Source organism: Hibiscus syriacus, unplaced genomic scaffold (genome assembly GCF_006381635.1).
Source record: "Hibiscus syriacus cultivar Baekdansim isolate YM2019G1 unplaced genomic scaffold, ASM638163v2 tig00110630_pilon, whole genome shotgun sequence".
Taxonomy (NCBI): Eukaryota; Viridiplantae; Streptophyta; class Magnoliopsida; order Malvales; family Malvaceae; genus Hibiscus; species Hibiscus syriacus.
The window spans coordinates 1,201,813-1,273,901 of NW_024062805.1; the positions used below are offsets into that span (position 1 = coordinate 1,201,813).

A 72,089-nucleotide genomic window follows, 5' to 3' on the forward strand; every position below is an offset into this window, starting at 1 on the left:
TGTTGAGATGACAATATGGAAATAATTTCAGCTTCAAGGCTTCTTCAAGTACTCCTTGTTGGAAAATTGAATCGTATACAACCATTAATTCCCTCAAACATTCTTGAAGGTTATCGGTATGCATCCCCCTATATTGCCCCATCAACTGCTGTATTTGGAACATCACAGGCTTTAAATCGAAGTGTGCAACATGTATTATAGGTTTAATAATACCAATATTCAAATCATCCAAGATAAGCTCAACATACTTTCAGATTGGTCGATTGTTATCATTAACCATGATGCTTTTGATGTGACCTCATCTTTGATGCATTTTGTTGACGTATGATTAGTACTTGATGGCTATGTACTATCATTTTTTGTGTGTGATGGTGTGTTGCATAGGATGATGCATAGATGCATGATATTGCAGTTAGAGACCCAATATATGTATACTCATGGCGAGGCCTTTAGTTATGAACTAAGAGAAGCATGAGACTCATACCATTATGATAGTGGATGTACCTTGGATAGATGGTTTGATAGTATTAATGACATAGTTGTATTGCTTCTCTAAATATACTTGTTAGCAAGCTCAGCATTCAGAACGTGCTTCCATTTACATGTTATAGGTTGCGTAAAGTGCGATGGTACAATGATATCTTCAGAGGAGTCTCAATGGAGTACTAGTGTAACATGATGATAGCTTAGCGAGCATGTAGAGGTTACGTTTTAAAATGAGTCAACTTGTAATATTTTAATTATTTATTTTATTTATCAAATTTCTAAGTTAGGTAGTAAAATGTCTCGACTGAGATGAAAGTTGTTTTAAGGCAAACTATCTCAAGTGACATAAAATTTTTGTTTCAGGAGAAACAATCTTGATTGAGACAAAATTTGTTTTAAAGGAAATTTTCTTAAGAGAGATAAAATTTTTGTTTCGAGAGAAACTGTCTCGAGTGAGACAAAACTTGTTTTAAGGAAAAATATCTCAAGTTTGATAAAATTTTTGTTTCGAGGTGAGTTGTCTCGAGTGAGAAGAAACTTGTTTTAAGGAAAACTATCTCAAGTGAGATAGAATTTTTGTTTCAAATGAAACTGTCTCGAGACACAACTTGTTTTAAGGGAAAGTGAGACAAAATTTTTGTTTCTATTGAAAATGTCTCGAGTGAGACGAAATTGATTTTAAGGAAAATTATCTCAAGTGAGATAAAATTTTTGTTTCAAAAGAAACTGTCTTGAGTTAGAAGAAATTTGTTTTAAAGAAAACTATGTGAAGTGAGATAAAATTTTTGTTTTAAGAAAACTATCTCGAGGAGACGAAATTTGTTTAATGAAAATCATCTTAAGTGAGATAAAAATATTTTGTTTCAAGAGAATCTATCTCAAATGAGATAAAATTTTTGTTTCTGAAGAGAACCTCTTAAAAATATTCTCAAGAGAGGTAAAATGGTATTGAAAAAGAAAGAATTCTTTGAAATTTTAAATATGTCCTTGAGAGAGGGAAAAATGAAATTGAAAAATATATTTTTTGAAGATTTTCTTAATGAGATCCTCAAGAGAGGGGAATCGTGGCTTTTCATGAAAAATGCATCTAACAATGAATGTTTGATGCAAAGATGCATGCGTAAGTAAAATTTGTGACGATGCAAGTGCATGCTTTCATAAATGATGATGATGCAAAGATGGGTGAGAAGTCTTCATAATCTTCATGAAGTGATTGTGTTCATTGTTTTTCATTAGATTGATTTCTTTATGGTTCACAACAATCTATTTTCCTTGCCCCAACAAGTTTTGCCACCAAGGTTTCTTTTTCTTTGTCCCGACATCAATTATGAGCTTCAGCTAAGAGTCCTTTGTCAATTTCTAAGATACATTCCCTAGAGATGCTATCTTATTTGAAAATGTTTTTCTTCCTCTTTTATTTTTCAAAATGTGATAGGTTTGTTGAATGAACAAAATAATTCCTTCTTTAGGCTCACGATTGAAACAAATTACAAAACATGAGTTCAATAAATATCAAAAGATTCAAATGTTATTTCAATCTTTCAAAGTTATAGTTTTTTGACAAGTGTCAAGATTAATGGCAAGGATTAATTTGGGAAATGTTTAGGTTAGTTTCTTTTTGTCAAAATGTTCATTGGTTTGATGATCATGTACATCGGTTCCAGAAAGTCATAGATATCTTCACGATGCCTCGTATATTCAATGAGTTGGTACAAAATGTTGATGATTGGTTAAAATGCCACCACGAGCGCATTCAGTATTATAGTGCTAGACTCTTTAGAGAGTATTTATATTTTAATTCTATAAAATCGTCCATTTTCAGGCTTTGTAGACTCCTTTAGAAAAAGTAGTGCAAAAAGTGTTTCCCGCAAAAAGTGTTTCCCCAAAGATGAAATTCTGAAGTGTTTCTGTGCGATCGATTATATCAAGTGTTTCTAAACTCTATTAGCATGTCTTCCAGTGAAACTCATTCTAATTTAAATCTTTAGGGTTTATCTCCTTTCTCAAATTACATATCAACTTTGATGTTCTCATATTTCCTTTGATTTTACTAGGATATTCTTCTCGCCACAGGGTTTTTAACCCGACAATTGTCGGATGACCCTTTTATGTCAAGATTTGAACGTTTTTCCTATTCATAAATTTTGGGCTCTCAACATTATCTCTTTGGTCCATTATATTAGTGAAATACCTCTTATTATATTATTCAATTATCAAAAAGTCTATGAGTTACCTCCAAAGATTAATAGCTGATTACTTTCAGTGAAGTGTCCCAAATAATTAATTTCATTTACTTCATGAAAATTCCCCATTTACTTTTTGAGTATTCAACTTCAAGATAAGTTTATTGAGAAGAACATGTTATAGTATGTGTTACTGAAATTCAGAAGATTTAGAGGTTAATTTCCCAAGCAACTAACCTATGCTTCATTCATCTAATCCATTATTCCATCTATGTAGATTATGAATTCATGAATTTCATAAATAAAAATGTCATCTAAATTGTCTTGCAATGTCATGTACAATGAATGCCCCATCTTACATATTTGAGGGAAAACTTGTTCTTTACTTGTAAATTGTATCAGAAAAATACCTCCTTTGTGTGAGAGAAGACTAGGGTGTGACTTTGGAGTCATCTTTTGAGGAAGTGTAATCAAGTAATTTTGTTTTTGGCATAAAATCAAGGGATATTGTCTTGGGTGAAAGATCAAAAGGATATATTTTTTGGAGCGTTGTAATCATGTTACTTGCCAAAGGTATATAACCCTAATTATTAAAAGAGCTTTTAATTCAATTGATATTTAAAGAAATTAAAGATTAAAACTTTTCTCATTGCTCACAATCTCAAAAGGTAGTATTTTATTCGATATGTTTGTAACCATCAAATCATTTCAAAACATTTAAGGAAATGTGAAAGAAAGAATGAAAAATACATTCAAACAAGATGAAATTTTTTCATGCAAGTGAAAAATAGCTTTGTGGTGAATGAATATCCACTTCTCTTAGATATGCCCCTATCAATCATTAAATGTCTATGCACCATAATCGACTAAATTCTAGACTTTGCGATTCAATTCCCCACAATTCTTGGTGGTACACTTTAGCTACTACAAGAGGACCATCATAGATGGCATTATCATCAAAACCTTTGGGATAAGGAATATATGAATTACGTGATTAGAAGTAGTGGACCAAATTCCTTCACAAATTATTTCGATTTTTTTATGATTAATGCATGCAAAGATGCTTAAATGTCCTGCAAAATACAAAGATGTAAATGCAGAATACAAAGATGCAAGTGCAAATGTAAATGTAAAAGATGCAAACCCAAAAAAAGTGGCCATCGTAGAACAAATTCTATTAAAACAAAAAGGCTTCATTAAACCATACAGTTAAATTTTGCATCCCATCATACTAGCTTCTTCCTATGGTTTGATGTTAAACCTAGAATCGATGGTGCTTCAATCCTCTTGCATTGGATGATACTACTCGTTTTCTTTCCAAATCATTGCCAAAATCTTGATATCTCCACTTCTTTGAGGTTTCCAAGGGGAATGGTCTTCATGTATTTGTGAAGATTCTTCTCGAGTTCATCCATTTCATTAGTTGTATTTATTCGTGGATCCTTGAAGTGTCGTCAAATATATTAGATTTGACTATCTAATTGAGAAACTCTTTCTTTATTATGAAAACCTCCTACTTTGGTCAATCACTTGCAAGTTAATAGCTTTGTATCATGTGATGAAATTACAAAATGCAAGGAAAAAAAACAAAAGAATGCAAAAGGTTAGTACCAATAAAAAATAGTAAGAACTATTATAAAAAATTAAATCCTACCCAACATGATGTCTACTCTACATAATTTATAAACGTGGATCACAAATGATTTCTACCCCATGATTTGTTTGCAAAAATAAACACTAACCGTATGATTTCTAGTTCACATAATTTTTTCTTAAAAATAAAGCAAATGAGTAAGGGTTAAACTCGATTTCTCCTTTATGTACACCTATTTAGAAATTCCCTATGGTTTTGGTATGAGTTCGAACTGGATAAATTTCTATAATTCATTACATGAATGGTTTTTTCTCTAAGGTCAATGTTGCTCGAGTTATCCTTGCTGATGCCCAATTAGGCTTACTAGATCCGCGATCCTAAACCCATCATAGTCTTGTATGGACCAAGTTAAATTCGAGAGGATACACTTTCATATGCCTGACACGTATAAATATATCTCATGAAGACATAAAGTGTAGACCCCGAAGACTACATGCTAGGCCTAACATGAGGAAACATTTCCTACGAAGGCATCGCTTTCACCCCCACTTAAAAGGGACAACTTAGGCATAGGATTTATATCATGGAAATGCAGTGTAGTGCGCGAGGAGAAATCTACCAACCTTTAACATGAACTAATATACAATCTTTACAAACCATTCCAGTTCACACAATCTAAGAATTTGGAAGTTCATGAATACACACATCAGTAGTGTGCACATGCAAATGCTATTAGGGTTTAAAATGACAGCAAATGAACAAAAACACACAATCAAGGGATCAAGAATTAATTCAAGTTGTATTCATAATTTCCATTGCAAAGACAATAATTAACCAACTAACAACTTAAAATTTTAAAGTCCATAGTAGAGTCGTCAAGTTGTTGTAATGTCCCGAAAGATCAAAAAATAATTTGAAGATTCATTTTGACTAAAATTGGGCTTCCCTTTTAAAAGAAAGAAACATGGTTCAAGGGAGTCACCACCAATCTCCGTGTAGGGTGTGACTGGATCACCAAAAATAAAATTTTATTTTTAAAATTATTAAAACAATTTTTAGGTTTGTTATCTAGAAAATTGAGTTCGGGAATCAATTATGAGTGGGGAAGGGTTAGCACCCCTACAACGCCCGAGAACTGGTACCTAGTCGATTGATTATTATCTTTGCAATGGAATTTATGAATTCAAACTTACTTTAGTTAATGATCCCTTTTTATTTAAATGAATACAAACACCTAATATAAAGTAGGATGGTGTCCTTCATTTTTCCAACTAAATCAGTGAATTAACCATATATCTTGTAAAAATTTTAAGTTAAATCGACAACAATTCGACATTTCAAACCGAGGAGGATATATCATCTAATATAAAGTAGAATGGTGATTTTCCCCTTTTGGAATGAAATAAGAAATATGGAATGATGTATTAGTTTACCTAAAGGTTATGCAACAAACACACATTTTATTAATAAAAGCTATCGAGCCTTTAAGATAGATAGATGATGTTCAAATACTTATAAATATCGAGATTAAACCACCAAATATGGTCAAGTGGCTTACCCTCGTTAAATCTAAATACATGAACATATCTATTTCTATCCTCCTAATTAATTTTAGAGTTTCATCATTTTAAATTGCCAGAATTGGACTACCAGGTGGATTTGGACCACCAATTTTGATAATTTAGAATAAATAAATATTATGGTTTAATTCAATTATGGAAAGGTCGATTTTGCATGTGAGGCCATCATGCTTTGCAATTAAATAAAGATTTCATGCAATTAGTCAACAAACTTCAATAAAATTTATTTACAAATTTAAATAATCGAATCAAAGAATCAATTTAAAAACTAGGATCATAGTACAATGAACCAAAATTAAAGGCAAACAACTAAATTACCAAAAATAATAAAATACTAAATATAAAAACGAAGAAAATAATAAATAGTGAAAATATAAAAGGAAAATGATAAATGAAAAGTAAATATAGGTTGACTAAAAATAAAATATGTAAATATATATAATATAATATGATACATAATAAATATTATAATATAAAATATATATATAATATAGAAAAATTAAAATAATATGTGTAAGAATTAAAAAATAGTTGGTTTTCATAGAGAAACCTCAATGGATGTTAAACTTAGGAAAATTTATTTGACAACATTTTCTTTGTTCCTCGGTTTCTCTCCTCCAACAAAGTTTAAAAAACAAAGAACAAATTGGTAACAAATCAAGAAAACAAAGATAAAGACCAAGAATAAATAAGACGAGAAGTACCTTAAAGCAAAAGTTTTTTTTTACTTCTTTTCTCGAATAACTTTAGAAGAAACTCTTCTCCCTTTTTACCCTAAATGTAATACCCTCAGACCAATGCGGGTGGCCCCATTCGATCCAAGGTGTCATATTAGGGCCACCAGAGGGACCCACAATAAATGTAATATCCCAAAAATTTAGACAATGACCAAAATGTAAATTTTTTGTTGGTCAAAGTATAAATTTGGGAAAAAATTTAGGGAATTAAGTGATAATTTCCTAAAAAGAATTTTTATTCCATAAATAGATGGTTTAATTCTGAAAGTGGAGTTATAGAAATCATATTTTTTGGATTGGAATTTTAGTAAAGAAAAACTATAAAGGATTAAAGCCGGTAAGGAAATCGGTATTTCAGATCGAATTCGAATTTTACAAAAATTTGAAGGATGTTATAAAATGGTTGGAAATATTATTTTAATATTTTGTATCAGAGAAATTTGGTCTGAAAATGTGCAAATTTTTAGATTTAACCAAAACAGTGGAATTTAGTGACTAAAACGCAATATTTGAAAATTCAAGGTGAATTTCGAAAGTCAACGTCAAAATAATTTATGTTTGACTTTGTAATATGATAATAATAAGATGGCTTGGTTTTATGGTAATTATGGAGATTCATTAATGGCAAAAATGGAATTTCCTATTGAATTGAATAAAATAATTCTATTATAAGACATGTGCTAGACTTATTTAATATTAGAGTATTATGATGGGGAAGCATTTTTCGACTCATCTTCTTCTCCAAGCCGTGGGTTTCTCTTAAGGTAAGAGAAAAATTTCAACTCAATTTTTCAAGCAATTTAATTAGGATTTTGAGTAAGTTGTAAAAACAAAATTGTTATATGTGAAAAACGCTATCTTTTGATATCAATATTGTATGATAATCTTGTTGGTGTTCAAAGATCCCAAATCTAAGGATTTGTGTTCATACAAGGGATCATGAAATTAATGATGGATTTTGATGTTTGTGAGGTAGTTGATTCATATTCTAGCATGAAAGATGATTAGAACATGTTTAATCTTTCTAGAACTTGTTCTTTAAATTTCGGCCATGAATGGTTTGAGTGAGAAAAATTATGGAAAAATTATATATGAGTTGGAAATGATGAAGGAAGTATTCTACAAGCCTTAGAAAAATTTGGGATCATTTTTTAAGTTTTGAAAAGTTTGGGATAAATTCGTAAATTTTAGAAAATTGATGAAGAACCTGGGGATGAAATTAAAAGAAACAGTTAGATTCTGGATTTGGCAGTAGGTTCGAAAATTCACCAGAAATGATATAAAAAAATTTGGAGATTATTTTTATATATTTATGTTCATATATCGATCTAGTTTTGTTTAAAACAAACGGGGGTCAATTTTAAGGTGAATACAAAAAGATATGAATTTTTAACCGATGAATGGTCAGAAAATTCGGACAGCAGATTCTGCAAAACAAATTCTGTTGATCAACTTTGAAAATTCACTATAAATTGTACAGAATGAATTAGAAGGAGTTATTTATATGGATAGATTCGTATTTGAGTCTAATTTTCAATAGAAGAAGCGGAATTAAATTCCAGTGTGTATATAAATACAGAATATTGATTCTTTAAAGGTAGTGCGAGTTGTCTGAATTCTGGAAAATGGATGGGTTATTGTATAAGTGTTGTATAATTGAAGTACTATGCTGGAAATTGTTGTTCGGGAATTGAAATGAGTGTTAGATGTGAAATAATTTCAATACTGGAATTTTTTGTATTAATAATCTAAGTGATAAAATGGTGAAGGACTATTTTGAGTAAATTGGAAAAGTGGGTTCCAATGTTAAAGGAATTAATAAGTACTGAATTATTTGGTGGAAATGAGTTTGAAGTATGCTATGGAATTATTTTGGGATATGGTTATGTTATTACAATACTAACATATGTATTGTTATAAATTTGTGATTTATACAAATCATGGTTGATTTGCAATTGAAGCAAGTCAAGTATAAAAAGGGTATATCGTGGACAATAGTGAGGCACAAATATTTTGAAAGATATAAAGTGTCAAGGTGAGTGCAATACATTTATGAAATTATACATGGATGTTTTATACATCATAAGGAAGACTTGCGATAAGTCGACCTTATTTATATCGGCATGATTTTATATAATTTTTATAAATTGACATTGATATGTCAGAGTATGAAACTAAAATGCATTGATCATGAAAAATGTGATATTTTACCATGAATGTTTTCGGGTATGAACTGCCCAATGTTAAATATTGATGATATACTTTGCCATGGATGGATCGAATAAAATAGACTATATGCACAAAGTAAGTCATTGAGGGACAGGGTATAGTTGGCATGCCATAGAGTATAGCAGCTGCAGGTTTATATTAGCACTATAGTGTGTAAGGACACTAAGTGCAGGTTTATGTCCGGATTAGCACTATAGCGTAAGCTTAGTGTAGGTGGTGGACACGACCTTATGTGTATTGTCCGGATTAGCACTGTGGCGTAAGCTTAGTGCAAGTTTAGCACTACGGTGCATGTATTTTACTCGTATACCCAGGGTCCTCAAGGTTTAATATTGGGCTATTGGCTATGGATTATGTTTTATTGGTTAATAAATGGTAACCATGCAAATAAGCTTATGAGCTAACGGAATAATGGCAAGTATATTAGAAAAATAAGCTTACGAGCTTATGGAATTTAAATGGTAAGTACTTTGGTAAAATAAGCTTACGAGCTTATGGGATTAATGGTAAGAGATTTTATATTATTTTGATCATGGTAAAATATTAGATATGTTAGTAAAATGATTTTATGGAAATTTGATTTTTGATATTGAAAATCATGCATGAATTGTATTGCACTGTTAAATGTTTTAATTGCCTCACTAAGTTTATACTTAGCGTGTGATGATTTTCACGCGTAGGTAAGAAGCCAATAGTGGATTAAATAGTTCAAAGTGACTTCAAGCATCGAAAGGTATATTTCAATATCAGTAAGACATCCTACGATGGAATTTGATTTTTGATAGTGGCATGTAATTTGAAAATATATGAATTTATTTGTTGAATAAATTTTGGAAATTTTTATAGTGATGAAAGGTTAATTTTTATGAATTTATATGTATTTTCGGAAGTACTGTAGCATGAACAGTAACCACGGTTTTAAGCAAAATTTTCCAGAATGATTTTGGGGTACCGATTCCCCCCAACAGGGAACCGATTCCCCCACTGTTCATCGCCATTGTTAACTGTTCACGGTTACTGTTCACTATTCATAAAAAAATCTTTCGAATTAAATTGGTTACAATGAAACATGATTTATATGTTATGATATTTTTATAATATCATTTACCATTTTAAGAAAATAAATTTTAAATCGCGCTTAAATTGAGAAATGGTTTTTAGAAATTCGGATAACATCTATAATCTGTATAGGTATAATTATACGGGTTATGGGTGTTACAATAAAAATTACAAAAAAATTAAAATTCTTGTTAAAACACTTAAAATCATAAAAAAATATAATTAAAAGTACAAGTTCAGAAAAACATTCATATACTACAAACATAATTAAAATCATATACGTTTCAGACTCGAACAAAAAAAACAAATACAAACTACATGTCCCCTAATCACATTCACCGTACTCCACAAGCAACGCCGGTGGAACTCCCTTATTGATGTCAATAGCTGCACTAGTTTGATCCTTTTAACCTTAAATGGTAAGTAAAGGATTGAGCTTTGGGAAGCTCAGTAATACAATACTACCATATGATACTGAAGAACATGCAGATAACATATAAACATATGTTTCCTTATTGATTCAGATATCTATAGACTTTTATGCTGAGTTGAGGTCTCACTGATACCTCATATAGTAAAAGATAGTAAGCTTTCAGTTCAGAGGAAATGTTTCGGATGACTGGGTTCAGGAGATCAGAATAGGGTGTCTAGTGTGTTCCCACAAAACCAGTGAAAATGTACATATCTTTTTAAAAATAGTAGCAGTTTAAAACGTATTTTTCAAAAAACATAGTAAAACCCTCCAACCGAGCGCCATATGTAGTTCCCAGAACTATATAACCTAAGAGAGCACCTTGGGGGCATGAGAGCCTACCCAAGAAAGATTCTCGGGGCTGCAAAGCCTACCCAAGGGTCTCCTTAGGTCCATAAGAGATTATCAGTCGGTGCTAAACCTATACAAGGAATTACCAACAACGACTGAACCTGCTAGAGATAAGGAATTACCAATCGGTGCTGAACCTATACAATGAATTACCAACAGGGACTGAACCTACAAAGTCTTCATACCAGATCCCAGAGTACCCCATATAAAAATAATTTTAGTCAGTAAACAGAGATATCAAAAATTAGAGTAGAGATCATAATAGAAACAAGAGAAAACATCCGTGTGGTCAGGGAACACACTAGAGGTTCCATATATTATTTGGAGAACATGATAATTTTATTGGGCAGGAAACACGTATCTTCAGTATACCGATAGAATGTCGAAAGTTAGAATCATTATCGAAAGAGTTCATTTGCTGACGGGATCATCAGTCATTCAGAACGTGATTTATCAGGATCATATAGTATTTAGACATTTTTTTGAGGCATAATGAAATCAAAAATGTATTTAGAATCATTTGCATCTGAGTTACTTGTGTTTTCAGATATGACAAGAGTGATTTCATTATTCAGTAAATCAGAGGCATTTTGAGCATTAGGTTTTTGGAGAATTCTTAGTGATTTAAGCGGATAAGGGAGAAACGAAGATTCAGGACATTTACCATTTGTGTCAATCTATCACAATATCGAGTTAACTTGAACTGTACAAGTCCCATCAATGATACCTATCAACCGATCAAATCGTTGCACTTCCAGAATATTCACTTTTTAATATAGACAATTCTTGTCGAATTGATCATCTTCAGAATCCTTGCAGAATGGATCTCAGGGTGCCGAACAGGTATTCCAATGGTCTTTATTCCAATTCGACATTGCAACATTATTAAGAAATGTCAACGTGATTGATTTGTGGTTCTAAACCCTTATGGACGGTATAACTTATAAGATCATCAGTGTTCTAGACTTATCCAAGCTATTCACTTAATTCAGGGTCATCGTCGAGGTACTTAATTCAATTAGTATTAAAGTTTTCTCGGTCACTTAGGAGTTTCCTGAGTAATTTTGTCGTTTCTGTAAATTCGATTATATACAATATTTCCATTATGTTGAACTTGTTCATATAAAATACGAGGTTTATTTGTTCATTTCATAACTGAGGGTAATTAATTATTCCAGAGCTTGGACATGCTTCAAATCATATTACACTTCAGGGGTATTCCAACTAAATTAAGAATTGTCTTGGTAATTCCAAGATTCAAGTGGATCATAATTTAAGTTCTCAAGTCATCTCCATTATCATATTCATCCATAGTCCTTTTTACTCTTTAAGGGTATTATCATCATTTCATTCAATTCTATCAGTGACATTACTTCTGATAACTTAGACATGAAAGTATTCTAGTTCCTTTTGAGTTCAAAGTACTTTTTTTATTTGCTCATTAGAGGTTAATTTCACCACTAGGGGAAATCTTGGACCTTTTTCAGTACAAGGTCATTGAAATTTTACCCCATGGTGTTATTTTTGGTAAATTGCTTTCCAAATATTTCCAACATTTAACGTTTTAACGATATTAATAAGAATTTAAATGTTCTAAGATTTATTGATTTACTGATTGAATCTTTGAACTGAGATTTGTTTTTGATTGGTCTACCAATTTCTTTTACGAGCCGTCTAAGTCTTATACGGTGTTCCTCTTTAATCCAATTTCCATCTGAGTCCATAGATAGTTAACTACTGTAATGGACCAATCATTTCCATTTATGCATTTACCATTTTATCAGCGAGTTCCGAAAAACATACAAAAGGTAGTAAAATATTTCCTCGATTTTTGTGCCATATTGATTGAACATTTAAACTCCATTCGATCTTCCTCGAACTTTAATTCAATGTTCAATAATTCCTCGGATACATAACAAACAAATTTACGTCAGAAACTGAACTTAAATGAGAAACCAACTTGAATCCAAAAATAAAACATTGAAAAATGGCTTACTAGGTGCGAATTTTGAAAAACGGACTTAGGATTCGGACTAATGACGTCGAAAAACATAAAGTAGGGATTTTAAAAAAAAATTACTTTTCGGTCAAAGTCAATAGTCAGACCGATCAAAGTCAACGGTCAATGAGTTGACTCGGTCAAATTCAACAAGTCGACTCAGTGAGTTGACCTAATTGAGTTGACTTTGTTACTGGACAAAACCAGGTGGGTCGAGTCGGATTGCATCAGACATGCGGGTCGACCTGATATTGGAAATTTCCCCATACCAAGATAAGCTCCACACGTATCGCCGGCGTGTGGCAGCGCGTATGACGATGACGGAGGTTCGATTGGTCGGTTGTTTTATCCTGAATCATCCACACTCCATCAACAAGCCAAACCAATTAAAAAATTAACCAAAACCATGCCAAACCGAATGAAAATTAACCAAACAATAAACCTGAAACTTACCCACGGCGACAGCGTAACATTGGACGACGAGATGGGTCGGTTCTGATTGGAATCACCTGGGGAACACCGTGCTGAAGGTAGTGAGGTGGAACGACCATTGGATCAGTCATAAATTCATGAAATTCGCGACGGCGATGGGGCTTTTCGACGATTTGTATGGCGAACGATGCTGATTTACAATGGGATAAGGGCCGAGTTTTGTTCACCGTTCTACGGTGAGTCTTTTGGTAGTGGTGGCTTGAGCTGAGGTGGCCGGACGGTGACAAGTTTGGTCGGTAAAGGGGTTGACGTGGAGATGAATTATTTGGGGTTTTAGGGATTCAATTAATTTGGAGAAATTTTGGGTTGAGTGATCGGGGGAAAATTTATTTTTCATTGGGTATAAAAAATGGAAAATTCAGGTTCAAGACCTGAACTTTCCATAGGTTTCAAAACCGAGCTACATCTTTTAGAAATTTGCAATTTGGTCTTTTGATTTTGCCTTGTTACAACTTTAATTCAATACTTTAAAATTAATAAATTTTAGCCCCTAAATTTGGTGTGACACTTCCCCCAAAAAAAAGCGAAAGCCTTTTTTCCTGAAAAAAGTGCTCCCAAAAACCCTAAAAGAGAAACCTCTAGCATCTTTTCATTAATGCTAAATACACTAATTAAAAGAAAAAATAATAAAATAATAAAAAGATCTTAATTTACCCTAAATACATTATGAAAAGTATAAAGTTGAATTTAATTACAAATATTCAATAAAATTATTGAAAATTTGTGATAAATTAAAATTCTTGTATTGGGTTTTTATCCAATTTTCTACACAAATGTTTTTACTAAAATAAGTATATCTTGAGTTTCCGATGTCCAATCAAGGCATTTCAAAATGTGTTGGAAAGACAACTAAAAGTCAATCATATTTCAAGTAAACATCATGCCTTGGAAATGCATGAGTATCTCTTGAAAATTTGTTGCAATTTGATTGATGTTTCATGCTTCAAAATCAGCTTCAATAAAAATGATTGGGTTTTAGAAAAAAACAGGTCGAACGAAAATTGAGTATTAAACATATAAACAAGCATTTCATCAAACATGTTGTGATTGCATCCAAATAACAACATTATAAAATAACATTCAACTTAAACTATAAAGTATTATTCTCTTCTCTAGTATACAAACATAAGGAAAAGATGACATGTAATCAGCCACTGCTACTATGACGAAGCTACTTCACAACTGTTGCTACACTATCCAATAATAGGCTTAGGCAGACATGGCTACCAGTTTGAAGATGAAATTTTTTAAGAAAGTTTTAGAAGAAGAGAGGTACAAAAAGTGTGTCATCTTTCTCAATATATAGGCTGAAAAAAGTTAAGTCTTTAACAAATGGGATAATTCCTCAATAATCATTAATTTACAGGCAATTTTTATATGGTATGGTAGTTTTCCATGTGCTAGAGTTTTCTATAAGTGCCAGATGACTCAATAGTTACTGGAAAATTGGTTCAGCAATCCAGTCTAGTATCCATGCACAACATCGTCTGTAGCATCGACAATGTCACATCATCCGGGTAGAAATTTGTAGTAAAAACATTAAAATCAGTCCAAGTACCAACAATCCATTCCCATTATGAAAATATATTAAATGAGCATTATATGATCCTAATGATGCTAAATTTCAAGCTTAACCTAAGTGAAAATGTCCTAAATGGTAGCTCTTTTGGAGAGTTATCACACTCAGACAATATCAAGATGTATCAAGAGCTTCGTCTATTTTATTGGTGGCCAATGATGAAGATAGTTGTGCCAGACTACATGAGTCTATGCTTGGCATATCAACAAGTTCGGCAGAGCATCAGATTCCTTCAAGTCTTTTTCAGCCTATCCAGATTCCGCAGTGAAAATGGGATAAGGTCACTATGGATTTTGTAATTGGGTTACCTATTTCTTGATGCAAACACGATACAATTTGGGTGATCGTCGACAAGTTGATAAAGACTGAACATTTTCTATCAATACACATGGGTTTCACTCTTGAGAGATTGGTCAGATTGTATATTGATGAGATAGTGAAGCTTTATATGGGGCTAACTTCAATCATTTTAGATAGAGATCCACGATTTACCTCAAGATTTTGGAGAGTCCTTTATAAGACGTTAGGTACCCACTTGTACCTTAGTACAACTTTTCATTTGTAGACAGATGGCCAATCAGAGAGTCATTTAGTTTATTAAGAATATACTTTGTTGTTGTATTATTGATTTTGAGGGAGGTGGGGAGGAGCATCTTCCTTTGGTCGAGTTTTTATACAACAATAGTTTTCAGTCTAGTATTAAATGGCCTCTTTTGAGGCGTTGGAATCCATTGTGTTGGATAGAGCTTTATGAAAGAAAGATTATTGGTATAGAGTTTATCAAGGAAACTAAGGATAAGGTTTGGATAATCTAGGATAATATGAGAGTAACTTTTGATCATCAAAAGTATTATACAGACTTGAAGCGCAAGGATATAGAGTTCATGGGTGACAAGTTCTTCTTGAAGGTTTCACCTTGGAAGAAACTTTTGCGTTTCAGAAGCAAAGGGAAATTAAGTCCCAAGTTCATTGGACCTTATGAGTTATTCGAGAGAGTTGGATCAGTAGCATATTGATTGGATTTTCCATTAGAGATAGAGCTTATTCATAATGTGTTCGATGTTTCTATGATTCGGAGGTATTGTTCTGATCCTTTCCATGTATTATCATTAGATCAGATTGAGGAGAGTTCAGACTTATCGCATAAGGAAGAGTCGATTCAGATTGTGGCTAGAGAGGTAAAAGAGCTTCAAAAATAAAAAAGATTCCCTTAATGAAGATCCTATGAAGGAACCATGAAGTAGAGGAGGCTACATGGGAGTTAGAGGAGTCCATGAAACTTTAATATCCACATCTCTTTTATTTAGGTAAATTTCGAGAAATAACTTTCTTTTGAGAAGGGGAGAGTTATAAGAACCCAAATTTCTCAAGTCAATGTTCGAGAGTTAACTCGAGTTAATAATAGATAATTTATTTTAGGTTCAGATTTTAGGCCCTTTTAGAAGTAAATAAGGATTTTGGGAAGCTTGTGTGAGGTGTTAGGGAGTTGGATGGTCTAAAGAGTGATTTAACAATTTTTCAATAAAAATCAACTCCCAAAATGATGGAAAAAGATTTGGCTGACTGCTAGGGGTATGGGCAAAGTGATCTATCTAATATTTTATCCATTTTTAAATAATGGTCTTATCTTTTCATATCGTCACTTTTAGATTTATCTTCCACCATTTCCATTATTTTTCATTGATCCTTTTTTATCTAAAATCAAAATAATGACGTGAGTTAAGAGAAAAGTTTTTCTGCCCCTAATTTATCCTCAAGCTTCAAGAAGATAAGCTTATAAGCATGTGTTTAATGGTTTTATGAAGAAGTGATGGAATGTTTAGGATTGATGAGTTTCCCAAGATTTTGGAACCATTTATATGTCCTTAAGTTCATTTGCATGCCTCTTTTAGATTTTTATTAAGTATTAATTTATGTATGCATGTTATGTAGTGAAGAAATGTGGTGAAACTTCAAAGGTTGAAGGAAAAAGGAAGGTAGTGGAGAGCTAGGTCAAGAGGTTTCCTTTAGATTATTACTTCAAGGTGGTACCCTCTAACTCTGTTATACATTTTGAAACTTCATAAATGTGATGTTTTTGATGATAATGTATGTATGTTTTATATCTTAGGGTAAAAAGCATGTTGAAAAGATTAAAATGAAACCAAACACTTGGTTATGAAATCTTCCTAGAAGAATTGCTTGCACGTGTTGTAACTTAAAAATTAATATTGAATTCTATAAAAACAATTAGGAAGTTCTCTTAACATCATCATCAGTCTAGTTTCGTTTAAAACAAATGGATTTTGATTTTGATATGTATACGAAAATATATAAATTTTTAGGTGATGAAAGGTAAAAAATATATAAACAGTAGCATCCTTAGAAAATAGTTTTAGCAGTGATTTTGAAAAATCACCAAAGATTCCATAGTAAATATTAGCAAGCGAACCTTAAATATTTATAACTGTACGTAAATCTATTTTTGTTTAAAAATAAAAGGCTCTTGATTTTGAGCTATACATTTAGATTTATAAAAATTTCTGAGTGAGCAAAGGTCAAAAGAGATGGTAGCATATTGTTTCGAAAAATAGCAAGGATAATGATTTCAAAAATTCACCATAAATAGTAAGAGTTAAATTAGAAACTTTAATTTATATGGTTGGAACTAGTGAATCTAGTTTCTTATAAAACAAACGGAACATGATTTAGATTTGTAGATTATTAATTATACATTTTTCTTTAAAGGCAATACAAGTAGTCATATTTGAATGATTAATATTTTAGTCATGATATAAGTTTTTAAAGCTTAAATGACCAAAATATACTCAAGCATATACCTTGCAAGTTTGAAATAAGCATAAGACTTTGAATGCCATTGTTTTATAGTTGTGATGAATTGTTTGATGCTTTGTTTACGCGCAGCCTTCGGGCTCTAACCTAACTATCGGACATGTGTGACGCTCAAAAAATAATTCAGACACCCAAGATTTGTTTAATTAGCAACCATGATTGGCGTGGAACTATCGCGATATGCAATTATTTGAGCACATGTGCATCCTAACAAGTTTGACCAATTGAATAAGTTTGATAAATTTGACCAATTTGACAAGTTTGATATGCAAATGATATGTTCATGAAATTTTTGTGACTTTTGATTTATTTGTTCATTACTCATGCCATGCTTCTATGTATACATTTGATTTCAATGCTCGTATTTGTGAATTTCTTGAAGTATGGTAGATTAGTTTTATACCACTGAGCTTGCAAAGCTCAACATTCGGGTTATTTCTATTTTCAGATTAGTATACTTTTATTCCTGTTTGAGGAGCATCATCAACAAAGGGACTTCCAACATCTTGTATTCAGAGTACAATACCTTATATGTTAGTGGCCATTGTATTCATAGGGTCTCACTTGTATTTTGTAGTTTGTAACTCATTTATTATTCTGGGATATTTGACTATTTTGATATATATACTTATGATAGAGCTCCCCATGTTTTTGTATAACTACTTTTAATACTATTTTAGTATAACCATTTTATGATATTTTTCTTATATAAAACAAATTTAATATTTTTAAATATTAGAAAATTTGTTAGATTGTTCCGATGATTCGAATGTAGCATCTTGGTCTTTTTAGTATTTTGTATTAGATTAGCGTGTTATAATGTGAATCATGACCACCTGAAGTAATTTTAGGGGAAAACCATGATTGATAACATCTTTAGCCAAGCGATGGTCAAGCAGGAAATCGATGAGAAACATTTTGGACAAACCTAGAGAGAAGCAAAAGAATTTTCTCTCACTAAAATCCATTTGTTTTTTCAAAATTATACTTAACGTTAAGTTTTAATTTCATTTTAGTCACTTTTTGTTATAAAATAAAAATAACTGCTGACATGATAAGTTTTTGACTTTTTCAATCATGATGTGACATTATCTTATTGTGGCACATCAACGTCACCATTAATTTTTTAACGATGAGTGATCAAAATAGACCCACAACGTAACTTTTGGTATGATTTAAAAAATAATAGTTGAATGACCAAAACGAAACCAAAATATCAATGAGAAACATTTTGGACAAAGCTAGAGAAAAGCAAAAGAATTTTCTCTCACTAAAATCTATTTGTTTTATCAAAAGTATACTTAACATTAACTTTTAGTTTCATTTTACTCACCCTCTGTTATAAAATAAATAGAAGAAACTTTTTAATTATGATGTGACATTAACTTATGGTAACATGGCAGCATCATCGTTAATTTTTTTAATGATGAGTGATTAAAACAGACCCAAAACGTAACTTTTTGTATGATTTATAAAATAATAGTTGAATGATTAAAATTAAATCAAAATATAATTAGATGAACAAATACATAATTTACCCCAGATTTTTTTCACTTAAATGCTGTGCATTGACCCCAAGTGGCAAGTGGACAACACAAAAGAAGCACGTGATAGGCGTTAACAAAAGAAGATCATAAAACCCACCCGGACAGCTCCTTATAGCTTGAAAAGCTATCCACTAAGCATTTTCCATATGGTAACCATCAGTACTTTGACAGTTAAATATACTGTCTTTCCTCCCGCCCAAAAAGCAGTTTTTATTTTTTTATTACTCTGAATAACTGGAAAGGCACCACATGCTCGTGCCCATCAGCAACTTTGGCCACCCCTCTTTCATACTCCCTTTTCCTTTTTCTTTTTCTCTTTAACACTTATATCCCAATCTTTGCAACTCTTCCCTCCAATAATCAACAAAAACGATGGAAACTGAATACTATGATGTTCTTGGTGTCAGTCCATCTTCTTCCGAAGAGGAGATTCGAAAAGCTTATTATCTTAAGGTTGGGGATTCTGGGTTTTATTTATTTATTTTGTTAGTCATCGGTTTATGTTTTTAATGGATAGTTTTCACGAGGACATTGTTATGTTCTTATAATTGTACTATTTCATGGTTTATTTCTATAGTATATCTCAATTCTCGCATGAATAATTGATTCCTTATTTGTTTGTACTTCATTATCTTCTGTTGCGCTGACTGATGTATTTATCTCTTGATCCTCCATGATTATCATGCGTATGCCGTTCTCTCTTTTTCTCTTGTCTTGCGTTTTCCTCTCTTTTCAATATTTTTCGAAGCTAGATGGAATAGAACAAATAATTTGCTAGTCCAAGTGTCATATGGAGGATTGGATGTTGAAGGCTATTGCGGTCATTACTGGTATTATAGTAATGCAATAACGGTTCTAGATGAAACCTTTACCGCTATATAACAATTGCTATTCCAATAGCAGACCGCTGTTTAAATTCTTGATTTTGATTGTTAGATGATGATTGTGTTAGTGTTATGAACACATGCTTATGGATATGTTGTGAGTTCTAGAATAGTTTGTTAGTTAATTCTAGAATAGTTTGTTAGCTAATTCTAGAATAGTTTGTTATCTTGTAGCATTTAAGTTGTTGAGCTGTTAACAGTTTGTTGTAACAGCAGATGCTTCCATTCTTATCTGTATAAATAGCTTCTCTCTAATTCAAGAGAAGTCAGCTTCTTGTTAATAAAGAATTACAAAGTTTTCAGTTCATTTCTTGTTTACTTAGATAACTCAACTGCTATCTTATCATGGTATCTTTCGCCAATAATTGGGTGTTTTCTTCCGATGTTTCTTCTTCTTTCCAGCAACTGCACGAGATTAAGTTCTCACATCGCGTATTCTTGGCATCATGGTTGATTTGACGGTTGATCCCGAGGATGTGTATCCAAACGCTTATTCCCTGAGTCCGGGAGCTTCTCGAGATATGTTTGGAGTTCAACATATACCAAAGCATGATACTGTTAAACTCACTGAATACACATACCTTCTTTTGAAGCATCAAGTGGCTTTGATAATTAATGGCTATGGGTTGTTGAGGATCATCTCAACCGGTTCTGTTGCACCAGATGAGTTCATCACTAACGCGTCTGGACAACTTGCAGAGAATCCAGTGTTTGCAGCTCATCGCCAGCAAGATAAACTGCTTGCTTCCTAGCTTTTAACTACTGTGAGTACAGAGATTCTGCCTCACCTGACTGGACTTACAACTGGGATGTCAATCTGGAACACTATATCTCGTATGTTTGGTGCTCGCTCCAATGCCAATATCTCTTCTCTCCGGCATAATCCATTTGTGACTTGCTGAATGCTTCAGGTAGTGTGGTTATTGAGCAAGAACATGTTAATGTTGTGTTAGCTGGACTTACAATGGAGTTTGAATCCATTATTGCAATTGCATCACGAGAAAACTTTTCTCTTGATGTTCTTACTGAAATGTTGTTAGACTGCGATGCTCGACAGAAGGTGTTCTTGGGGAAGGCATTTATGTAAATCTTGTTCTTCACTCTCGAGAAGGTAATGCTGCTGAAACTGATTCTTGTGGAACTCAAGATGCTAATACTGGGTCATCACAGGGTCATTTATCTCGTGGTCAGTCAAACTCCTATCGTGGTAGAGGTCGAGGGAGTAACAATAATCGTCCTCAATGCCAGTTGTGTGGTCGGTTTGGATATGTGGTCCAAAAGTGTTATCATCATTTTGATATAAACTACACTGGCGTGTCTGGATCTGAATCGTTGACTGAGAATGGTTCGAAGTCCACTGGTGCTGGGAACTCTGCTAAACATGTGTAGTCTGGTGGATAACCCTATGCTCACACCATAACCTCCATGCCTTCTCGTTCAAACTTTGCTCCCACTCCAGTTTACTTTCCTTTCCCATATGCACCTGGATATTACTCCTTTCCTGGCTTCTCTCCTGGATTTGCTTCGAATGCTTCTTATGATTCTCATGGTACAAGTCCCTCCTTTTTGACACCTAGTTCAGCATCCTATGTGTCCACTGTTCCAAAAAACTCCGGGTCTAGTTCTGCAGCATCGCCAGACTACTTGTGGTATCCTGACACTAGTGCTACACATCATGTAACAAATGATATGTTTGTGTTCAAATCAGGTACTCATTATACGGGTGGTAATTCCTTGCTCATGGGTAATGGTGATGGTATTCCAATTACACATGTTGGTCAAGGTTTTTTGAGCTCAAATGGGAAGCCTTTAATTTTACAAAATATGTTGCACGTATCTAACATAAAGAAAAAGTTGTTGTATGTTTCTCAGTTCACACGTGACAATGGTGTCTTCATGGAATTTCACCCCTCTGAGTGTCTTGTGAAGGATACTCAGACTCAAGTGATTCTACTTCGAGGGAGGCTCACAGATGACGGGCTGTATCAACTGCTGCCTTGTGAGGATCATAGGTCACCTTGTTTGGTGAATAATGTCTCAAAGTCACCTTTGTCCTTGAAGTTGTGGCATCAGCGTCTTGGCCATCCATCTCTTGATATTGTTCAGCATATTTTGAAGTCGTGTAGTCTTGTTTTCAATAAAACTGAAGCAGTGAATGTGTTTTCTACTTTTATGCAAGGGAAATCTCATAAGTTGCCCTTTTGTAAATCTTGACTGAATATAATGAGCCTTTTTAACTTGTTGTCTCTGATGTCTGGGGACCAGCTCCTGTATGCTCAACTGAGGGATTTCTTTATTATGTCTCATTTCTTGATGTTTGTAGTCGTTATACCTCGGTGTATCTCTTGAAACGTAAATCTGAGGTGGCTCAATGCTTTCTTAATTTTGTAAAATTTGTTGAAGTACAGTTTGGATATAAAATTAAAGCACTGTAGACTGATGGTGGTGGGGAGTATCAACCACTTCGAAAATGGTTCTGTGCCAATGGAGTGCAGCATCGTCCCTCGTGCCCTGGTACCTCGGAGCAGAATGGTAAGGCTGAGAGAAAGCATAGACACATTGTTGAAACAGGATTGACAATGTTAGCTCGGGCTTTTTTACCTCAGAAATTTTGGAGCTATGTCTTTGTTTCTGCTGTTTATCTTATCAATCGTTTACCTACACCTGTTTTGCATGGCAAGTCTCCTTTTGAAGCTCTGCATCGTGTCTTTCCAGATTATTCCTTTCTTAGGGTTTTTGGATGTGCTTGTTATCCTTGTTTGCGTTTGTTTAATCATCATAAGCTGGATTTTAGGTCAAAGAAGTGTGTGTTTCTAGGATATAGCACTACTCATAAGGGATACAAATGTCTCGATGACTCTGGCAGAGTAATAATTTCGAAGCACGTTGTATTTGATGAAAGTACCTTTCCTTATGAAGTGTGTAATATTTCAGGTGTTGCTCCAGATAATGGTGTCTCCACGGGTATTATTCCTCTTGTCTCTCATGTACAGACAGTGCATGCTCCACCAAATTCAACGCGTGCTTCACCACCAGCGCATGCTCCACATGCACCTGCCCTATCATCACCTGCTCCATTAACTAATGCTCAATTCTCCATAACTAATATTCCTATTGTCTCTCCTGTACAGACAATGACAGGTCCATCAACACGTGCTCCAACAAATGCTCCATTCTCCATAGGCGATATTCCTATTGCGACCATGCATGTTCCGTCTCATGCTCCAACAAATGCCCCATCAACGAGTTGTCCAACGATAAGTACTTCAACAATGCGTGCAACACATGCTTCAACAATGCGTACAAATAACCCATGTACTGCTGGTCACACGCCATCTCCACTAAACTCAACCGATGCTCTATTAAATGGAAACAACCCATGTGATGCTCCTTCAATACATGTTGATAATGCTCTTGGTCCCATGCGTGATGCTCCTTCAATGCATTCGCTTGATTCTTTGATTGCTAGTGGCCCACGTGTTGCTCCATTGTCTCCAATGCAAGCTCCATTAGGTGAGAACACTTCACATGCAATTGATTCCACGCATGGTGCTCCACTATCAACACATGGGACCACGCTGCTAAATTATGACAATGCCCATGCTCCAAAGGCTCCACCAACGTATGTTACCCCTACTCCACTAAGTGAAAGCAGCCCATGTGCTTTTCCATTAAATTCAATGCATGGTGCTCCTTTGAATTCAACGCATGGCCCATTCACGTGCTCCTTTACATTCAATCAGCCCACGTGATTTTCAAATTCACGAGAATGGTGGACAAATTGTTGTGCCTACACGTGATTCTCTAGCTCCCGAGACTGATGAACAAATCTTGCCTGCACGTGGTATTATGGAGCCTATGCTTGCTTCTCTCAATTTTGTTTGTAATGAGGCGCATGATGCTCCTAGTAATTCGAGTAGAACACCGGCCCATGGAGCTATGGCCGACCACAACAATGCACTTGGAGCCACGCCTTTTGGAGCAATGGCCGACCGTGACAATGTGCATAGGGCCATTTCAACAGGTAACAATGCGTGTGGGGCTATTTTGGTTCAAAATTCACATCCTATGGTTACCAGGGCCAAGGATGGCATTCGAAAACCTCGTGTTCTGCATGTTGAATATTTTGATGAAGAACGTCAGTCTATTAAAGAAGCTATGAAGATTTCTCATTGGAAATAAGCTGCACAGCAAAAGTTTGATGCTTTGATTGCAAATAACACATGGTCTCTGGTTCCTCTTCCTAAAGACCGTGTACCTGTCAACTGCAAATGGATTTTTAAGGTGAAACATAATGCTGATGGCTCAGTGTCTCGGTATAAGGCTTGTCTTGTTGCAAAGGGGTTTCTTCAACGACCAGGGATTGATTTTCATGAGGTTTTTAGTCTAGTTGTGAAACCTGTAACGGTATGAGTGATTCTTACTCTTGCATTGAAAAGAGGTTGGTTGTTGCATCAAGTAGATATTAATAATGCCTTTTTAAATGGGGCATTGATGAAAGAGGTTTACATGACTTAGCCTCCTGGTTTTGTGCAAGCTGGTGATGGTTTAGTTTGCAAGCTGGTGATGGTTTAGTTTGCAAGCTGCATAAAGCAATTTATGGCTTGAAGCAAGCTCCTCGGGTCTGTTTTGAGAGCCTTCGAGAATACCTGGTCTCTGAAAGGTTCGTTTTGTCTAAATCTGATTCATCATTGTTTGTTTAAAAATCAGCTAGTACTGTTGTCTACATGCTTGTATATGTAGATGATATCATCTTGACAGGGAGTGATGCTAGTGAGGTTCAGTGTGTGATTGAGAAACTGAAATCTCGTTTTTCGTTAAAGGATCTTGGTTCTCTTAATTTCTTTCTTGGTATAGAGGTGTGTTCTGATGGAAATGGCCTTGTTTTGACTCAACAAAAATATATTCGTGAGATATTGCATAAGCATGGTTTTGGAGATGTCAAGATGCATCCCAATATAGAAGCATTGTAGGGGCTCTCTAGTACATAGTAGTCACTCGGCCATATATAGCTTTTGCAGTAAACAAAGTTTGCCAGTTCATGCAGTCACCTCGCAATAGCCATTTTCAACCTGTTAAGAAGATTTTACGTTATCTTCAAGGAACGACTTATTATAGTATTCGTTTTACAGCATCTTCTCGCATGTCTCTGACTGGTTTTGCGGATGCAAATTGGGGATCTGATCCTGATGATAGGCGTTCCATGACTGGTTACTGCATTTTCTTTGGTGGAAATCTCATTTCCTAGAGCTCACGCAAGCAGCAAGTTGTTTCTCGTTCCACAGCTGAAGCCGAATATAGGAGTGCTGCTTCTGCAGCTGCTAACATTGTTTGGATTGAGTTATTGCTTCAGGAGTTGTGTGTGGTTCCACATGGTAAAGCTACATTGTGGTGTGATAATTCCAGCACTGTTGCGGTCTGTGCCAATTCTGTTCAGCACTCTAAGTTCAAGCATGTTGAGCTTGACTTATTTTTTGTACGAGAAATGGTTGTTGATGGTCGTTTATAGGTTAATGAGGTTCCTGCTTATGAGCAGGTGGCGGATGTTTTGACAAAGTCACTTTCTTCCTCTTCGTTTCTCAAGCACAGACAGAAACTCTTGGTAACACAACTAAGAGGTCATTGAAGCAGGGTGAATGTTAATGAAGCAGCTAATGCTGAAGCAAGTGCTGAAGAAGTTAATGAAGCAGGATGAATGTTAGTGTTATGAACACATGCTTATGGATATGTTGTGAGTTCTAGAATAGTTTGTTAGCTAATTCTAGAATAGTTTGTTATCTTGTAGCAGTTAAGTTGTTGAGCTGTTAACAGTTTATTGTAACAGCAGATGCTTCCATTCTTATCTGTATAAATAACTTCTCTCTAATTCAAGAGAAGTCAGCTTCTTGTTAATAAAGAATTACAAAGTTTTCAGTTCATTTCTTGTTTCCTTAGATAGCTCAACTGCTATCTTATCGGTTTGTACCTGATTGGTTTTAACTACACTATGTCATCTTATATATATATATATATATATTCCTCACAAAATGCAATTTTCTTTACATTAACTATATAGTAGTCAAGAATATTATAGCTAGATGTTCTGATTGGAACAGGCAACGCAAGTTCATCCAGACAAAAATCCAAATGATCCTCATGCTGCCGAGAGATTTCAGGTGCGTTTACTAATTTTGTTGCTAATTTATCTTCTCCACACTTCTTTTTCCCTATATGCACTGTCAAGCTAGTGAAAGGGGTAATTAGTACATTGACAATCTTCATTTCTCCAGGTGCTAGGTGAAGCTTATCAAGTTCTGAGTGATCCTGTTCAAAGAGATGCATACAACCGAAATGGGAAATACAGCATATCTACGTATGACATTCACATTCGGTGTTCGATCATACAGTTTTCGAGCTTGTTATGTTCTGTTTACTGTGTAACGTTCACTATTTACAAATTGATAATTAGTTTTAGGTTTCTGATGCTTAATTGGAAACTTGTCAACTAACTCTATAGGTCAACCAGTTGAATCCTAGACACCGGAAAATGCTTAACTCTAAGTATACTTAATTTAACCTTTACAAACAGTTGCATAATCATATTTAGAACTTCATTTTTACTTTTCTGTAACTTAAGCTAAACATTGGTCCATAATACCAGTAACATGACCTTGTAACTATATATTTACTTTTTGCTATTTTTGTTTGATCATCCAAATCCCTTCTAGTCGTTATAGAGACTGTCCTAGTCTTCTAATTAGTAGTCCTTTGGTTTTAAGGGACACCATGCTTGATCCAACAGCAGTCTTTGCTCTTCTATTTGGAAGTGAATTATTTGAGGACTACATAGGACATGTTGCTGTTGCATCGATGGCTTCTTCAGAACTACCCAATGAAGCAGACAATCCTGAAAAACAGAATGATAAGTTGAAGGCAAATACGCCGCTAAATTACACTAATTGCTTAACTTCCAATCTATAGAAGTTTGGTCATTTCTTATCATACATCAAATCAGATGAATTTATGTCGTCCATCTTTGACATGGCCAAAACGGATTAAAGTATTCAGTGTTATAGAATAATCTGGTTCTTTTAGTTTCTTATAACAGATTTTCTATGATTCATGGAAGCAGTTTTGTTGTGAACCATGAATGCAGGCTATTCAAAAGGAAAGGGAGGAAAAGTTAGCACGCTCATTAAGAGAACTTCTTAACCAATATGTCTGAGGCGATAAAAATGGATTATTGAAACATGCAGAATCAGAAGCCAGGCGTCTGTCTGACACTGGTAAAATGAGTTAAATAAGCATTTCTAGGTTCCTTTTTTCCATATATAGACATCTACTGGTAATTGGAGACTTCTGCTGTTCCAAATAAGTGTGTTAATAGCATCTATACATGTAGTGTATGAAAATTTATTTCGTTCGTAGCGTTATTTACGGAGGTAGCAATCAATTGGCATAAATCAGAAGCATACATTGTTGGTGTGTCATAATTCTCTGGCAGACTACGGTTCAATGAATGTAACACCAGAAGAGTTCTGGTAGTTCTCTGGAGTAACTTTTGGTCCAAGTAATCTCTATTGGATTGAATTTTGCAGCTTTCGTAGTTGATATACTGCACACTATTGGCTATGTATACTCAAAACAGGTAGCACAAGAGCTTGCAAAGAAAGCAATTTATCTTGGTGTACCATTTTTGGCCGAGTGGGTTCGCCACAAGGGACACTTCTGTAAGTCACCGATTACTGCAGCAAAAGGCTAGTTATAAAATCTATAAGCACCCTTTCCGAGTTTGGTCCTTCAACTCTTGAAAAGTATCTGCCACTGACATGATTAGAAATAACTCCAGGTGCTTTTCAGTTACTGCAACTTCAAGAAGATATGCTCGGGAAATTCAAAATGGATGGCAGTGGCCCTGAAAATGATGTTGAATCACATTTAAGTTTAAATAAAGAAACTTTGATGAACTCTTTATGGAAATTGAATGTTGTGGATATCGAAGTAACCCTTGTACATGTGTGCCAAATGGTGAGTTTCTCTGTGTCTTAGTCACTTTGGTACTTGGTTTGTATTGTAAAAATTCATATAGTAGAATTTATAATGAAACTATAGGTTAGGAAAGGATCCTTGTTTCAATTGTACTTTGAAATTTACGGATTCTCTGATAGTTCAGTCAATCGGTTTACAAGTGCTGCGGGAAAATAATGTCAAGGAGAAACTCAAAACTTAGACCTCTGGCTCTGAAAATTCTTAGGAAGGTATTTCAGGTATAAAAGTCATTAAATGAGCACATTTCAATTCATCAATGTGAGTCTAACTTGTTATTTGTTTCATTCTTTATGATTGTTGAAGCTAAGCAACAGAAGAAAATAGTAGTATAGTTATATATAGGCCCCATGAGTTACATAAGACATACAGTAGACAAGAAAAAACAAATCACATTTTATGCAGTACTGTAAGCTAAATGAACTCAAAATGAACTGATGAAATGCTTCATTAGTTTAGATGAAAAATAGGAAGAAACCAAAGGATATTTATTCTATGGAACATTGTTTCACCAGGAACAAGAAGCTCGAAATGGTGGTACATCACGGAGGAAAAAGGTTGCTGAAATAGATGATGATGATGACAGAAGCAGTTCCGAGAGCAGCAGTGAAGACAAGTCGCCAAGAGCAGTTTCGTATTGAACTCCTTTTCTCACTCAGGCATGTTAGAAATTCTTCAGGCCTAATATGCATAAACCGCATACGAGATTTTATTTAATTATGAAACATATTCATGATAATTGCACATGATACATATGTAAAAACTCATGCATGATAACAGTATATGAACTCCATATTTATGATTTGTTGTAGATTCTGTGATAGGGTATTGGGAGACTCTTCAGATGCCTGTGTAACCCAGCCTTTGATGTGGATGATGATGAAATTGTGTTCAAAAGCAAGTGATTGCAGGAGATTTGTAAATTAGCACCATTGAACACTGGCACTCTCAATTGGTAGCCCCAAAAACTGTCCTTTTCTTGCAATACAAAAACCCTTGTTCATGACTGATAGATTATTTTTTCATGCCTCAAAAGATCAATACACTTAGCTGACAAATTTAAAAATTTACAAGATTTCTTTTTCCTAAAACTACAAAGGTATGCCAGCCAAGCTCATCAGGGGATGGTGCTTTGGGCTAGATGAACATATACAGGAGTTTATAATAAATAGTTTCTAAAAGATTTATTAGTAAGTGGCTGAATATCATCCAAACACCACAAAATGGTTTTCGGAAAATATTTTCTAGAAAATATAATTCATTTTATAGAAATCATTTTTAGGAATCTATTTCCTGTGAAACAAACGGAGCCTTAGATGAGAAGTTGCTTCTCTAAATTTATCTTGTATTTTTTCTTTTGGTATTAGTTAAAATTCTCCTCTATTGGATGTATTTATTCCCCAAAGTTTTTTCACATAAAATCTTAGTATATATTTTATTGTGCAACCGTTAAATTTGTCGTTATCTTTTAATAGTCGATTTATGAATTTCAAACAACTTTTGCACACGTCCTTTGTTCACTAGTTTTAGGGATCGTTTGGGAATGCTTATAAAAGTGCTTTTGGGAAGAAAAAAAAACTCATCTGAAAAGCAAAAGCAAACCCAAACACCTCATTTTCAAGCAAAAAAATCATGTTTGAAAAGTGATTATTGACTCGAACTAAGAAGATGAAAAATTTGTGCTTTTGTGTTTGAAAAGCTCGTTTGGAGAAGCATTCCCCAACGAAGCTTAGACTAAGTTTGCTTGCATGCACTCCTTTTGTAGCTAAAACAAATAGAGGCCTTATTTGGTAATGTTGTCTAAAAGCACTTTTAGTCAGAAAATCTCATTTTGACCGCAAAATCAATACCAAATGGGGAAAAATTGAAAAAAAAAATGGTGGAAACTGTGGTTTCAAACCAACCACAAAAGCTAAAATTTCTAGCTATTTTATTCCAACTTTGCTCCACTGAATTACGTATTTACATTTTATTTGGGTGAAAATGAAATAAACTATCTAAGCAGAGGTGTAGGCATCCATGTGCAGCAATGGCAACACCTCATCAGGCTGAGTGATGAATTTGAGATAATCCAATTCATTCACATTAGCCATCTTCCTCATGCAATCAACGACTACATTCACATGCTGAAACTTCATAATCCAACCAAGCTTCAAAAGTCTAATAACATGCATTAAAATTGTCAAATGAGTGTAACGATCACTAGCCACTGAATTGACTTTAGAGCCTCCAAGCTATCAACCTTGACCATAATTTGACTACCAACAAGATCTCAAGCACAAAGAAGCCCCAAGTACACCCCTATAATTCAGCCCCCACAACTGAGCAAAAGTCGATGAACTTAGAGAAACTTAACTGCCAATCACCACCATGGTTGCGTATGATTCCTCCACATGATGCATGTCCTATCACTATCCTCCGAGCTCCATTTATGTTAACCTTCAACCAATCATACGGGGCAAGAAGCTAACAAGACGAACCAACCTCTTTTTATTAATTGACACGATCACGATTGAAACGTAAGCTCCATGCTCGAGCAAAACTATCCACCAACTGTTTGCTCCTATCAACAATAGAACAATTATCAGCCAAAGGTGAGTCAAATGTTATCGAATTACGATAAATCCATAAAATCCAAATTATGGAACCAAGAAATGCATCCCAATGTGTAGTATGTCTGGAAAAAACTATGGCATCCCTAAGATTCAAAACAATCCACTCCTTGAGATGCATTGTTAAAAACTCATGAAGATGATATCTTCGAACAAGAGAACCCCAAGTAGCCTTGGTCGTAGTGCACAGTCAAAACATATTATCCAAGTCATCATCTGGATAAATATAACACCTCAAAACCCAGGTTAGAAGTTTCAGGCTAACTCGAGAGAGCCTTGAATAAACCTATAAGATTATAGTAAGCCTTAGTCCAAGTTTGAGTGGAATTGGGCTTGGATTGAGCCCAGTTGAAGATAAAAATGGTATTTATACTTAGTGACCAAAATATGAGGGATCAAGAAAGTGATTATCTCATTTAAAGGTTCAAAGGCTATAAATCATTAAGAATGATGATGTAACAGTGCAACATGCCCCCTCCCATTTTCCAAAAGTTTATCTTATTCTTCCTCTAAAGCACTCCCGTTCATCTTCTTTATAACTTCGTGAAAGGCATTAACTTTGTCATCCAACATCGTCGGTTTGATTTCACAAGGTAAGGGTTGTAATCTTCATCTTTCAGGCTCCTTTTTTCATGTTTTGGCCATTAAAACCTTAGGTGGGGGTTTAAGATGGGTTTTAGGTTGAGGTTTATTAGTGTTCCTAATGCGATTTTAGAGTTTATGTATCATATTTCTACCTACCTAAGCCTCTATGAGGAATAATAGTCTGTTTCCTTCCTTGTGTTTAATGAAAGAGGTTGGAGAAATCTCCAAGGCGAGAGGCAATGATAAGTTGGTACTTAGATGAGTTAAGGACTTTTTAAATATCTTAGGGTTCAAGGTAACATGCTTATAACTTATCTCTACCACCAATAGATCACTAGATGCATTTAGTTAGTTTGCATGAGTTATGAAGCATACAAGCATATTCATGGTAATTCAGTATATAGTGTTTTTCAACATGTTAGTTGGCCTATCATGGTCCCTCTTAACATACATAAGACTCCAATAACATTTAGGAACCTTAGTGGGATGTTTGGGGAAAGTGAAATGTTATTTTCATGCTCAAACAAAGCATTTCGAGATTTAGGTATCAATATTAGATGAATAGTATTGATATTGTTCTTTAGTTAGCTTAAAACAAAGGGTTTTATGATGGGAGTATCGATACTCATTATTTGAGTATTGATATTATTCGTTGGGTATCTATACTCAAGGGTGAAGTATCGATACCATGTTTAGTTTACAAATTCTAGTAGCATATTTTGGTGTTGGTACCCATGGGAGTATCGATACTGAGGGTAGGATATCAATACATTCAGTAAGGGTATCAGTATTGAATTAAATTTTAAACATCAAAGAAAATTTTGGTATCAATACTTATGATGGTATCGATACCGTAGTTCAGAAGTATCGGTATCGTAGTTCAGAAGTATCGGTACTTTAGTTAAGGGTATTGATATTGTCCAGTTTCCTCAGACTATAGTAGCTAATTTTAGTATTGGTACCAAAAGTGGGTATCAAAACTCAAAGGTCAGTATCGTTACTGAAGGGCTTAGTATTGGTACCAGCGTACTGAATTGGGTAAGAAACACAATTGATTAAAGGGTGGGATAAGGGGGCCTAACAATACCATAACTTCACTTAATAATACTACAAGTGAGAATATTAATAAATATAGTTACATATAAGAATGATACCAATTAAGATAACATAAAATTAGTCTTTATGAGACGCTCAAGATATAGTCAAAACACCCGAGTCACTTTAGTGTTATGACGATCGTCTTGCATGTTAGAATATCTAGATATAACTCAGTTAGTTCTAAGGCACTTCATTTGCTGACTATTAAAGATTCCCAAGACTCTCAAGAGTGAGCTAGTATGGTTTACATCTTCGATGCAATTTCGGATCACACCTAGATACCCAAAGGTATCTTAAGTAGGATAGAGGGGTGTGTGTTTGGAGATACAAAATCCTCCGACCACACCATGATACCTACCTCAGCTTTGCATGTTAGCATCCTTACATATTCGTACCTATGCTACTATTATACTTATGTAGTGCATACACGTAGTATAATACAATTATTAGTGTGGCATCGAGCTTGTAAGCACAACATTCAGAATGTGTTTTTGTTTGTAAGATAGAAGATTATCAATGAGGTTATAGTGAGCAGTGATTCTGAACCCGTTAAGGCTTCAGAATACATCTTGAGTCATATTTAGAAGGGCATGTACTGTTTGTAGACACCTTTGTATTCAGTCGTAACTATATTTTTATATACTTTATTTTTAACTTTGGGATATATTTTTGGAGTTTCTCATATTTGTAAACTTTAATATCATGTTTTTATTTTAAAACTTTAATGAACGGTTTTATATGATGTTTGAAAAATGTTTTAAAGAAAAAAAATTTAGGTTTGCCACTTTAGTGGTCCCATGTAATAATCTAGTCCATCGAGCTTCGGTTCATATCGGATTATGGTTTTAAATTCAATGGTATTAGAGCCTCAGGTTCAGTCATTCTTAAGACTCCTAGGATAGAGTCAATCAGTGTATATATATGTACATGCCTCTAGAGTGTCAAGAGTACTTTAATGTATGGAAAGACGATAATAACCTCCTTATCTCTCTTAATTTTAGAAAAACTCATGGCCAGTGATCCAGCTGATATTTAGAATGGTAGGAACGAGAGTCATGCCTCATTAGTCGCGGATACAAGTCACGAGTTCATCCTAAATTCTAAGCAATTTAAGATCACAGAAGAGACTTGACCTCGGACATTAGGTAGATAGTTTATGCCATACCTAAGGTATCAACTATATGACATCCTCTATCAGCGCCTCTAGCCCCGATAGTAATATCATCATAGGAGTCCCTATAGAGCGTCTCCATCGCTATAATACAACAAACTTCTTTGGATCTAGGGTGATGACCTCATCACAGTAGATTAGTAGCTCAAGGAGACTCATTGCACACTCATTCAGTTGGATCTTACCCATGAGGATAAACTATAATACATCATCGCCTTACTTAAGGGTAACCCTATAGATTGGCGAGAGATGATAGAGATGGCACTGGAGCTAGAGAGACCGTCATGGGAGTATTTTCTATATGAGTTATACCATAAGTACATCGGGAAGGCCCATAGGATGATTTAAGGGACCAATTTATTCATTTTGTTTAGGGAAACAGAATAATTATTGAGTATGAGCAGGAGTTCATTTGAATGAGTTCATTCGAATGAGTAGATACACCCCAGATTTGGTTTCGATATAAGGCCACCATTATCATAGATTTAGAGAGGGCTTATATCTCAATATCCTTTCGCACCTCACCACCGACCCACCTAGGGTCTTTTCCGAGCTATCCCACCAGGAAAAGACGGTCAAGAGGGTCATGAATTAGAGAGTTGGGTAAGTTAGTGAGACTGTGGGACAAACTAAAAGTGCGACCAAGCCAACAAAGTCCTCTCAAAAGTTAGCTAAGAGATCCAGAGACTTCTAAGGATCGTGGAGGTCCATTTCAAGTCCGTCTAGGAGGCTAAGGTAGAGTTTTGATCGTGAAGTTAGATTCGAGCCTCGTAGAAGGACTTTAACGTCATTTTTCAAAATGAATGTAAGTGGTATAACCAAGGTCTTTACCCACCCGATTTGTATTTCGTGTGGAAGGAGGCCTCCAGGGTCAAGCCAGTAGGTGTCGAGGGGTTACTTCAGTTGTATCTTCTTGTATCACGTCATCAAGGATTGCCTAAGGAATCAGAATATAGCTCCTATTTTGACCCATAGGTCTACAACATTCGTTTAGCGAGGCTGGGGGGATTTCGAGGGGTGTTGGCATTGTTTCTAGGTAGCACAAAAGAGGGATGATATCAATAGTCGGTGTTGAGCCGATGGTAGCTCCAGACAGTATACAGTGAGAGCCCGTGAGGAGTGTGATATGACATATGTGATATCAGGTACATTTACAATATTTTCTATTCCAGTTGCCGTATTGATAGACCTAGGTTCCACCCACTCCTACATTTATTTATTGTTAGTTTGTGAGACAAACATCCCAGTAGAGGACTTAGAGATAGGAGTCTGAGTGTCCAACCTTTTAGGTCTAGAAGTTCTGGTTAACAATGTTCATTGGTGGTGTCTAGTAGAATTCCAGGGTCAGATATTATAGTTGACTTGATGGAGTTACCCTTTTTAGAATTTGACATGACATTCAACATGGACTGGTTATCTAAGCATGACATAAGTTTGAAGTGCAAAGCTAGGCAACTCATGCTCAGTGCAGACAATGGTATAAGGTTAGTGATGACCAGTGAAAAGTCAGGTTAGTCAAGGATTGTGTCAGCCATAAAGGCTCAATAGTTGATCGACTAGGGATATGAAGCCTTTTTGGCCTACGTGGTCGATACCAGAATCTTAACCCCAACACTCCAGGACATCCCGGTCTAAACACTTGTTGGGTTTACCACTTGACCATGAATTAGAGTTCAACATTGAAGTATTACTAGGTTCACCTCTGGTGTCCACTGCACCCTGCAACATGGTACCGACAGGACTGAAGGACTTAAAGGTCTTGCTTTTCAAGAAGAATAATGGGTTAATGAGGTTATATATCAACTATAGATAGTTGAACAAGATAACCATCAAGAACCATTATCATCTCCCTAGAATAGATGGCCTCTTCGACCAACTTAAGGGAGCGTATTTATTCTCCAATACCAACTTGCAGCGAGGTTACTATTAGTTGAAAGTCAAGAATATCGATGTAGCAAACACAACTTTTAGGATGAGGTACGATCGCAATGAATTCTTGGTAATGCCGTTTGGACTTATCGATACCCCGATGACATTTATGGACTTGATGAATCACGTCTTCCACCCGTACTTAGATCAGTTCGTAGTGGTTTTCATAGACGACATCCTTATGTACTTGCGATCACAGGAGGAACATGACCAACATCTCTGTATCATTTTGTAAAAACTTTGGGAGCGACAACTATACACTAAGTTTGAGAAGAGCGAGTTTTAGTTGTCGAAAGTTTCCTTTTTGGTTTATGTTGTATCAATAGAAGGCATCTGAGTTGACCCTCAAATGATTCAGGCCATTGTTGAGTAAAAGCTACCAGGAATGTATCCGAACTGTGTAGTTTCTTGTCTCTTACTGTGTACTATCTTCAATTTGTAAAAGGGTTCTCCATGATAGCTACCTCAATGACTAAACTACTTCAATGACTAAACTACTTCAGAAGGGAGTTCATTTTATGTGGGATGAGAAATGACAAAAGATCTTCAAATAGTTGAAGACCATTCTAACTCAGGCCCCTGATGTGACTTAGTCAGAGTCAAGAAAAGATTTCATCAATTTTAGTGACATTTCTTTGAATGGTTTACAATGTGTCTTGATATAGAAGGGTAAGGTTATAGCTTACAAATCCAGCTAGCTTAGGCCACACGAGCATAATTACCCCACCCATGACCTAGAGCTACCAATAGTAGTGTTTTCCTTGACAGTTTGGTGGCATTACCTCTTTGGGGAGAAATGTCATATCTTCACCAATCACAAAATCCTTAAATACCTACTCATTTAGAAGGAGTTGAACATAGAACAATGAAGGTGGGTTGATTTGTTGAAGGACTATGATTGTCCGAATACCTCATAGGAAAGGAAAATGTGGTTCTTGATGCCTCGAGTAAGAAGTCAATGATATAATTACGAGCCTTACTGTCATACTTCAGTCTGACTAGTGAAGGTGGGTTATTAGCTGAATTGCGAGTTGAACCTAAACTAGTGAGTGAGACCAAGTGATTACTAGGTTTAGATGGTCTATTAATAGCCTACGTAAGGCAAATTCATTAAGGTGAGGCACTAGGTTTTAAGTTGTGCGATGAGGACTCTTTTTACTATAAGGGTCAGTTATGTGTACCGTAGATGCCCAATTATGTAATAATATTCTTAATCAGGTGCATTGCAACCCACTAATTGTTCACCTAGGTAGTATTAAGATGTACCAAGAGCTTTGATAATTGTATTAGTGGCCGAAGATGAAAAGGGAAGTGTATGAGTTTGTCGCTAGATGCTTAGTGTGTCATTAGGTGAAAATGGAACACCAGGTTCCTTCAAGTTACTTCAGCCTATTCAGATACCTTAGTGGAAATGGGATAGGGTGACCAAGGACTTTTTGATCAGGTTACCAATGACCAAATAAAGACATGATGCAGTTTGGATAATAGTAGACCGCTTAACCATGTCAGCTCATTTCCTCCTAGTTAAGATGGATTATACTTAGAGAGGTTAGCTTAGTTGTACATCCGTGAGATAGTGAGGTTGCACGAGGTACTGACTTCTATTATTTTGACAGAGACTCAAGTTTCACTTTTTGATTCTGGAAAGCACTTTATGGCACCAAACTACACTTCAGTACCACTTTCCATCCTCTGACAAATGGCTAGTCATAATGTGTCATTCAGATCTTATAGGACAAGCTTAGGTACGCCATTATAGAACTTGAGGGTGGTTGGGAAGACCACTTATTGTTAGTGGATTTTGTTTATAATAACAACTTTCAATCGAGCATTTAGATGACTCTGTACGAAGACTTGTACGGTCACAAGTGTAGGACACCGCTATGTTGGACAAAGCTCAACGAGGGTAAGATAGTGGCTCCCGACTTAATAAGAGAAATCGAAGAGAAGGTCTGGTTAATTCATGGTTGATTGAGAGAAGACTTCGATAGACATAGATCTTATGCAGACCTAAAGTGTAAGGATATTGAGTTCGCAATGGGGGACAGGATATTCCTCAAGGTTTTCCCTTAGAATAAGGTACTTTATTTTGAGCGCAAGAGAAAGTGGACCCCGCGCTTTATAGGACCTTACGAGATACTAGAGAGAGTTGGACCAGTGGCTTACCGGCTAATTTTACCATCAAAGTCAGAATGCATCCACAACGTGTACCATATATCCATGCTTAGGAGATACCATTCGAACCCTCCCTATGTCATACCTTTGGAGCAGACCGATGGTGAGCCAACATTTGACTTATAAAGAAGAAACGATCAGGATATTAGTATAGGATGTTAAGGAGCCGAGGAATAAGAGGATTCCTTTAGTAAAGGTTCAGTGGAGGAACCATGGAGTTGAAGAAGCAACTTGAGAAACCAAGGAAGACATACACCTTTAGTTGTAACACCTTAGACCCGATTGGGCCTAAAATGCCACATTGGACTATCGAGGCAACCCCTGATTTTCAAAACTTGCCCATTCTCTTTTAAAAATAGTATCATAATTAAAACATACATGATTGATACTTTAAACATTTTATAAAATGGAGCTCCATGACACATAATTTAAAATAAAAATAATACATCTAAAGGTTTACAACTTAAACACATAGTAAGGTTATATGAATACACATGCCCATTAAAGCTACAGTATGGTACTCTGAAGGAGATGCTGGAAGCCCACTACGATCTTGCTCCACGAACTGCTCCAGCTATTAACCTGCCAACGAAAAACATTTGAAGATTGAGCTTACAAATCCCAATAGTATAAACGTTAATCTAAAGCATCATTAAGAGTTCCATAAACATAAGCATGCTAAATATTAGGTACAAAGAAGTAGGAACATGCATGATCTTGATCAAGTACTACTTACTTCAGGCTTTATGATTTCCACTAAAATGGGGGTCTCACACTTCCCTTAGTCATCACACAAGAGCCTCGCCATGAGTACACCTCTATCGGGTTCGACTATGTACTATCTATATGCAATACTAACTAGTATTTGGTGTCATAAAGCCATCAGACATTAGCAATTGTGGATGTCACATATGGATAAATCACCCCTCGCGAGTGTTAGGCCTCGCACCCAAATTAGCCGTCGAAGTGCCTCACGCACTTAGTGTGGTGTATTCGGGTAAGGACATCACACCTGCCAACCTACCCCTCGTGAATGTAGGATCTTGCGCCTATAGTCAATTGCAAAAGTACCTCGCACACTTGCTTTAGGTGTTCTCGGATATCCAATACCACTAGATGATTGTCACCGCCTGACTGGACTGAGGTGACTATACGTGCATACCTAAGGTCAGAGGCCACACATCTCTAACATTTCTAACTGACTCCTCATAAGTGTTCGGGCCTTGGGCCCTCGTTTACTCTTGAAATGCCTCAAGCACTGATAATGCCCCACTAAGGTAACTAAGGTAACCTGGGTAAACCCTAGCATAACTGGACTCACTATGGTGAGATCATCCTCACTCTGGATGATATCTCGTTTGTTCTCTCGCTTAGAACGTTATGCGAAAGCTTAATGATTTGTAGCTGTTATTATCTACTAGATTGTTCTATTCGAGTCATTCGATACCTAAGGGCGTTTTAGTCATTCTCTGATTCTAGTGAAGCCTTTACACATTCTTGGGTTTTATGATGATTTCTACATCATTCCTTACTGGATGCAATATTCTCTTGCCTGATATCCTACTCGGGTTCAACTCTGAGTAGCGACACCCATATCACTCTTATTGAACTTCCTTTCAATACCCTTTTGATTGAAAGGGCGACTCACGTCCTAGGTTTACTGACGTTATTGTAACATACACTTTTTGCTATTTTTGAAACTGACTTGCTCATTATATCGCTGGTCAGTACATCCCTTTACAATAATCCTTGTTCTCAATCATCTGTATACGTGGTCGACTGAAGAAACTTGAATGCTTTGCGTACTTCTATTGTAACCCACTCTTACGAATGCATTTGGGCTCCCCTTGGCTCTTTTTATCCCTCACGGACTAAGTATTACTAATTTGGATCATCCCTAGCTTTTACAAGCCTTAACCTGGTCAAATCAGACCTCCCAAAGTGAGTAGTATCAATACTCTACTTGCAGTATCGATACCCTAGATCAATTATCAATACTCCTATGAGTATCGGTACCAAAAATGCATTCTGGTGCAAAATTGAGGCCTTAGTATTGATACTATCACCCTGAGTATCGATATTACAGGGGCAGTATCGATACTCTCCCTGGTAGTATTGATACTCCCAACTCAAACCCTAAATTTTACCCCAATTTAACCAATGTCAATATTGTTATCCCAGTATCGATACTTAAACTTGAAAATGGTTATTTAGGCTAGGGAAATCACCCAAAAACCATCCTAAAGGCTATAGCTTGGTTTCTAATCAAGTGCTAAAGATTTAGGGAGTTAATTAAGGTCTTAAAGTAGCATAAAAATGACTTTTTAACCTCTAAAATATGATTTGATCTTGATATGAAATATAAACACTAAAATGATTGATTACTAAAATCTTAGCAATTTCTTGTGATTTATGAAAACTTAATACTCCAAAGGATTATAAATACTACCTCGTTGCTAGGATCCCGAAATAAAGCCTCTTGCTTAGCCAAACTCCTTTTCTTAGTGAATTAAATGGTTTCTCTCAACTTTTCTCTTTAGCTATAAAACCCCATGGCTTGAAACATTAAAACAACGTTGATGGAGGAATTATGAACGAAAATGGAGCATGAAAAGGCTTAAACTCTTACCTTGGATAAATCCTTAGAGAGGATAATAAGAAAAAATAGAGAAATGAGGAGAATGAAATGAAAGGATATATATAAAGGCTTTAACTTTAGAAAATTTACGGGGTCCACTTACCTCTCGGTAAACCCAAAACTGTTAACTGGACTTTGGGGTGTTACATCAGTATCCACACCTTTTCTATCTAGGTAAATTTCGAGAATGAAATTTCTTTTCAAGAGGATAGAGTTGTAACACCCCAAAACTCGAGTTAGGAGTTTGGCCTAACCCGAGAGGGCCTTGAATAAACCCATTAGCTTATAGAAGCCTTAATCAAACTTTGAGTGGAATTGGCTTGGATTGAGCAGAATTGAAGTTAAAAAGGGCATTTTTATTTCTCTGATTTAGAAAGGTAAGGGTTGTAATCTTCATTTCCCAAGCTTTCATTCAAGCTCTTTCTTTCATGTTTTGGCCATTAAAACCTTAGGTGGGGGTTTAAGATGGGTTTTAGGTTTAGACGTTCATTGGTGTTCTTAATACAATTTTAGAGTTTAAGAATCATACCTCTACCCTACCTAAGCCTCTAGAAGGATTAGTAATCAATTTCATGATTGTGTTTAGTGAAAGAGGTTGGAGAAAGCTTAACACGCTTGTAACACTCTCTACCAGGTGTATCACGATATGTGTTTGGTTAGTTTGCAAGATTTATGAAGCATACAAGCATGTTCAAGGTAAATTTCAATATATGGTGTTTTTAAGCATATTAATTGGCTTATAATTACCCCTCTTAACATACATACGACTCCAATAACATCTGGGAACCTCTGTGGGATGTTTAAGAAAAGTAGGATGTCATTTTTTGTACTCAAACAAAGTATTTATGGATTTAGGAATCGGTATTGGACGAACAATACTGATATTGTTCTTCAGATAGCCTAAAATAGGGGGTTTATGTTGGGAGTATTGATACCCATTCTTCTTGTATCGATATTGTTCGTTGGGTATCGATACATAAGGGTGGAGTATCGATACCATGTTCAATTTATAGATTCCAATAGCCCATTTGTGGTATCGGTACTCATGGGAGTATCAATAGTAAGAGTAGGGTATCGATACATTTAATAAGTATATCGATACTGAATTAAATTTCAAACATCAAAGAAAATTTTGTATCGATACTCAGGTGGTATCGATACCCCATTCCAGAAGCATCAATACTCTAGCTAAGGGTATCATACTGTCTAGTTTTCTCAAATTTCAGTAGATAATTTTATATCGGTATCAAAAGTAGATATTGATACTCAAGTGTCAGTATCGATACTGAATGACTCAGTATCGGTATCAGCATACTGAATTGGATAAGAAACCCAATTGATTAAGGGGTGGGATAAAGGTGCCTAACAATATCAAAACTTCACTAAATAAGACTACAATTGAGAACAATAATGAATACAATTACAGCTAGGAACGATACCAATTAAGATAATATAAAACTATCCTTTGTGTGATGGTCGGGAAACAACCAGGATATCCGAGTCACTTTAGCAGTATGAAGATCGTCTTGCATGTTAGATTTTTCGGATATAACTCAGCTAGTGCTTAGGTACTTCAGTTATAGGCTGGGCGCAGATGCGCCGAGACTCTCAGGAGTGAGCTAGCAGGGTGTACATTTCCGATGCAGTTCCGGATCTCACCCAGATACCCAAGGGTATCTTAGGTAGGCTAGAGGGGTGTGTGTTCTGAGATGTAGAACCCTCTTACCGCACCCTGATGCCTACCTTAGCTTTGCATGTTAGTATCTTTATATGTTCGTACATATTGCACTACAATGCTCATATAGTGAATGCACGTAGTATAGTACAATTATTAGTGTGAAACTGAGCTAAAAAACTCACCGTTCGGAATGTGTTTTTCGTGCACAAGATCTTACGAGATTTTCGAGAAGCTTATTGTCACCAGTGATTCCAGACTCATAGAGGCTTTAGAGTACATCTTTAGCCATATTTAGAGGGCATGTACTATTCGTAGATCCCTTTTTATTCAGTCATAACTCTATTTTTGATATACTTTATTTGTACCTCTGGGATGTATTTTGGGAGATCCGCATATTTGTAAATTTGAATAACATGTTTTTATTTTACAACTTTGATGAATGGTTTTATATGATGTTTGACAAATGTTTTAAAGAATAATTTTGGGTTACTCACTTCGGTGGTACCATGTAATATACTCTAGTTCATCGATCTCCGGTTCATATCAGATTAGGATGTTACAATAAAAGTATGATGGGCACCTAATATCAGTAATGTGTCGCATTGCTCGTTCGACATTCGTTAGAACTCGGCCCTTACAAACCAACCATAAAAATAACGTAATTTTCTCCTCGAAACATATGTAGGATAGGCCAGACTTTCTCCTCAACCACATTAGGATGACCAACAGAGAACTCATAAGCCGATTTCATAGTGAATTGACGATCATCCCGAAGACTTCAACCTAACGTATCATAAGCAAAATGAGTCTTTGGCCCTTTTTTGCCGCAGTTTTTAACGACGCATTCAAAAGGAAAAAGAAGTTGAACTGAGACCAACATCAATTTTCATTAGCATCAACCATATCGAACACCATGACCCGATTCATACCAATCGCCCCAGTTGCAACAACGTGATCAATAAGAGGTCCACAATTATCATGCCAAGCATCGAACCAGAAGGCAATCATTCGACCATTACCCACATAACAACTTATATTCCTCCGAACATCAGACCCAACAAATTCCAGTCCTATCCAAAGTTTAGAACACCGAGAGCCCCGAATAGTATCTGGAATACCATCCAAGCATTTTTACTTAGCTCGAAGGAATCGCACCCATAATTGATCCTTTTTAGCTAAAATATTAAATGTCAGTTTCATTAAAAACGTCATTTTGTTTCTCAAGCTTCCGAAACCCAAGGCCATCAAACTTTGTCGGTTGACAAACATTATTCCATTTGACAAGATGAACATCGCCAAGACCTTCAGGGATAACCCCTAATAAAACATATAATTAGACACTCAATTTCACCACAAAACTCGCCTTGGAATAATCGAAAACTGCATTGTATATAAGGAAGATGAGCTAAAACTGTTTTCGCTAGTGTCACTCTACCGACAAAAGAAAGTGACCGCATTTTTCAACCGCTCAATCTGTCTCAAACCATCTTGATCAGGTACTGATACATAGCTTTTGAAACTCGCCCATGCAACAAAGGAACTCCAAGATACTTCCCTAAGTTCGACACCAGAGAGTACCCAAACGCAGTACTGATTTGATCACTTAATCTTTGAAGGACATTCCTAGAGAAAAACAAAGTAATCTTCGCCACACTCACATTTTGTCCCGAGGCCAAACGAAATTTATAAAGTACAGAGCGAATCACTTCCCCTTGGTCACAAGACACCTCAGCAAAAAGTATCATGTCATCAGCAAACAATAAATGAGAGATGCTAGGCACTGAACTAGAGGTACAAAAAGGATGCCAACATCCACTAACAACCATTCTTTGAATAGCCTGAGCTAGTCTTTCTAAACAAAGTACAAATAAATTAGGCGATAATGAGTCTCCCTGTCGAATACCCCGAGATGGAGTAAACGCCGCAATCATACTATCATTCCAAAGGATACGAGTACAGACCGAGGATACACAACGCATGATAATTTGGAGCAAGGCTACTGAAATACCCAAGTCAACCAATGTATCTTCAATAAAACTCCACTTGATACGATCATAAACCTTTTAAGATCTATTTTAATTGCCATCCACCACTTTCGCCCCATTTTATGAATAACATCCTGAGTAACTGACGTTTTCAACAATTGAACGGACTGGCACAAAACTGGTTTGACTACATAGTGCTATGTTTTTTAGTCAGTTGACTATTCAATGTTATAAATTGTCTCCAAACTATATGATGTTATTTTATTGAGTTCTTCAACTATTAAAAGCTACAAAATGGTTACTTGACTATTCATATGTTTCGAACTTGTCCTTTACGTTGAAAATTTGATGACCATTTGAGTTGGACGATAACCTACTGACTGAGATGTGATAAAATTATACTTTAATGATGTCTACTGGCATTGTCGTTGCTTTCAAGCACGGGCTCGACAATATAATGTTGCAAGCATTGACTCGACGACATAATGAAAACGGAGAGTTGATCCACAAAATACATCACAAATGATATTTGATAAAATTTTATCTTATCTCGGTCAACATGCTAATGTACAATTCATACAACTGCAGCACCCTATAATTATGTGACAATTTATGTATTTTACCTTTTTTAACTTGACTGCTCACAGTCAAAGCTTTCGATGCATTTTAACAAACGAGGTTAGTTCAAGTGGTAAGCAAATTGATATCATTTAAGTAGGACTCAAGTTCGAGGCCTCATGTATACGAAAAATTCTGATTGGGAGACTCATCCATCAAAGTAAAGCATACAACACGGATCAGTCTAGACTAATTAGTACAAAGTCCTGAAAAACGAGAGGACAAAAAAGAAACGGAATACGAGGAATTTCAATTTGGTGTAACTTTCTTTCCTAGTTAATTCATGTTATAAAAACTTAACATAAGGTCCCTCAGCAGCCAATTAATCTAATTTCCCTGCTTAATACTCGTTAATTAAGTAACAATGAAACCCAAAGGCACTCCCAATTACAACATTATCAAAGAGATACGATTATTATTCAATCTTATTCAGAAAACCAATAATTAATGTAGTCTTCCATTAAATCAACAATCAATGATGCTTGAAATAAATTTACAAAATACTAGGGTTTCTAATTCTTGCTAGAAGGCTTTCTTAATTAGCCAAATACACTAAACCTAATGCTTGATCCAGTTAATAATCCATGCATTTTACTGATATGTGGTTTAGTAGGGTATTATGATAATAGGTTTATAAACATTATGTAATAATCCATGCAGTACTTTTCTGCATTGAAGAGAAAACAAATCATTAATCTATTTTTTCTTTCTTTAAATCATTCCTTAACTAGTATCACTAGATACTTGCTAAATTTTTTTATATATTTGATATTATTGATAAAACTTCTGTCTTAACAAAAATAAAAAAATAAAAAAAATCTACACAAATTAAAAAATAACAAACTAAAAATAACTTTGATGATACTTACAGGATCAGTCTGAGGCCATTGGCTATCTTTAAAAATTTTAAATTCTCATTTATTTTAAATATATTTTTATTTTATATTGATAATTTATTTTCATCCTCCTCAAATATTATAAGTTCACCCTAATATAAAATCATGTGTCGGTACTGCCATGAACAAAGATGCTTTCTGACTTTTGTCAAGAACTTCTACATGACCTATCGATAGTTCCATAAGAAAGCTTTAGCTCTAAACAAGCTGATTTTCCTTTTTAAAAGTTTTGATTGATGTAGAGAGGTGCAACCAGCTGTTTAAGGGAGAATTTGGAAAACTTCCTTAAGCCTAAAGGATGCATTCCCACCACCACCTTTTCACTTTAAGGAAAATATATTCTACTGCAACTTATTTTTTCCAGAAATACTTGATACTGATTACTGAAAAAAGAAAACGTAGTTTTTTTTAGCACTTTGATGCATTAAACTAGAATGCGACAAGAAGAGATAATGCATGATGAATCTCTGAAGGATTCACATGGACCAAAAAGAATTGAGTTTCTCGAGAACACTAGCCTGGAGAACTGAAAATCATTTCCTGCAAATTAATATTACTCATCATAATTTAACTGAATTATCTGAAACTAATCCATAACTAAGTATTCATTGAAGTTTTTTTTGCATGGTAAATATGAAATGCATGATCAACATGTTAATATTTAACTCCTGATAAAAACATGTATGATCAAAATTAATGATGCACTGGAAAAAGCAAAGCTAAAACTGTTATATATACTAGGCAAATATGTTAATAAAGATTTTCCTTTTTATGATCAAGAAGAAATACCAACACCAAGAAAATCTATGAAAGGAACATCCTCCTTTGTTTTGATGGGATCATCTTCTTGCTCCTGCTGGGAATTGCTCGGTACTCTAATTTCTTTGTTATTTTCAAGTTTATGGTACCAAAAAGAACTTGGAACAACCCTCCTGTAGTTTGGGAGACCAAATGCACTGAAATTCCTGAAGCTGTATGCTGAAGCATTTGAATGATGCTTATATAAAGAGTGATCTAATGTATTTGAGCCCTCCATGGCCATTAAATGAGCTTTACCATGATCTCTTCTTGATAATTCAGCTAAAGATGTATTGTTCGAAGCCATCAATGTTGACGAAGAAAATGCCCAAGATGGTGAAGAAGTTGAAGATGAGGGTGTGATTGAGAAAAACTTATCTTTTTTGGGGTTTTGGGATTCAAAATAACTACCAACTCTAAACCCAATTCTCGAGCTAAAACTATCTTGAAATCTTGATTTCCTTGAGGCAAAACCAGTTGAAATTAGATTGGAATCATTAAGACCATCTTGAAAGCTTCTCTTCCCGCTAAGTTTGGATTGTTCCCTTTGTTTTCTGGCCATTATAACATGCCAGTGGTTCTTCACTGCATTATCAGTTCTACCAGGAAACAGTCCAGCTATCAGTGCCCATTTGTTCCCATGAATACGGTGTGCTGCAAGGAGCCTTTCTTCTTCTTCTTCAGAAAACGGTCTCCTGTTGATTCTAGGGTCAAGTTGATTAAACCACCTCAATCTGCAGCTCTTCCCTACCATAAGCATATACGGATAAAACTATTAAATGGAAAGGAGAAAGAAGGAAAGAAAGAAAGAAATTGATTCTCCTTTTTGTTTATAATCAGTTTTCATGAATTATGATGAAGAAAACTAAGTAATCAAGTATTGCTTCTTTCTCCTGTGCCATCAAAACTTAAGATGTTGATTAATTAGGTAAAAGGGAGATATCTGATAAACGACATCTCTAAAATACTAATAAAAAAACTCAATAATAGAGGAAAGGTCATGGTATTTTCTTGAAAATCATGCTTTAGTTCTTCTAGATTATAAAAAAAAATCAACCAAAAACAAAAATATAGTAATTAATTTACCTGATCTTCCTCGGAGCTTTTCTGCAATAGAGTTCCAGTTTTGTGCACCATCCTGTTCAACAAGTTGCCTGAGTTTTTCATCCTCAGCAGGCCTCCAATGACCTCTAGGGCAAGTAGTCCTTGCATCATCACTGGAAGCTGCACCGGAATTCTCCATGGATAAGTGATGGAATAAGTCTGTCATCAAGCACCGCCAAAGGGAAGTGTCCAAGAAGAAATAGGAGGAAGAAAGGAAAACGAAAGAGAATAAGAAAGTGCGGTTGGTTTAGGGTTATGGATGGGAAGTCACTTTTGTTGGTTTTACACGACAACATTAAACATATGTACCTCTATATAGAACCACTGACTGACCCTTTTCTTAGCTATTGGCCCATGAACCACTCTATCAATAACTCTCTTTCTATATATACATACATACATACATATATATACATATATATATACATATATATATATATAGATATATATATATATATATATATATATCACTGTTTCTTATACCGTTTTAAGCCATGGTATTACGTTAAATCAAGCCTGGTGATTAGGGAACCTACTAGTTTTTGTTAAAGGGACAGCTGGTGCTAAGGCTACTTACTTCCTAATTACTTCGATTAACAAGGCATCGATCATGAATTATCACCTTTGATAAACTTTAATTTTGTTTTCTGATGTTGCTTTTCTCATATGCTAATAATGCACGGATGCTTGCACATAATATTAACAATAAACATTTTAGAAACCCTAGGTTGAATCAAAATATAGCTTCTTTTAATTTCTTATACATGTTTTGTTTTCCTCTGTTTCATACGAAAAATTCGCTCAAACCCACAAAAGTAAAAGAAAACTGTGCATTGGATTGAAAATTTTATTTATGTTGAACGATCACTAATGCTTCTTATTTGAAGGATTTTAAAGCATGCACATGCACCATCTGAGTTAGATGATTCCGAAATTAGGGTTTTAATTTGTTTGTTTTGCATGATTACTTCTGATTCCCAGAAACTGCTATACCCACCAAACTTTAAAGCTGTCGAAGTAATCGACAACCCGTTTTTGTGTAGAATGTACGAATTAATGCTCCTCAATTAGAATTTGGGTTTTTCTTTTGGAACAGTCTTTAATATTTTAATGACGATTTGACAAAGTCACGAGAAGAAAAACAACAGTATTGATATATAAGACAAGAGAAGGCTAACTTGCTGGTTTGTTTTTCAATATTACTGCCCCAATTGAAAAATAATAATGGCTGTTGTTGCACGCTTCCCTTCCTTGTTATAGCAAAATGAAAGAGATCAGTAAAACCAAGGGCATCTGCTTCGGTCCCTGCATTGGAGCATAAGGTTCGACAGCAATGGTAGTTTCAAAATATTTGACAAAAATGACACTTCACCTTAATAATGTCTGCCCTGTTGATAGCGCTTAAACTATTACCTTGGGTTGTTATATGTCCTCCGAAAATAGTATCTTTGTCCACGACTCTTTCGGAGTTGCGTGATTTATCATAATCAAACCTGTTCCAGCAATTATAACTATTTGTTTAGATTAACCTAAAGATAATAATCATCATCATAGATCTGACACCAACCATTTTATAATCAGTGTATTTGAGCCTTCATAGAAAAACTAAAAGAAACAATCCTCTCCACTTTCTCATCTTTCTTCATTTAGAATCACCGGCCGACGATCATTACCTTACTGATCATAATTTTCCTTTCGAAACATAAGGGTGAACCGCTAACTACTGATGATACCAAATTGTCCAATCGACAGAGAAAATAATTATTTTATAGGTGATTGATGTATAAATATTTTTTTGATGAACAAATGTTATTTTACATAATTTTCTATGAACAAATTCCGCTTTCAAACCAAATATAAGAATGTAATTTGAAAGGGTTGATGTAAATACCGTGCAATGACAGCATCAAGAAAGTATGGCTAAACCGTTTGCCTTTTCCCATACTTTCAATGCAGATGGCAAGTCTAAAACGAACGCTGGAAAAGAAATAATTAATTTATCATATAAATAATTTTATTTTTCTTAACTGAATGAGATTTTATAGCCTACCAAATCAAATATTTGAAATCCTAACTAAACGCTCATATTGAATTAAGTAAAATATAAAACATAATTATAATTTTAATGTTTTATTTACCGACAAGGGATGTTGGATTTTTAAATTATCTGTTTTATTTTGGTAATTTGTAGCTCAGGGTCAGGTACTCGGGTTTGATCCTTATTTACAGTGGGGGAACCAAAGAGAGATTAGTGGGGTCATGTCCTCCCCTTAAAATTTAAAAAATTATAATTTAGACAATTAATTTTTTTTAAAGATTTAATTTAGTCCTCTTAAGAATTTTAAAAATTCAAATTAAACTTTAAAATTTTAGTGTTCTTAATTAATCTCCTCCCATAAATTTTAAAAATTCTCATTAAGCCTATCAAAATTCAAAAATCCTAGTTAGACCCTAATATTTTGGAAAAAATGTAAACTAAACCCTTCAAATTTTTTAAAATTTTCATTTTAAATCTCCGAATTTTTATGAAGTTTTAATTTGTCCCCCAACTCTATTACCAAGTTCCGTCACAGCTTATTCGATGACTTTATTTTACTGTTCCGGATGAATGCCTTCACCTTCTCTTCAGTGATCATTTTCTTTCTCTATATATTTTTTTAAACAAGTTTTAGAATATATCATATTATCTTCCAGAAATCTTATCGATCGTAACAAATTGATCAAAAGACCTAATTGCAGTGCAACATCTTTCCGCACAAAAAGATGAAAGGTATGCATCCTCCAATCTCCACCTCTCAATGAGTGTCTTGATTGTTGGGTTTTGCTTAAACTCTCAACCAACTGATACAAGTATAAAAAATAGTTTGATCAAAATACTCAATAATGGCATCTGAGAAGTCTCCACACATGATAAATAAATAGATCAAGAATTCGATCATTACTATGTTAAATTTAAATAATTATTCAAATTATTTCTAAAAAATATATTAAAAATAAAAATATAAAAAATACTATTAATAAACATTTTCTTACCATCTATGATAAATAAGTTAAAATATACTTCTTTTTTAATTGTTGGGTTTTAATTTGTGTAGTATAAAATAATATGTGAAACAAACGATACACTAATTATACAAGTATAATAAATAAACTAAGATTTATTAAATTAATATGTAAAATAAATAAAAATTATAGACATCATGTTTTAAAATTTTATAGTTTTTGATACATCGACACCCATATTAAATAAAAAAATGTAGAAAATAGACAACTAGAATAAATTACTTTTTTTTATGAAAATACACTAATAATATAATCAAAACAATAGAAAACTCATAAGGCTTAAATGTCAAAAAGTGTCCAACATATGCTTTTGGTTTCGGTTTGATGGCCAACGTTTGTTTTCGTTTAAGTTTGGTGTCTAATGATTTATTCCGTAACTCAATATGGGTTAGGCCGTGATGGACAGTTAATTTCGGCCGTTAAGTAACACGTATCACAACCTGATAGTTTTAAAAATTTTATTTAAAATTAAAAAAAATAAAATTGTATATATTTTTAAAAAGAAAACACAAATTTGAAATAAACCCAAAACTTTGAAAATCTTCATTTCAACCACTAAACCCACCTCGGCCGCCGAGTTTTGCCATTGACGAAGCTCCACCCGACCTCCCCTCCCCTCAGCGACCAAAATCTCTCATAAAATCGTGATAGACCGACGACCGATCGATGACAAATCAACATTTTATACCCCAAAACCCTAGGATAAAAATCGCGATTCCGCACGATTCTGACGGCCAATCAACTGTCGATCGGTCACAATTTCATGGGGGGTTTTGGTCATCGAGGGGAGGGGAGGTCAAGTGGAACTTTGTCGACGGCAAACGGTGGTGGCCGGCGTGGGTTTAGGGTTTGAAATGAATGTTTTCAAAGTTTTAAATTTATTTAAAAATTAATGTTTTCTTTTTAAAAATATATATGTAATTTTAATTTTTCACTTTTAAATAAAAATTTTAAAAGTACCAGGTTGTGAACGTATCACTTAATGATCGAAATTAAGGGTCCATCACGGTCTAACCTAAACTAAGTTACAAAATGAAACATTAGACACCAAATTGAAATAAAAAAAACATTAGATATCAAACTAAAACCAAATGCATATGTTGGACACATTTTTGATAATTAAGCCGACTCATAAATAATAAAAAAACATACCTTCCAAAAATTTTCTTTAAAAAAATTATAATATTTTTACTCTTTTTCGACGTGAAGAAGAGAGAGAGAGAGCTCGAGGGAATTTTGATAGGAAGATGCGAATTGTAATCCGTACTTCTCTGCTTCCGTAAATCAAAATTGAGGGATTTAATTATGCTTTGTCGCCTAAGGTAAAGAAGGAATCAGTTGAACGTGTATTTGTTATACATAATCGAAAATAATATAATTTTCTTGAAAAGCATTTAGGTTTTAATCTTAAATAATAAACTTTAAAATAAATTATTTTCTCTTAATTTTTTTATAAAGAAATTATTGTTATTTTTTAAATTTAAATATTATAAATGTCTAAAATATAAATATGTCAGATGATTAAAAATTACCTTTAAATAAATATCATCTTATATTTACTTAATAATAAAAAATATCAGGAATTCGTTTTAATACGGAAAAATAAATGTATTGGGACGTATTCCCTCACAGGTGTTTAGCAATGATGATGTCAAGGGGTAATATATATTGTAATGTAAAAAAAATCACAACTGATACCAAGATTTGCAGCACTTAATAAGATATTCAATTTGGGGACCACTTCCCCACTATTACAAAGAAACAACTTAGAGAAAGGCTGACAAGTACATGTACATATAAATATTTTTTTAATAATGTGGGTTACATTTATTCGAATGATTTTTAACTATTTAACATTTAACACTTGAACACTTTTATAAACATTATATTTGAACCTAAAATTTCTAAGAAAATAATTATCTTTTGTTGCAATATTCCTTTAAACATAAATAATAAAAAAGGTTTCTCTTGAAAAAAGAAGGTGAAGGAAGAAAGCGAGTCAGAGTGATAATTTATTATCCTCAAATTAATCCTTCTCATAGATTATTGTCTCAACGAAAAATTAATTGTAAGGGTGAAATCTTGATATGATACGAAAAAGCAATTAAGAAGAAAAAAAAACGTAATTCTCATGGTTATAGGATTAAACAAAGGGATTCACTATATATATATATATATATATATATATTAATCACACTGCACTGTAAATATTTTTCAAGATGAACTGTCCAAATTAATGAATGAGCGGCAACTTTTTCAAGTCATGACAGTTGCCAATCTTGGAAGTGACCACAACACTTCTCTGAAATCCTTTCTCTTTAGTGGTTGAGACGTTAAACATGACTATTTGTTTGAAAGATTTTTCCAGAATCTCATAGATTTTTTTTATAACTACCTGTATTTGATATATTGATCAATTAATCTGAATTTGATATTGCTGAGGCAAGAGTGACTCTCTCAATCTGATTTGTTCATTCTAAATCGCCAAGATTTGAACACTTAATCTTGCTTAAGAGATATAATGTCTCATCTCATTAGGCTAACTCATTGTTGGTAGAATCTCATAGAATTTAGTTGGTTAAATGATGAATATATATATAATATCGTAAACCATCAGGTAACTAGAGATCGATGCAATGACATTGACCAGTCAATCTCAATATAATTTTAAGACGATGTTTAATCGAATAGAGCTGTCCAATATTTGAATCTTCAACTTATTTGATATGATTTTTTTTGCCTTCCAGTTTTAAAGTTAACCTTAATTAATTTGGATTGACTTGGATAGCACGCCTGACTTTAGTCTCCTAACAAGTATTTTTTGCATACACAAGAACTCGAATCTGAGACCTTACTTAAGTGATATCAAACTGCTTACCACTTAAACCAACCTGTTAATTATTTGATACAATCTGATAAAAGTAAATGTATGAACTAATTGTCACATTAACATTAAAATGCTAGGCTACATAATATACTCAACAGCCAATACAGAATTGAGTCCGTGGCATGTAAATTCCTTTTATGTTAATTGAATTTGTTGTTGCAATATATTTATCTTGACGGTAGCTAATGGTTCATTATTTTTGTTTGAGTGAAGAGTCGTAATTCATTAAGATTCTATTGTGAGCCCGGAGATTTTATGTGGGAGAAAGGTAATCAACAAAGAAGAGGATGAACAATGTGAATGAAAAATTTGTAGAAGAGTCTCCCATATCAGGTTTGTTTAATGGATTTTTATGATGATCCTTTGATAGTTGATATAAGATTTAGGTCATTGTGACACTTATTATGTTGATAGATTATACAAATATGACTGTCAATTATTAGATTTGATTTTGTCAGAGATCATATTAAGGATCAAGATAATGAGTTCCAAAGAACAATCCTGACGAAGGATAATTTCGGAGATAATGTAGTATCTTTCAAAAATTCTAGAGACTCATAGTTAGATGATAGAATCTTTCAAAAGTTCTTTTTCTTTTTTTTTTCTTTTTTTAACAGTGATTCGATAATTTTCGGAAGTAAAACAAGTCTGAATTAAGAATAAATTGTTGGCTAAATTAAGCATTCTTCTTTCTTTGATGTGTGAGTCTCGCGTGTGTTTGATTGCGAATGTGTTAGGTATGGTTTAAAAATATACCAGTAAAGAGGACAGGAGATGGAGCGGAGTGAACATCAAGTGCCCTTACAAAGAAAGTCTCGTTGTAGGGTTACGAATTATGTGGGTTGGGGGTGCGGGGGCGTAGTCCCCGCGGTACAGTACAGGGTTGATTTTGTAATTATGTACCAGGGTTTTCTATTATAAATAGAGATGTAACCTAGACCTAAAATATTCATTGAATAAAACTTCTAGCGTCGCCTAGGCACCGAAGACGTAAGCACATTGCCGAACCTCGTAAAATTCTCATGTTCTTTTGTTTTCTTTACCCGTTTTCGTCAACATAATGTTTGTACGAAAAAATAGCTATCAAACAGTAAAGGCAGAGAAGTTACTTGCATTGGCAGAACATCAGTTTATATTAAAAGCCACACCCAAGATTGTCATACAAGCAAACCCTCCATTATATTCTTCCCAACCACACCCCATCTCAGCATTAAAACAGAAACTTAATATTGATGAAGAAAAACCAATTCAAATCCCATGACAAACTGCTTTCAAATCCCAACCATAACCTTTGATATACATTCCTAATATGGGTTTTTAGTTTTTTCTTTGTATAAACACAAAAGAAAATACATGATATATATGTGTTACATAATGTCGATTTCTCGTCGTTAAAAATTTATTGTAACAAAATTTATTGAATGATTTGTGTGTGTTATCAATGGCTAAATAAGATTATTGACATATATTATTTTTTAATGGCCTTAAATTGTTAACAAAATTATTGTAAAAACTAAAAGTTATTATTTGTGCCCATTATTAAAAATATATGTAATGATTTTGAGAATTGAAGATATTCTTAAGCCAACAATTAAGAGATAGCAATCACTATGTATGGAGAAATAAATACATTTATATTAACAAGATCACCAATTATTGTAGGAACATCATCATCAGAGATCAACTAAAAATTTCTTATGATTACCGATATGATTAAGACAAACGAATACGATAAAAAAATAAAAATAAAAAACATCAAAATTTACGTTAAAAATCTGAAAGATAAAACCACGAATAAAGGAGAAAAAAATTTCACTATGTCAAAAAATATAAGATCTATTATTATCACAAAACTCTATTTCCTACTTTCTATTTATAAGATAGAAAAAAAACTTACACGGTAAGAATCCTACTCTAATTGAATTTTCTTTCTTACTCAACATAAAAGCTCCACATGTATCACACTTTTACCATTGTTTTGATTGTAACTTTATAACCTGGTCCAAGAAAAAATGGGTCATAACTCTAAAATCTACACCTTAACATGATTTCTCGTCGAAGAGATTCTCCACCTCTATCATAACACCCCTAAAGGGGTAATCTTTGTAAGGAATAAGTATTGCAAAAAAAAATATCACTGACAAATAAACCAAAATGAACAAGATGAAAGTGTTACTGCAATGTGGTAGTCCACAGCCTTTGAAGCGAATTCGTCCTGACCAATATAATCGCAAAAATGGATGATCATCCCCAAGGTTAACACAATAATCCCTGTTTTGTACACCCAAAATAGGAAGTTTAAACTCTTTGATTGCTCTTTTCTTAAAGATCGAAAAATACCAGAAAAGGTTGGAAGATGATCGATTTTGATTGACTAATAAAGGCTTAAAAATAAATAAATAAATACATAACTTAAAAGCTTAAAATATTGAGAGAATGGGCGATAATTAACAAAAGGATGCTTGTGAGGAATAAGTGAGTAAAGGAGAAAACCAAGCCTTATTTATATAGGGGTAAAGTTAGAAGAAAGAGGGATAAAAATCCCAATATTCTCTACCGAAATCCTCACCAACCTCACGCTTGTTTCTCCATCAAATTATATTTTTAACAATGAACTTTGAAAAAGTAAAAGTATAATTTGTTTACATATTTGCATTATTGACAATCCCCACAAATGCAAATAATTATAGTTTGTCCAAAAAATATTTGAAGTAAGGAAAGAGTAATGCGAAATTATCCGCTTATGTATTAGTGAATGTATTTAGCACTAATGCATTGAGAAATGAGCAATTATTTTCTCTAACAAGTGAATGAATCTGGAACTTGTTAAGATAAGAGTAAACTTGTAGCACAAGACTACTTTCTTCGCCAACTGAGTTTCGCGATAGATCAACAATATATCCAGTATACCTCGGGATGCTGGTAAATGCTCTAGAAAAAACAACCCTAATGTTTTTTCATAGAAATGGCTAGTCTTTCACACTTACGTAGGTGATTTCATCAAGTCTATCTCAATATAGACCACTCAAATCAGAGATATGAAATCATTTAGTACTCACCCTCACAATTAAGATTTGATAAATTCATCAAGTCCATCTCACAAGGACCACCGAAGTCATGGGCTATGAACATATTAAGAGCATAAACTCCTCTTTTTACGTTGGTGAATTCATTAAGTCATTCTCACTAGGACCACCCAAAATATGGGCTATGAATCCATTAAGAGTTCAAAAATCAAACTCAATTGTGTACATTACGCCATAAGGATAAGAAAAAGTGTATTATATTCAATCAATGAGCTTAAGACCCATTCCTCTCAGCGTATCAAAGACCATTTTCCTATATAACCCATTTGGTTAGTGGATCAACTAGGTTCTTTTCTGATTTCACATACTCCATATATAGATAGTGCACAATTCCTTGTTAAGTGTCTCACACATTAATGTCTTATCCGAATATGCCTTTTCTTACCATTGTAGGCTTGATTTATAGCAATACAAATTGTTTCTTGTGAGTCACGTAGTAAGAAAATTGGAGTTGTAGGCCTCCCCCACAATGGAATTTCTGCAAGTATATTCCTAAGCCACTTATCTTTTTTTCTAGCTAAATCAAGAGCTATAAACTCTGATTACATGGAATAGTGAGCAATACACGTTTGTTTAGCAAACTTCCACGAAATTACTTCTACTCCCAAGGTGGAAACATTGCTACTGGTAGAACTAACCTCATCATTGTTAGTTACTTAGTTAGCATCAAAATAATGCCTCGAATCCCAAGCCAATAGTTTGGGTCAACCCGAGACCCATAAGTTGAGTCCATTTGATCTTCTAGTTTAGTTTGGACCAGTTTTTTTAGGGTATTGGGCTTAAGTTTAGCCCAAGAGTATAGGTTAAGTGATGATTTTTTAAATAGGAGTTAAAGGTGAGAGACCAAAAGTGTAGTTTTCCCATTGTTGGTTTTAAAAGATAAAAACCCCTTATATTAGGTGTTTTCACGTGAAACTAAACCCAAAAATATCTTCCATTTTATTCTTTTTTCTCTCCAAGAGCAAACAAAAGGTAGAAACTTCTTGAGATTTCAACCCTAGTTGAAACAACCAAGGTAAGAGCCTTAATCTCCATCCCTCAAGATTTCATTTAAGCCCCTAATCTTAAGTTTTGGTGTAGTTTTCAAAAATGTGTTTCTGGAAGTTTTAAGAAAACCAAGTGATTCAAGTCATTTTGGGTAGATTTTAGTTATATGAGTTGTATTTATGTTTTATCCAACCACTAGCTAAGTAGTAACTATTTCTTGCTTGGTTTAGCTAAGGGATGGGATAGAGTTTCAAGGCTAGAGGTAAAGAAAAAGTGAATCCTAGTTGATTCGAGAGGAGTTCTAGTAGCCCAGAAAGCCATAGAAAACTACAACTCCCTTATACCCTTAGTGGGTCATTAGAAAATACAATATAGCTTAATAGTTAAGATTGAGCATGTTGAGTAAATTCCATGGTAAATTTTACAATTAATGTTCATAGCAAGTTTATAAGCCTTATATTTGACCCCTATGATTCACATAAGACGTAATAACAAGTGGAAAACCTCAAGGTAGTAAAATTAGGGAGTTTGATAGACTAATTCGTACCTAAATAGGCATGTTTAAGGGTGCGCATCGATACTGTATGAAGCAGTATCGATATTGTTCATGTTTCAGGCTTAAAATAGAGAGTTTTTGTGAGTAATATCGATACCGGTTAAAGAAGAATCGATATTGAGGGTTCAGTATCAAGATCGAATGGCTTGATATCGAGACTTCAATTCTAGAATGCCATTTTGGCATCGATACTCTAGGGAGTATCAATACCAAATGTCTTAGTATCGATAAATTTCCTTTTCTTTCAAGAGAAGCTAGCACCGGGGTATCGATACCTTGGGTAGGGTATCAATACTGAAGAGAGGGTATTGATACTGTAAGTACAATATCAATACTGAGGTTATGTTGTAGGCTTTAAAGCAAGAGAAATTGTAGAGGCGAGTGAGGTTTTCCAAGAGATTATAATTATCTCAAATAAGATTACAAGTGAGAACAATAATTATGCTTAATAAAACGTAGAAACGAGATAAAGTAGGGGAAATAAAACTAGCCTTGTTTGAATGCTCGGGAAATGATCAAGACACATAAGTTCCTTTAGAAAAGCTAGTGGTCTCGATGTATAGATGTAATCTGGATATCCTTAGGTAGTGTGTGAGTTACTTTAAATTGACTAACTATGGAACGAGGTCCGACACCAGAAAGAGGTGGGTTAGTCAAGGGTGTGTGAGCTTCGAACTGTAGAGATCCCTCAGTTGCACCATGATGTCTACCCTAGAGTAGAGAGTGAGTATACGAGTATACTCACTGACGTATGAGATTGGATAACTTGATATATTTCCATGATACACTTTTAGTATGATCTAGTTGTTAGTGTGGTACTGAGCTAATTAGCTTAGCGTTTAGAATTTGTTTTCTTACGCAGATTAGGTGGATTAGTTGAGGAACATAGAGCATCTGAGGTCTAGACCTATAGCATATCAGAGTACGTATCAGCATTTTGAAAGGCATGTATATTTATAAACCCTTTTGTAATATTGAGTTATATAATTATTTAAGAGTTGGTCTCTATATGTTGTTAATGAAAATATTTATTTTGGGAGCTCCCCAATGTAAAGTTTTAATGATATTTGTATTGTTTATTTTCTTATAAATGGTCGTTTTTAAGTAAACGTAATGAGAAAAAGTTTGGTTAGCCACTCTGGTGGTTCCGTGTAGCATTCTAAATAGTCGATTGTGTGTCATACTGGTTTAGGGTGTTACGAATCCAAGTAATATTACCTTTAAGATACTTCATTAAATGTTTAAAAGCATTCTAGTGTTCGCTACTTGGGTTATGAGCTATCTACTAACTCTACTGAGAACATAAGAAATATATGGTCGAGTGTAATTCATTAAGAACATAAGACTTCCAATAATCTTGGCATACTCAATTTAAGAACATAAGAAATACTGGTATAAGGTTCTCACGGGGTTTACATCAAAGATATTAAATTTCTTTAATTCTTTTGCTATATAGTGAGATTGATTTAAAGAAAACCCTCTATCAGATTTATTAATTTTTACCCATAATATTACATCTACCTCTCCTAAATCAGTTATTTCAAATATGATAGATAAATTTTTTTAGTTTTCTTAATAGCTTCGATGCATGTACTAAAAATCAATAAGTCATTGACATAAAGACTAATAATAAAATAGTCTAATTCAAACATTTTAGTACACACACATGCATCAACATCATTAAATACAAAACTGTAACTAAGAATTATTTTGTGAAAATTTGCATACCACTGTTTTGGAGCTTGTTTGAGACTATATAAGGATTTTTGAGTCTACAAACCTTATCCTCCTTTCTAGAGACCATTTAAAAAGGCTGTCTTGACATCCATCTGATGCACCAGTAGATTGTGAATAGAAGCTAAGGCAAATAACACACGAATATAATAGATATTAGTCATAAGAGAATATGCATCGAAAAAATGAACTCCAAAATTTTGAATGAACCCCTTTACAACTAGTCTTGCCTTATACCTTTCTATTGAGACATCTGGTCTTAGTTTTTTTCTAAATACCCATTTATTACTAATGGGTTTACAACCCTTATGTAAGTCTACTGATTCCCCAGTGTGATTAGACAAGTAGATTCAAGCTTATCATTAATTGCATTTCTCCCAAAAAATAGCATCAATAAAATTAACAACTTCATCATAATTTTCTGGATCATCATCTATTAAAAACATATGAGCTATAGAATCGTTAATCGAATCTAATTCGTCAAGTTCAACTATAAATGATGTAAGTAAATTTAGACCAAAACTAGTTGTAGTTTTCTGTTTTTACTTCTTAGAGATTCATTGATAAGATCAATATCTCCAGCATGTTTATAAGATGATGAAGGAGTATGCTTATTATGAAACGAAATAGATTTTTTCAAAAGAAATAAATTTTCAAACAAGACAACATTTTTAGATTCACAAATTGAATAATCATTAAAAGACATAAATCAATAAGCTACACTATTCAAGGCATGCCTAATAAAAACAACATCAAAAGTTTTAGAACCAATAGAACTCTTTTTTCAAAGAAGGCAAACCTACTTTAGCTAAACACCCACACACTTTCAAATAATCCAGATTAGGGGCATAACATTTCCATAGTTCATAAGGGGTATATTCTAATTTTTTATTAAACACTCGATTAAGAATATCATTTTCACTAAGAACGGCCTTACCCCACATATTATTTGACAAGACTGAGTTTAATAAATGAGCATTCATCGTTTCTTTTATTTTTTATGTTTTTCCTTTTAGCTATACATTTTGTTGTGGGAAGTAGGAGTAGAGAACTCATGAATAATTCCATGTTTTTCACATATTTCTTTAAGAAAGTTAGAACTATATTCACCACCTCTATCGGATCTAACTTGTTTTATCTTTTTATCAAGTTGATTTTCTACTTCTTTCTTATAAATTAAGGAGGTTTGCTTAGCTTCATCTATAGACATTAATAGATAAACTTTTGTATACCTAGAGTAGTCATTTAGAAAAGTTATATACTAAAAATTTACCTCATTTTCTTTCTATGTTTTTAAAGTCTGCTAGATCAGTGTGAACTAATTTTAAGAGTATAGTTTTCCTTTCAGTAACCAATTTAACGATTGATCTAGAATGTTTAGCCTCAAAACAAATTTCACATTTACTATTGTTGTAGTTATCTAGAGTAGCAATAATTTGATTTTCTCAAGTATTTTAAGAGAGTATATATTTCATGTCCTAATCTAGTATGCTATAAATCAACATATTCAATAATATAGAAAGAAGTAGAATCTTTATTATTATCATTATTCATGGTCTCAAAAATAAATAGGCCCCTCACTAAGATAACTTTTTCCTACAAAATTACCCTTACGAATAAGCACAAACTTATCAGATTCAAACACAAGTTTAATTATTACCTTATTCAAGAGTCCACCACTAATAAAATTTCTACATAAAGCAAGAACATAGATAACATTACGCAAAGTCAAAGTTTTTCCAAAAGTAAGTTTGAGTAAGATCTTTCCTTTACCGAGTACTTTTGAAGTGGTGGAATTTCCAATGTAAACTTGTTCACCTTCAACTACATCTTCAACATCAGGGAACTTTTCTCTATTGGTACAGAAATCTTTAGAAGTGCCAGTGTTCATTATCCACTCGACATGATTTTGCACTAAGTTAACTTCAGAAATCACAACAACAATCACCTTATCTGGATCCTCCACCAAATTTTTTTGTGGTTTGATTTTATTTTGTTGAACTATATTTTGATATAACAATATAAGGCAAAATGTTTTTGGACTTGAATTGAATTTATTCAAAGTTTTCAAAAATAATTCAAAGTTATTTTAACTTGGAATTGAGCACAAAATATTTTTATGGACAAGCAGTACCAATACTGTTCTTACAATATCGATACCTCATGAACATTACCGTAACTGTTCATATGGTACCGATACCAAAGGTAAGGGAAGTATCGATACTCACTGTTAGTATCGATACTACCATCATTGCTCAAATTCCAGAATGTAAAAATGGTACCGATACCCAAAGGGGTATCGATACTACTTTACATAGTAGTATCGATACCATAGGTATATTATCGATACCATCAGGCCCAACGACTACTTAATGACTAGTTTAATTTAAATATAACAAAGGTAGTACCGATACTCCCTTTAGGAGTACCGATAACCTCTGTACTGGGTAATTTTATTTTGTAAAGATTTCATCCCCAAACGGCTAAAAATCATCCCCAACAACTATAAACGACCACAACTTCATTCCAACATATAAATACAAGATCAAGACACTTGAAGAAGGGTTACAACACCTATCAAAGCATCCAAACACAAGAGAAGAATTTTCCAATCTTATTTTATATCTCTTGTAAATATTTGTATTTTTAGTGAGCTAAATTTGTAAACACCCTACCTTTGAGAGGTTTTATTGTTTACGTCATTTTACTTTTTGTAAAAGGGGATTGGTTCTAGTTTAGCCAAGTGAAAAAATAGGGAGTGTAAAGGTTATCTCTTGGTCTTTGAACTTCATTGAGGGAGTTGAACCACTATAAATCTCTAAGCAAGATTTTTCTTATCCTTTAATTTCTCCTTACTCCCTAAAATCTACAAATTGGCAATTTCCACCCTTTTGATATTTTTCGGTTGATCAAATCGGGCCTCTTCAATCCTAACAATTGGTATAAGAGCTTAACTCATTATAAGGCTTCACATTCTTGAGATGATTCTCGAAGAAACTCTATTGATTCCCGACGCAACTGAGAAAGAGATGGCTTCAATCTTCGGTGCTTATTATGTTGAAGATTCACAATTGGTCAACAAGCCACCCTACTTCAATGGACCAAATTATGCCTATTGAAAGAATAGGATGATTTTCTTCATTCAATCTAACGATCTAGGAGCTTGGAACTCTATCATAAAAGGATACTCCACTCCACCCGGTGAGATGGATGATTGGAGTGATGGAGAGAAGAAGAAGTTTCAGCTCAATGTTAAGGCTATGCACATCCTCTTTTGTATATTAGGGTCGGATGAATATGGAAGAGTCTCCTCTTATTCCAATTCCAAGGAGATATGGGATAAGCTCCAAGTCACTCATAAAGGAATCGATGAAGTGAGGGAAACCAAGATAATGCTTCTCAACCATAGCTATAAAAATTTCAAGATGAAATCGGATGAAGATATCAAAGCTACGATGAATAAATTTTTCGTGATTATTAACAGTCTAAATTGATTTGGAGAAGTAATCCTTAACGAGAAGGTTGTGAGGAAGATGATATACTATTTTCCAAAGTCTTGGCAATTGAAGAAGACGACGATTATCAAAGCTAAAAAGCTAAAGTCTCCCACTCTCGATGAGCTTGTTGGTTCTTTTCTCACTCATGAGTTGATGATGAAGGAAGAGGAAAATGATAAAGAAAAGAAGGAAAAGAAGAATGAGGAAAATAAAAAGAAGGTAGGCATTGCCTTCAAATCCACCAATGATAGCAATCAAGATTTAAATGAAGAGGTGGATGAAGAAGATGATGAAGAAGAAGAGATGGTCAAGCTATTCAAAAAGTTCAAGAGATTCATGACTTCCAAGGAAGTGAAACATATATCGAGTAAGAAGAAGAGTTCCCTGGTGTGCTTTAATTGATAAAGAACGGGGCATGTCAAGTATAAATGTCCCCTCCTAAAGAAGAAGGGATCAAGAAAGAAAAAGGTATTTGTGGTGACTTGGAGTGATGAAGATGACTCCAATGATGAAGATGAAGTAGCTAACCTATGCCTCATGGACATCGAAGAAGATTCAATGGTAACTTCTAACTCAAATGAATTTGATTCTTATTCTTTTGACGAGTTACAAGTTGTTTCCAATGATTTGTATTTGACATTTGAGACCATGAGTTCCAAATATAAGAAATTAATTTCAAAATATAAAGTTGAAAATGATTTGATTTTGAATGCCAAAGTTGATTTTGAAAATCAAAATGAAACTTTGAAAAATGATTTAGAATTTTCAAAAATCAAAACCAATGATTTAGAAAAAGAAAATTTTGATTTGAAAGTTAAGCTTAAAAAGCTTAACAAATGAAAAATAGTCAATTTTTAAAAACAACTCATTATGTTTAAAAATAAAAAAATGCTCACATTGCCATTTTCATGGTCATTTGGAACATACTTGTCATTTGAAGAAAGAAAAACGTTTTAAAATTATACAAGTATGGGTTCCTAAAGGAACAAGGGGCATTGAAACTAACGTCCAAGGATCCAAAGCAATTTGGATACCAAAATCTACTTAAATTTCTCTTGTAGGTGTGTGGGAGCAATGGTGATAAAAGTGAAGATATTCGAATGCTTTAGCCACACTCGAAAAGGAATGGGTAACCTCTAAGCTTAAAAGCTTTTCAATTTTGCATAATTGGTTGCTCATTTGGTTTATGCATGCATGAGTTTTTGAACTTAAATGATTTTGTGTTGATTTTCTATCTCATGTATGTTGAAAAGGTGTTATGATGAATTTTTAAAGTTTTTAATGATTTTTTATAATTTTTAATTCATCATAATGAATTTTGGTCAAAATTGGGTTTAAATGCTAATGATATCTCTCTAACAATTGATATCATTTTTTAAAATTTTGACCTAAATTTAAATGTTTATGCATGTGGTTAAAATGACAATGATATCTTTCTAACAATTGATATCAAATTTTTAAATTGTATAACATTTTTTAAAGGCTTTATGTATATGCACTTAATTTCAACATTTAGCATTGCGTAAAGTATTTTAGACTTGAATATATTGAATTTCATGAGCTACTAACATGTTTGTTAATCTTTGTGAAATTTAGTTTTGTTTAAGTGTCAAGCTTTTCAAGTCAAATTTTTGTTTGGAATGCATTTTTTGAGGGGAAGCTTTGATCTTTCAAATGTTTTTAATGTCAAGTTTATCACCTACTCTCCAATGTTATTTTAGAACTTTAAAGTTGAATTATTTTTCATATAACAAAAAGGGAGAGAAGTATGGTTTGAAAAATTCAATTTTTTAATAAAAAAGAGGGAGTTGAACATTTTCATACTTTTTTCGACAATTGGTATCTTTTTCATTAAATATTTTAATAAGGGGAGTTTTGCCAAAAACAATTTTTCAATGAACATTTTCATACTTTTTCCGACAATTGATATCTTTTTATTAAATAATTTATTAAGGGAGAGTTTTGCCAAAAATAATTTTTCAAATGTTTTGTTATATCAAAAAGGGGGAGATTGTTGAACTATATTTTGATATAACAATATAAGGCAAACTGTTTTTAGACTTGAATTGAGTGCAAAATATTTTTCTTGACAAGCAGTACCGATACTGTTCTTACAGTATCGATACTGCATGAATAGTACTGATACTGTTCATATGGTACCGATACCAAAGGTAAGGGAAGTATCGATACTCACTAGGTAGTATCGATACTACCAGCATTGCTCAAATTCCAGAATGTAAAAATGGTACTAATAACTAAAGGGGTACCCATACTACTTTACATAGTAGTATCGATACTGTAGGTATAGTATCAATACCATCAGACCAAACGACTAGTTGACTTATAATTTAATTTAAATATAAAAAGGTAGTATCGATACTCCCTTTAGGGGTATCAATACCCTCTATACTGGGCAGTTTTATTTTTGCAGAGATTTCATCCCCTATACAGATATAAATCATCCCCAACGGCTATAAACAGCCACAACTTTAATCCAACATATAACTACATGATCAAGACACTTGAAGAAGGGTTAGAACACCTATCCAAACATTCAAACACAAGAGAAGAGTTTTCCAATGTTATTTTATATCTCCTGTAAATATTTATGTTTTTAGTGAGCTAAATTTGTAAACACCCTTCATTTGAGAGGTTTTATTGTTTAATTCTTTTTACCTTTTGTAAAAGGGGATTGGTTCTAGTTTAGCCAAGTGAAAACTAGGGAGTGTAAAGGTTATCTCTTGATCCTTGAAAAAAAAGAACAAATTAATGAATTTGTTAGAAAATCCTTAGTGAGGAGCTAAAGTAGTGGATGTAAACTTCATTGATGGAGTTGAACCACTATAAATCTCTGTGAAAAATTTTTCTTATCCTTTAATTTCGCCTTACTCCCTAAAATCTACAAATTGCCAATTTTCACCCTTTGTGATATTTTTCAATTGATTAAATCGAGCATCTTCAATCCTAACATATTTTGGTTTTTGTTCCTGTAGTGATCAGAGCGACTAAAGCACTGATAGGCTTTATGTCCTGCCTTTGCCACATACGTAGCAACTCACTAACTTGTTGGGTTTCTACTTCGCTAATGATTTCTTGAAGTTGGTTGACTTCTTAGGATGAGAATTATCATTCTTCTTAGGATTTATAGAGTTCCTATTTCTAGGACCAGGAGATTCCACCAAATTAGCCTTAAAAGAGAAATCCTTTTTAGAAACATAATCCTTATCTTTGAGGCAGTTCGCCCCTTCAATATTCATGTGACAGATAAGATCCTCCAAGGAAATATCTCGCTTTTTATGCTTTAGGTAATTTCTCGATCAATACATTGACTTAAAGGATTTCACACATCTTTATTCATTCCGTAAGGATATTTGAGACTAACTTTTTCATAAGCGTGAACTTGTTTCATTATTGGGTTATTGATACATGCATGATCATGCCCAACATTTTCCATAAGTTGATTATTCCATGGACATTTTTTTATTGTTGTTTCTAAGGGAGTTCTTCCTAACCCTATCTTATATTATATCATTTATACATTCTATTCTATCATAAACATGCATTCATATGTTAGTATAAATTATCATATTATTATTTCCATCCTATTCTTAGTTGATCATGTTTTTTATATCATTTAAATATATGCTATGATTACATATCATTTCTTATGATATTATTATTACATGTTTCCATTTATCATTTATTATGAATACCATGTTATATGATATTCATGCATACAACATATCCACATCTTTATGATTGATACACAAAGTTATGTTAAGTATGTTAGAATAGTCTTACATTCATTTTAGCATGATTAATTACATTTATAAAATGACAACATGATTAATTACTCATTTGTTAGCTCATGTGCATTCATTTTAGCTCCTAGGTCTTATACATTAGCTTACATATGTTATATCATTATGTACTTAGCTCATGACTTGCATTTATAGCTCATATCACTCAAACACCTCACGACATCATGTATTTTACCTTAAATGAGCTCACACATTGCTTATTTTATTTATTTATTAATTCCTATAGGTGAAACACAAAGCAAGGCATATTATGGTAGCTTGGTTAGCTAAAAGGACAAGTATAGCATCTCACACTAGCCCATGAACATTATGGTAGCTCATTTAATCACTTAAGGAGCTTCAACTTAGTTGGAGAAGCTAGCATGTAGCTGAAATTAGCTGGAGGAGAGCTTTGGACTAAATTACTGAAAAGTGGACTAAAGGTAGCTGGAAGTAGCTGAGGAGCTAAGAAGACCAAAGCTAACTAGCTTGAGTTCATCAAGCTGTAACTCACCTAGTTAGCTACTAAGACACTTACCTAGCTTACCATTGAAGCTAGTTTATCTCTAGGCTGCGCATGGACTTCAAGACATCATCCTACGGTTGCAACCTCACGAAAACATTGCAAGAAGACCCATGTGAATTCAAGTAGGCTGCCATGTGCATCATTCAAGCATGTGCACTCCATGTGACATCATATAGGCGCCAAAACACCAAGGGATGCTTCCTATTCGGCCAAAGACTCATTCCTCTTCATTGTTGGCACCAAGTAATTTCCAAATGCATGCAAAACATCATTAGGACATACTAAAATTTAGTTTCTTCATTAAAGTCTTGTTTTTTCATTAAAAATCAAGTATTTTCAAAGGGGTTTCAACCTTAGCCGAACCATCATGTATCTATTCGGCCTAAACCCTTTGAAAACTATAAATAGGCTATTCCATTTCATTTGTAAACACACCTCGATTTTAATATAAGTGAGATTATTCTCTTTTCTCAAGTCCTTGTGACTTTTATCGACTTATCAAGTAATTTAATTACTTGTGGCATCAACCCCTCTTTCCTTGATACATGTGGTTCCTATCTCCCTATAAATAGTGGGTCCAAGTCCTTTGTTACCACCCATTAGAAAGATTTGTAAGAATGGGTCTTTGCTCATTGTAGCACTAGTTCTTCCTTGGTCATTCTAAGATACTATTCTCACCAACCATCCTTTGTTTCATCACCCATACCATAGCCATATCAACATACTTCCGCTACCATTTTTCATAACATAAATAGCCCTCCCTTTCACCTTTACATCTACCACCAAACCATCTATTTGAGACATTCACTTATGCAGGTTGTTTTGCTTCCTTCCTTGATCCACAATCAATTATAGGTATGAGTACCTTACATCACTTATTGTCACTAATCTAAAATTTTAGCCACTCACCAATGACATACTTCTTGATTCCTGCATCATCGGGACTGTATTTATTTTCCAAGGTCTCCCATATGGATTTGGCATATTTATCTTTGATAAACAAAACAAAAAGATTATTGGCCATGTGCAACCCCCTCAGACTGATACGAATGACATAATCTGATTCGGGGTATCACATTAGGTCCACTGGAGTAACCCACAATAAAGCCCCATGAAAAATAATTTTTTGCTAAACCATTTCAAATCATAAAACAATTATAACTAAAATACAAGTTAAGAAATCATTCAAATATTAAAACAAGTTTTAATCATACACAATATCGTAAAATTTACAGACTCTATATAAAAACAAATATGACCTACATGCCCCCTAATTACATATGTGTTGTGCTTTACAAGCAAAGTCGAAGGAACTCCCATACTAATACTACTAATGTTGCACAATATCAATTTCTTTAACCTAAAAAGGTGAGTTACAAAGTGAGCTTTGGGAAAACATAGTAATACAGAACTACCAGATGATGCTGAAGGACATACACATGAATGAGAAAGCATAAAACTTGCTTATTGATCCACACATATACAAGTTCCAGCAATGAGTTGAGGTTCAACTAATATTTCTTCAGGTAATAGAAAGTACACTTACAGCTTAGAGGAAATGTTCATATAAACAAATTTAGGAGTTTGAAAACGGGTGTTTAGTGTGCTCTCAAGAAACTAGAAAGAAACGTAAACATAGTTTAAAAATAATAGTAGTAGATTATCTCAGTAAACAAAATTTTAAAATCATTATAATAACCTCCAACCGAACAACGATATGTAGTTCCCTATAACTCTATCTATAAAGACTTACAGTAGGCCCATTGGGTGTAGGAGTCAACCTAAGGGAATGCCTTGGGGTCTTAGAGCATACCCAAGAAATATCTTGGGGCCTCAGAGTCGACCCAATGGAGTACCTTGGGGCCTGAGAGCCTACCAAAGGAATACCTTGGGGCCTGAGAGCTGACCCAAAGGAATATCTCGGGGCCTAAGAGCCTACCTAAGAGTCACCTTAGGTTTGTAAGGATTTACCAGCTTGATCAGTCCTGAACCTCCATACTCCATAATCCTACATGTATCCCAGTAAAAAAACTTATACAGTAAACGGTGATTATATGATCCATCAAGTATGCATATTACATTTTTCTGTAAATCTGGTAACCATATAACATAGATTAGACAACTATAGTTTATGACCGGTATCCAATAAATTAGTATATGGATCATCAAAAACAATTATAAATCAACCAGTTATCAAAAAATAAAATAAAATTGTCGTATAGAGCATAGAGGGTGTATATATTTTTCAAAGGGACTTAATATTTATCAGAAAGGAAAAAAAGATGAAACTTTGGTAGATTGACTAGATTTCAGATACGTGGTCCCTATTAAAATGTTCGATTACTAAAAAAATATAATCAACATTTAGGAACTAATGCTTAAAGAACATTTAAAATTTGGATGTAATTGGAAGGCATTCATTAACATTTACATCATAATTATATAAGATTCAGATGTAAGAGACATGATTCCACTATTTAGCATGTCAAGGGGCATTTCAAATATGTTGATTACTCGAGTATTCTTAGTAATTTGCTCCAAAAAGGGTGGAACGATAATTTATGAAATTCAAGATTCATGTCGATTTATCAGGATATCGGGTCAACTCGAACTGAATAAATCTTATCACTACGATACGTGTCAGTTATTCAGATCATGATACATTGCGGATATTTACTTTTAACACTTGCTGGACTAATTGAACTGACGACCTTCAGAGTCATCGCTGAACGGGTCTTGAAGAACTGGACTAGTATTTCGGTGGTATTTATTATTATTCTATATTGCAAAATATCCAGAGTAACTAACGTTTAGGTTGTCTCCATAACCTTTAGGTGTCGTTACAATATTTAATGCTTCACTGGTACTTTCAGAATTTTTTCACAAACATTTCGATAATTGAGATCATGAGGGTACTTGGGTCATTTTAGTACTCGGGGTTATTCTGATTATTATGTTCATGTTATTTTGGCTATTTTAGGGTTCTAATGACATTTTGGTCATTTCAAAACTCCAAGATAATCCATCCAATTCACTTATTTTAGTGACATGTCGTACGTTCAAAAATTTAGTCTCTAAATGATCATTCAAAAATAGGAGATCAATATATTTTGAAATACTCAAAGATAGAAATTGGTTTTCGAGGCTTTTTGAACAGATATGTATTTAAATTGTGATTCAATGATTTTGATGGAATAAAATACGAGTTCCCATATCGATTCCACTATAACGATATTCTTTTACAACTTTTCACTTTAAGGTATTTTCGTCATTTCATGCAATTTAGTCGAAAATGGTACTTTCAGTAATTTAGTCTACAAGTGTTTGCTCAGAAATCGTAATTTCTATGCCTTTTTGCCAACTCAGAGGTTAAATTCAGATATTGGGATTTTTTCTAACATAAACAAGTTTTTAATAGGTGAACCAATAGTTTTATCGGATCAAGCACGGGTCCTCATGTTAATTCGGGTCATTATGACCTTGCAAAGGTAATTTTGTAATTTTTTATCCCATATTTATTGCATTAAAACTTTTGACGTGAAGTGTCGAAAATTAAGAATTCTGGGGATTATTCAATTATCATTTGTTCATTAAAATTAGAATTATTCCTTATTAATCTTCTAGTCTTTTATGCGAGTTGTACGAGTCTTATTCATTTTATTATCTTTTTACCGCATTTGCATCGAGTCTAACAATAATTAACTACACATAATAGATCAATCATTTTTATTCATACATTTAACAATTATCAAATAATTCCATAAAGCACACAAAAAGTAGTAGTGTATTACCTCAATTTTTAAACACATCGATTGACCATTTAAAACTCATTTGATCGCTCTTAAACTTAAATTCAACGTCCCATAATATTTCAGATACATAAAAAAACAAATTGCATCAGAAAAAATATTTAATTAAAAAATAAAATTAGAAGATAAAATGCTAAAACCAATTTACTATGTTTGAATTTAACGAAACAAACTTTAGATTCGAATTTAAGACGATAAAAAACATAAAATATGAAATTGACCTTTTTGTCAAAGTCAAAGTGAAACTCAACCAAGGGTTAAAGTCGATGGTTTATATAAGTCAGCGGCTTGAATCGGCTCAACTCGGTTAAGAGGCTCAGCTTAATCCAGACTGCTTGGTTCAGTTAGTAAACATTCCCCAGGGACGGTGTGTAGGGAACATATGACACCATCTTCTCCAGATTTCAACACCGGGGAAATTTTAAGTCACTTGCCATTATTGATTCAGGACAGAGAGCTACGTAGATGGCATTTCACGGTGGTCAAGACTTCCCCTAACTTCATTTTCTTCGATCTCTTCCACCGCGATAGTGTTGGCAGTAACAGAGGCACCAGTCGATGCGGGATGGCAAGTTGATCCTATTGGCACTAGCTGTGAGGGCTACGAACAATTGGTTGACGATGAAATAGTGAAAAATAGTGATGGGAGTTTGGGATTTTGATAAATCTACACGACTGTATTTACGGTGAACAACGAGGTGTTTCAAAGCATGGTTAATCAAGCTTTGTTCGCCGAAAAATATCAGCCACACTGACAGGGGCTATGTCAAACACGACGACTGAATGACGATGACTCAGGGCTTAGACG

The 72,089-nt window shown here is 34.1% G+C and overlaps 1 protein-coding gene and 1 pseudogene across 1 annotated transcript; one reads left to right on the top strand and one right to left on the bottom strand.

Annotated features, from left to right (window-relative positions):
- The first annotated feature begins 19,512 nt into the window (after positions 1-19,512).
- On the top strand, positions 19,513-28,988 carry LOC120136446 (annotated as a pseudogene).
- A 17,151-nt stretch (positions 28,989-46,139) lies between these two features.
- Positions 46,140-47,606, bottom strand: LOC120136429 (transcription factor MYB54-like). Its single transcript, XM_039152476.1, has 2 exons — positions 47,319-47,606; positions 46,140-46,979 (listed from the first exon to the last, which is right to left on the bottom strand). The coding sequence occupies exons 1-2, from the start codon at positions 47,500-47,502 to the stop codon at positions 46,210-46,212; spliced, it is 954 nt and encodes a 317-aa protein (XP_039008407.1). The 5' UTR covers positions 47,503-47,606; the 3' UTR covers positions 46,140-46,209.
- Positions 47,607-72,089: the final 24,483 nt, after the last annotated feature.

Excerpts from the sequence above, each read along its gene's own strand:
- LOC120136429 (XM_039152476.1), bottom strand. The coding sequence starts at position 47,502 with ATGACAGACTTATTCCATCACTTATCCATGGAGAATTCCGGTGCAGCT. Across the intron at positions 46,980-47,318 it reads AAAGCTCCGAGGAAGATCAG|GGAAGAGCTGCAGATTGAGG; the intron begins GTAAATTAATTA and ends TGCTTATGGTAG.